Source organism: Arachis ipaensis, chromosome B4 (genome assembly GCF_059453495.1).
Source record: "Arachis ipaensis isolate K30076 ecotype BB chromosome B4, ASM5945349v1, whole genome shotgun sequence".
NCBI lineage: Eukaryota > Viridiplantae > Streptophyta > Magnoliopsida > Fabales > Fabaceae > Arachis > Arachis ipaensis.
In genome coordinates, this window is record NC_142439.1 from 144311512 (window position 1) to 144373939 (window position 62428).

A 62428-nucleotide genomic window follows, 5' to 3' on the forward strand; every position below is an offset into this window, starting at 1 on the left:
TATGAGACGTGCGGATATGCGAATCGGATCCGTGGATATCATTGGCAAATCCGCAATCCAATCCTAGCATAGTGCGGATCGGATAATATCCACAAAATTCGGATCGGATGCACATAATTACCGCGGATATGCGCAGAGACGGACCGAAGTAGTGGAGAGAGGGGCACTTGCCCGACAAATATTTTATAAAGTAATTAATAAATATATATAGATGCATATGTTTGTCTTTTTATTAGATTATGTTTTTTTAAAAAAATAAAAAATAAATAAATTAATCAACAAATAATTATAATTTACTTCACTACACTGGCAAATTAATTAATAATCATGTTGAAATTTAATTTTAAAATTAAATGTAACTTTAGTTATTAGTAATATTTTTTAAATATTAGTTAACACTAAAAACATACTTTTTATATATTAATATTTTTTATTAAAATGGTCTTTTTTATAATAATTATTTTATTAGTCAAAAATTTTATTTGTATTGTCAATATTATAAAAAATAAACATCATAATTAAGTAAAAAATAATAAATAATTAAATAATTATTTAAGAATACATATATAAAAATAACATTTAGTTTTGTTAAAAATAAAAAAAAATAATTATAAATTATCTTTTCATCATAATTTAAATTAATATATTGTTTACGAGTTAATTAATTTATGTATGTATATATGTATATATGTATTGATGTATATTTCTAATTTTTAATATATATATATATATATATATATATATATATATATATTTAGTTTTCATTTCAAACTATAAATTTTTTTTATCTAAATTTTATCTTTATATATTTTTGCCCTCGCCAATCAATTTTTCTGGGTCCGTCACTGGATATACGAATATTATTCGATCCATGTACAACCTTTGTTATTTTATCTTATGCAAGCTACTTAGCAAATTTTCGAACCTCCTGTTGGGTTCCGAATGAAGTAAACCATTGTGAGGCCTCCAATACCATTCACTCAAAACCAATGTTCTGAAAACCGGTTCGAACTGGCTGGTCGAACCGGTCGAACCGTGAACCAGTCACTGAAGCGGTTCGGATAATAAGAAAAACCGCAGAATTTGAAACCCGGACTTGAACCGACGAACCGGCCGGTTATCGGTCGGTCGAACCGAATCGGGACCCGGCCGGTTTTTTAACCTTGCAGCAAAACGCTGCCGTTTTGTGTTGAGGGAACCCTAATTCCCTTTTCCCCTTCGCAGCCTCCACTTCCTCCAGCTTCTCAGTTCTCAACTCCAGCCTCCCACAGAACAGAACAACACCCAGTCACCCACGACTCCACGAGGCCCTCAACGCACTCACCGCCGTCGCACTCACCTCCGTCGCGCCTTCAGCTCTGTGGCGCCATTGGGTCCGTCGCGCCTTCCGATACCTCGCGCAGTCAGCAGCTTCCTACCGTCAGCTCCGTCGCGCACTCAGCTCCGTCGCGCCCTCAGCCACTTCGCATGTCACCTCCATCGAGCTCTGCCTCTGAGAAAGCAATAGAGAAGCGTTGAAGCGTTGAAGCGTTGTCCTTCGAGCTCTGAGAGAAAGCAACATATTTCCTCATTTCCAGGTAATTTTTAATTTAGTTATGAACATGATTTTGTGATGAAATCTGATTCTGATGAACTAAACTCTGAGTCTCTACTCTCTGATCTTGTTATGAACTGATGTTGTGATTTCATTGATTCTGATGAACTGAACTCTGAGTCTCTACTCTCTGAAACTGTTATGAACTGATTTTGTGATTTCATTGATTCTGATGAACTGAACTCTAATGAACTGAACTCTGAGTCTCTACTCTCTGAAACTGTTATGAACTGATATAGTGATATGTGAACTCTGTGAACTCTGATGAAACTGTGATGAAATATGAACTGATTTTGTGATGAAATATGAACTGATTTTGTGACATGATTGTGTGAATTCTGATTTTGTGAACAAAGAATTTTTTGAACCTGAGATGTTGTACTTGTTTGTATACTCTGATTTTGGAATTTGGATGTTGTTTGTTCATTTATTGTGAACTTGAGAGTTGAGATTATTGGGTTGGATTGCTGGTAATATTTAGGTATGGAAGAAAGTATAAACCAAGACCTATCTAGGAATAATAATGCTGAAAATAATTCTGCTTCGAATGAACGTTCTCTTCCTCCCGCGAGTAACGAAAATCAATCACAAACTTGTAGTGTTAGGGGGAAAACTGATCCTGCTTGGAGATACGTTGCTTTACAGAATATAAATGGAAAACCGCATTACCAATGCTTATTTTGTCTGAGTACTTTTGGGGGCGGGGGAATTAATAAAATGAAAATCAATGAGGCAAATCTGCAGCAAATTATAGAGAATTTTGATGATTGATGACAAACTTGGATCATTTTGATGATGTTATGTTAGGTTTGATTGGTTGTTTGTTGACTTTTGAACTTTGAATTTGTATTTGAATGAGATTATAACATTTGGTTTATGTAGTACTTTTAATTTGAATGATATTTTAAAGTTTAGATTAGACTATAATTATATTTTCATGTGCTTATTTATATTTTAATTATTATTTTATTATAAAACGGTTTTTACGGTTCAACCACGGTCAAACCGGTTGAACCTATGAACTAGTAAACCAGTACCTAGAGCGGTTCGATGACCGGTTCGGTTTTCAGAACCTTGCTCAAAACCATCTAGAGCCACTTAGAGCAGCTCCTCAGAGACATCCGGAAGCTTGTTTACCTTCATGTCAATACCTGGTTTTAGGCCTCCAACTCACACTTGAGGAGATTCATTAATGGATCGTAAGCACCAAGTGAAGACTCATTTGTATTTTTCTGTTCTATAAGTGAAAAATCATATGTATCTTATGAACTCAATTAATTATCTTTTGGTTCATTAATAGTTGTAAACTTATTAGCTGGTATATAAGTTAGACAACCAGCAATTTAGAGACATGTTATTTTGTTACCCACAAACAATCATATTTTGGTGTTAGGTTTATCATAATAGATTATATAACTATTTTAGATTGTGCTTATAGTTCCATCTTTACTATCATATAGCACATATGAAAATTATATTGTAGAGATTTTGTTCAGATTGGTGAAACATATATTTTAGTTTTAGTTTACAATTATTGTATACCCAGATTTTTATATATTTATCCATTAAAATATGTAATTATCCATTTGTAGTATAATCTAATTTCTTTCAATACAATATCATTTCAGACTAAAATAATAGCAAATTCATTAACATAAAATATAATTTTACACAAGTTTAGTTGCATCTTAAAAGCATTACAAAACAACATAATTATCACAAAATACCACAACTAAGGTTATGACAATTACTTAGGACATGTCTTAAAGGCTAAAGCAATTATGATACTAATTATATCTAAAATTATAAACCTAAAATATTTAAAGTAATATCTACCATCTTGAGATCCAATTTCGTTTTGATTTTTCAAATTTAATTCCATCTCTAACTCTTTCATTCTATGTTCTACTTCTTTCAATCTCCTTTCCATTAAAATAGCATTCTTAAAAATAATATCCCCATCAATATTTTCTTGAACTAATACATCTAGCCACTTGAAATACTTGCAATATGGGATGGGTGCCTGAAAATTAAAATTTTGATTGTAAAAATATACAAATTATATAAAATTTTCAAATTTAAAGTACACAAAAAAATCTTCATACAAAAATTATAAATTAATACTTAAATTGTAATTAGGGCATCCCAAGAAGAATCTATCTGAGTTAAGTTTTGTGCAAGATTGAAAGAAAAGTCTATAGGTGCCACAATGACATTTTAGAGACACAATTTTTTTTTTAGCTGCCCAACACTTCCAAGAAAAAAAGGTGCAGCTCCTACTATCTTTGCTAACACTATAATCATGCAGAGTGCGACTCCTAGTTTCTGAAGAATGATCCCATGACTCATGGTGGTAGCACAGTTAGGATTCTACACAAGGAGGAAGGAGGAAGGGACACTTAAGATTGCTCATGTTCTGCACAAATAAAATACGAAGTTATATTCTTAAAAAATTGTCGGAGACCGGGATGGGTGATTCATTAATATGTCAATCGAGACACTTAACGGACACATTATCGTCTTAACGTGTCACGTATTCATATTCTGTTAACCCGAGAGATAAATTATTAATATGGGGCTAATTTGTCTTATGGGATAAAATATCAGGGGTCGAAAATAATTTTTTTTCTCTAAGAATCTTATTGTCTTTCAAAAAAATTATCAGGAGTCAGATTGAGTATTCACTCTTTATTATTTTAACAAAAAATTAAAAGTATTTTTTAAATATTAAAAATATTTTAAATTTTATTCAGATAAAAAATAATTTTTAATTAAATTATATAAAAGACATATCGAAAAATAAAAATTATATAATTTTTATTCTTCTAAACCATATTCATAACTTTATAAAGATATGATATTTTTATTGTAATTATATATAACTAAAAAGAATTATTACGATTATGATGAAAATAAAAAAATAAAAAAATCTAGAATTAAAATAAAACTCATAATTGACCGTAAGCAATTAAAAAAAATAAAGCTCTACAATTAATCTAATATATATATACTTGGAAAATATGCTACTAGTAGAATTGAGCCTTGAAAAGTACGTTTAGTCTAATTTATAATGATGCTAAGCGTTAAAAACTTTGACGGAATATATGAATATAAATTTGGATTTCTTTTTTAAGCGAAAAAATTAGTAACATAATAAAATAAAAAATTTATTATTATTAAATTTGTAATTTTTTATTATATGTGAGTTCTATTATTTTAATTTAAAAATAATTAAATATTTATTTTTTTACTTTGTCAATTAAAAAAGCTCATAATTAATCACAAAAATAAAAAAAATAAAGCTCTAAATTTAAATACGACAAGAGAAAACAATATACTTGGAAAATGCATTACTAGTGAAATTTAGTATTGAAAAGTATTTTTAATCTAAATGAGAGTAAATGTGAAAAAAATTAAAATTTAATGAGATCTTAATGAATTATCCACTCTCATTTGTAAATTTTTAATTTATAATTACAATTATACAGTAACTTGCATTCAAAGTATTGCACTATTAAATTAAACTTGAGAGCGCATCGAAAATTAAATAAATTAGGAAGTATCTGAATAAAATAAAGTTGAAAGCCATACATAAAAATATAAAATTTATACCACTATAGCAACTATATATACATGCTACAAGGCTTCATTACCAGAGACAACAAAAAATAAGTTGAAAATAGAAAATTTAACGTGGTTCAATTAACCTACCATGAAAGAAAGACCTAGGAGCACATGCTCGATGAATAGTGAAGAATTCAAGTGGCAAGCACAAATATCCCAGCTGTAATCCCAACAAACAAAATACTGAAATACTTACTACTAAATACCAAATTGAATTGACAAATTAACAATTAGTTTACATGTTAAGTCTCTCATATTGATATGTGATATTCTGTATAGACGTCAAATAACTCAACCAAGGCAATATTGAATAAAGATAAAGCAGATAATATAAGAGATTGGATTTAACTAAAGGAAACTCTATTTGCAATTTCAAATGTTCCCGTTTTTCACATTCATAGTTGGAAGGGAAATCATACTTTAAAGCTGTTAGAAACAAGAGACTGAGAGAGTAATCTGAAAGGTGTATTATTGAGTTGTGATCAAAAGTACAATATACAAGAGGTATTTATAGGTGCTAAATGAATCAGAGTAATAAAGGCATAGAATCCTATAATTAATATACAGATATACTACATAAATATAGACGATACTAATTGATCCGAATTGATGCTAATGATTCTCTAACATCTCCCCTCAAACTCAAGTGGGAGCTAAATGAAGGCATAGAATCCTATAATTAATATACAGATATACTACATAAATATAGACGATACTAATTGATCCTAATTGATGCTAATGATTCTCTAACATCCCCCCTCAAACTCAAGTGGGAGCTAAGGATACCAACTTGAGTTTGGATAACAAAGTCCGGAAACGAGTCGGGTGATGAGCTTTCGTGAAGATATCAGCAGTCTGATCTAGTGTTCCAACAGCAATGAGACGAATAGCATCAATAAGGATATGTTGCCGAACAAAGTGACAATCAAGCTCAATGTGTTTGGTGCGTTCATGAAAGACATCATTATGGGCAATCTGAATAGCACTGCGATTATCACAAAAAACATCAGTAGGGGACGACTGAGGAGCACCCAAATCTTCGAGAAGCCAACGAACCGAGACAACTTCAGCAGTGGTGTCAGCGAGGGCACGGTACTCAGCTTCTGTGCTTGAGCGAGCAGTGAACGTTTGCTTCTTAGCACGCCAAGAAATGAGAGCGTCGCCAAGAAACAAACAGTAACCAGTAGTAGAACGACGATCAGTGGGATCACCAGCCCAATCAGCATCGGAGTAAGCCTGAAGAGATAAAGAGGAATGGGCAGAAAAATAAAGACCATGAAAGAGAGTGCCTTTGATGTAGCGAAGAATGCGTAGAACTGCCGCATAGTGAGTAGTACGAGGAGCTGACAAGAACTGGCTAAGTACATGAACCGGATAGGCGATGTCTGGACGGGTGACAGTCAAGTAGACCAGACCGCCAACTAACTGTCGATAGAGAGTCGGATTATCCAAAACAGTGCCATCCATAGGGGTAAATCGAACATTAGGCTCAAGAGGAGTAGACTCAGTGCGACTATCTGTAATCCCAGCACGAGCAAGAAGATCTGAAGCATACTTAGCCTGAGAGAGATAGATGCCATCATCGGTGGAGATGACCTCGAGACCAAGAAAATAGCTGAGAGAACCAAGATCTTTCATCTCAAAGGTATGGTGAAGTGAGGCCTTGAGAGCAGAGATACCATCAACATCATCCCCAGTGATTATCATGTCATCAACATACAAAAGTAGAAGAACAACTCCACGTTCGCTTTTACGAATGAAGAGCGCATTCTCATGAGGGCTAGAAGTAAAACCAAGACTGCATATGGTAGTGCTGAACTTGTCAAACCATTCACGAGGAGCTTGCTTAAGTCCATAAAATGCCTTGCGAAGGAGACAAACCTTATCAGAAGGACAAGGATATCCCGGAGGTGGTTTCATATAGACTGTCTTTTTCAAATCCCCATTAAGAAATGCATTCTTCACATCTATCTGACTGAGAGACCATTTTTTAACCGCGGCAATGGCAAGAAGAGCTCGAACAGACGTAAGGCGAGCGACAGGGGCAAAAGTCTCTTCATAATCAATACAATACTCTTGCGTACAACCTTGAGCAACCAAGCGGGCCTTATAACGGTCAATAGAGCCATCAGGGCGAGTCTTGATCTTGTATACCCATCTACTGCCCACAACTTCCTGATCAGAAGGAGGATCAACCAGATCCCAAGTGTGTGCTTTTTCAAGTGCCTGTAATTCTTCTTGCATTGCTTGTTGTCAATTTGGGTTTGAGGAGGCTTCTCTGAATGTCTTAGGTTCATGTTGATGAAGAATAGTAGAAAAGCAATGGTAATCAAGAAGATGAGGAGGTGGATTCCTTACCCTAGAAGAACGAGCGGGAGGAGGAGGCATGATGGTAGGAGCAGGATCATTGTCCGGTCTGGAATCATCGGGAGATGGAGAAGGCGGAGGAACAGGAGGCTGTGGAGGGTCACTTGAGATAGAACCTGTAGAATCATCACTAGGAAAAAGATCAACATTGGGGTTAGTAAACAAAGGTGACTGAGTAGTAGGAATCGACTCAAAGGATGAGAACCGAGAAAACATGTGGTGCTCCCAAAAGACAACATGACGAGATATACGAATACGTTTAGAAAGAGGATCCCAACAACGATAACCCTTGTATTCAGTGTCATAACCAAGAAAACAACACATATGAGCCCGAGGTTCAAGTTTACTATGTTAGAAACAAGAGACTGAGAGAGTAATCTGAAAGGTGTATTATTGAGTTGTGATCAAAAGTACAATATACAAGAGGTATTTATAGGTGCTAAATGAATCAGAGTAATAAAGGCATAGAATCCTATAATTAATATACAGATATACTACATAAATATAGACGATACTACTTGATCCTAATTGATGCTAATGATTCTCTAACAAAAGCAAAAGCAAAATAAAACAAAATTCTCTAGAAACTTCTTCCAGCTGAACTTGACAGTCCTACGCTTTATTTACAACAGAATTATGTGTCTCTGTTGTTTAGTCATTCGCTCCTAGTTCTCTTTCTCTGTTTGACATCCTTCTGATTCTGATGACCTACCGTAAAGATAACCATCGCATTAAACATGAAAAAAGAAATAACTTAAAACCCCTCACCACAAGACTAGGCTTTAGGAAGCAAGACAGTGATCAATGATTCCATAAGCATTGATAAATTCAAATTTCACCATCAATAGCTAAACCCCACATCTGAGTGCAACTTGATGCATAATGCATCTTGCTAGGTACTTTTAATTAATCACAAAGCAATGAAAATTAATTATGAGGAATAACATGGTGCAATGCATAGGAGAATAGTTACATACCATTTTTCTTCTTCTTCTTATCCTTATCCTTATCCTTAATGTCACTAGGGAGTGGCACGAGACTCTCTGTGTATACAGTGTAGCTTGTGCCGTAATCAGAGAGCCAATGATAACGATCTTTAAAATGTTCGAGATGACAATAATCAAAATACTTGTGTTTGAGGAGCTCTCCTCTGGTATTATATTTGGTAAAATTTAAGAAGAGACGTGAACAAAAATCATATAATGCAATAATGTCACTTTCATTGGAAATGCAGAAAGGCTCAATGTAACTTTCATTGGAAATGCAGAGGGGCTCAGACTGTCCACGAGAAATCTCATAGAAAGTCCAAGATGAATGCACTTTGTATTCTTTCATTACCCAAATGTTAGTTTTATTGCCTTTGGTTCTATAAGAATACAAGGCCAGGCACCCTCCTAGTAGGACGAGATAAGTGGGATCGAGATAATCCATCACTTGTTCAGGCATAGATATGGTTGAGAAACTTCTTTCCTTCAAATCAAATATAAGAATACTATAATCTCTAACTTTAAGAGTGCGGGACGACCAATGAATAGCACCATTCAAGAAGAACCCACGAGATTCCCAGTTGCTCCTACCCAAGGGTTTGGAGAGTGCAGAATCAAGATTAATCCATGAATTGGTTTTAAAAGACAAACAATCAAAGTGCTCTTGGTCATGCATATCCCGAGAAGCTACAACAACTAAGTAGTCATCCTGTGAAGCATCATAACCAAATCCATACAAAATCGCACTACCGGGAAACATAAAGCACTTGCGATTACAACGAGAAACAATGTGAGAGTAGGATACTCTTTTGCTGGATCTAGTCACTGGATTCCATACGACAAAAAAATGCGGGGCTCGGTGTAAGAGAACAAAGCCTCTGCAGGAGCACATAACTTCAAAATTATAATGTGTTTTCGTCTTGAAAGGGAGAGATACCTCTTTTATTGCAGTAGCATGCTTGTAGCCGTCAAATACTGCGTCAATGTCAACAGAGAAAGCCTGGGAATACTCATTTATGAAGAGGCATACATGGGTGGGTGCGGCAGAGAGGTGAACATGCGATTCCGCAAAGTGTGGATCAGAAATGAGAGTGTTCCAAAGCTTCGAAACGCACTTGAGGCGACCGAGATGTTTGAGCGGCACCCTAAGTAAGATTATGTGAATCAACTCAAGAGGGAGAATATCGTGAATGCTCTTGCTCTTGTAATTCTCATCCTGTTGTTGCTTCTTCTGCTCCATAAACGTCGATGGATGGAAGTAGGTGAATGGAAGAAGCAATAGTATTAATAAAGAAAAGTACGAGGAGCTATCGTATGTTTTTTACAATGTATACAATGGAATTAAATTGAAATTAGAATTAAAATAGAGGTAATTAATTAACTTTGAGTAGTTTTCAATTTAACATTTGAATTAAATTATGATATCGTTAGTTATGACAATTAATTAATTTTGAGTAGTTTCCCAAATGTCCAGCACCTCCATCACATTCGGTTTGTGCCTTCTTCCTGTAGCCGGATTTTCACTTTTTCTGTGAACGTGGATGATTATTCTTGAGTGTTTAGTTGTAGACGATTATTGCTGGTTATAATTTATACACGTTCACATTGGATGTTCGTTTTTGTATGATTTTGAATGTTCACTTTCTCAGTTTTCGTAGATGTTTATTCTTCGAGTAATTCAACAAGACACAGGCAGCAGTGCTGGGATGATGCGATCGCAGTTCGGGGTTGCAACTCACGTCGGCGACGCTGACAGTTGCAGGTCACGGATGTTCGGCCACGTGAGGAGTGACGGAGGTTCTTCCGGCGAGGACGTTGGCGCGAGGAGGCGAAGCGCGACAGTTCCGATCGGCAGGAACGGAGGCTACACGTCGCGCAGAAATAGAGTGGTAGGACGCAAATTCTGCGCACACGGCGGGGCGGCGGAGAAATGGGGTTTTTTGGAGGGTAGGTAATTGTGGGTGATGAAGGGTTAATGTGAAAGAATTTGGAGTAAATTGGGGATAGATATCACAAAAAGCAACTAGAAATTAGGGATAATGATGTTTAATTTACATTATTAATACATATTGAGCCAAATAAACAACCCATTGTATATATTGTATAGATACTTCATCGTCTCCCTAGCAGGACTCAATTAATAATGACTAATTAGAAAAAATATAGATGTATTAATAGTAGGTAGTTTAATAATGTATTTATGTGATTTTATTTATTTTAATGGTTAGAAAAAATAAACGTGTTAACGTACTTATTTTAAATAGAGAGTCAATCTTTTTTATTATTTAAAATGGACTGTTTTTATTATTTAAAATTTTCATCTTCTCTATTATTTAAAATATTTTATTTTTAAAAGTTTGATTTAATTTGAATTATTAATATTTTTTATTATTTTTAAAAATTATATTTAATTATTTATAAAATATATATAAATAATTTTTAATTATTTTAAAAAATTTTATATATCTCATTGACCATCTAAATGAAATAAATATATGTGATGTAAATTAATAAATATACTACAAATTATTTATTTTGATAATTAAAATAATTAAATTATTTATTTAAAAAAACCTGAAAAATGTGCTACTAGTAAAATTGAGCCTTGAAAAACGTTTTTTTTTTTTGTGACTAGCCTTGAAAAGCGTTTAGTCTAACTTATAATGATGCTAAGAGTAAAAATTTTTGACGGAATATATAAATATGAATTTGGATTTCTTTTGTTAAGGGAAAAAATTAGTAAAATAATAAAATATTAAATTTATAATTTTTTTATTGTACGTGAATTTTATTATTTTAATTTAAAATAATTAAATATTTATCTTTTTATTTTGTCAATTAAAATAGCTCATAATTAACCACAAAAAATAAAAAAATAAAGCTCTAAATTTAAATATATATGACAAGAGAAAACAATATACTTGGAAGATGCATACTAGTGAAATTTAGTATTGGAAAGTATTTTTAATCTAAATGAGAGTAAATGTGAAGAAAAATTAAAATTTAATGAGATCTAAATGAATTATCCACTCACATTTGTTAATTTTTAATTTATAAATACAATTATACAATGACTTGCATTAAAAATTTAAAAGTATTGCACTATTAAATAACCAATTTCTTTAGGAAATTAATAGGGTATAACCAATAACAAGCCAACAAGGATATTTAAATTATATTCTATATTAATTAACTGTTATTAATTATTTAAATTTTATTTTTTAAAAAATACAAAATTAATGATTACTTTTTACTCTAATTCATCTTTTACTATTTACTAGTGTTAAATTTATGTGATGTACGGACTTACATTTTAATTTGACATTATAAATTGAAAATAATATTTTATAATCATAAATGTTTCAAGTTTAATATAACATTATCACCGTCATTATATAATAAACGTACTGAATATGTTGTTTCATATTTATTCAAAGTAAAATACAAATAGAACCGTTTGAAGTCTATAATATTCTTGAACCATAAAGAGAGAGACCTGGAAAAATAAGAACATATATAACTGTAATAGTAGTATGTCAATTTTATAGTAAACTTTTATATCAAAAGGCTAATGAAAATTTATCAACAACCTATTATTTTATTAACATCATTAGAAAAGCAATTAGCATATGATGTGCTCCGTGTTAACACTTCATTTCAAGTCTGAAAGTAGAGTTATTGATAAATTAGATATATCTACTGTAAATATTTGTGCAAAAGTATAAATCTTAACATGTTATTAAAATGAAAATACTATTTTTTTTACCTAAATATTATTAAAAACTTCTTTGAACATGACATTTGTTGTTAATGACTTTGGATTACCGTCTTCGTCCAGAATTAGAACCTTGAGACCACTATGACTCTTAACTCTTTGACAAAGCAACGTAAGTTGTCCATGGGTGAACACTAATTTTAGCAAGTAAAGCCCTACATGTGATAATGATTGACATTGACTCGTATTGATGGTCATTGCAAAGCACGCTGTTAATGAAGATTGTCTCCATTAGAACTTAAATGGCAATCCTGAATTCGAAGAGATCAAGTTCATTTTTGGAAAGTACATTTTTCGTTAATATTTCTACCGGTTACTACAGTCGCTCCAATTACGTTGTTGCCAATTTTGTTAACTATTAACATTGTCCCGTTGCATAAACCTGAAGTATGGTCTATGCTTTACAACGACTCCTGGCTTCAAAGTCAACTTGTGGTTGGGTAGTCCCCATGGTTTCTAAAAATCAGAGCAAATCGGTCGGTCGAACCGGTTCAACCGAGAACCAGCAATGAAAACGTTCCGGTCCGCTGCCAATACCGCTGATAAAAAAACCGTTTAGAAACTGCTGGTTAGACCGAATTGGTAACCGGCTGGTTCTATAAAAACAACGTCGTTTTGTGTTAAAACAAAAACAAAACCCAAATGTGCAAGCCTCTGAAGCCATTCGGCTATTCCATTCGTGAACCCCCTCTTCCCCAATCATTCGTGAACCCCCCTCCTTTGGAGCAAAACCCTAGCCGCTTCTTCCTCAGGTTCCTTGTCGCCGCCGCCGCCCCAGGTTCTCCTTTCTCGTCACCTCTGCTTCTTCCTCTTCCCCAGCTCCGGAACCCAAGTAGCTCGGTCTGTCGTCCACTGGCTTCTCTCTTCGTGGCTTGGAGGTTGGAGCAACTCGCCGTTTGCTGTCATCTCACCTGTTGCTGTCGTCTCATCTCTCGTTGGTTACCGTCCGTGTCTCCGTCGAAGGTGGGTGGTCGTGCTTTGCTTCTTCCTTTTAATTTTGCTCTGGTTACTGATGGCTCTGGTTACTGAATGCTTGGTTCTTCTTCTTCCTTTTAATTTCTGAAATTTTTGCTCAAATATTGTTGCTAATGTTCTTCTTCTGCCTTGCTAATGCTCTGTTTAATTTATTGTTGTTTTGAACTTTTGAATTTCTGCCTTGCTAATGCTCTGTTTAATTTCTGCCTTGCTAATGCTCTATTTAATTTCTGAAATTTCATTCAGTGTTTAATATTTAATTTAGTGTCATCACTGCCTTGCTGAATGGTGTTGCTGTTCGATAATGTACTGGTGTTGCTGTTTTAGTGTTTTATAATGTACTGCTATTTTAGTGTTTTGTAATTGCTGAATGGTGATTGTTGAGTTTAGATATGGTGTTGCTGATGATTAATTTAGTGTAACCTTTTAAATGTTTGTTCTTTGTTGCTAAATGCTGCTACTGTTTAGATATGGTTTAGTGCCTGTTGATAACTTATACCGTGTTGTTTGTGCTGAGGTTTTATGTTGCTGCATACTTGTTTTTTTCACAGCTTCATGTTTTAGGAATGGTTTTTATTGGCCTCATTTTTTAAGTGTTTGTTTTATTTATAATAATTTGTTCCTATTTCATGGTATGAATCTAAATTAATTTTTCACTTAGGTAGTTGTTATGTTTATCATCTAAATTCAATGAATTTGTTGATTTATATTTCATTTATGTTTATCAGCAAGCTTCCAATTTGTTTCTGTAGTACCTGCCTCTACTTTTTAATTGTTGTACAAATGAATGTGTGATATATGTTGATTATCTCTTCTTTTTTACCTCTTGTTGACTATGGTAGAGTTGCTTTTTTGTTTATAGAATTTGGAGCATTTTCCAATTGAGATTAATTGGTTATGCATAGCTTCACTAAAGAATTTGGCGCATTTTCCAATTGAGATTAATTGGTTATGTATAACTTATTCATTTTCTCAATAACGTTCACATACTAAATCATGTTGCTGTTTCAACCTAGTTGATGTGTCATATAAGTCGAGTTTATCAGCTATTGTTATTTTAATTGCTATCCACCTGTGTATGAGAATGCTTGTGGGATTTTAGTCTTCTTGTCTTGTATATGAATTCTGAAATTCTGAAATACCGATAAATTTGAAATTCTTGTTGTAGTATTTTAAATTTGTAAGATATTTTAAGATTTATATTATTCTATAATTATATTTTAAAATGTTTATTTATAATTTATTTATTATTTTATTCTAAAACGGTTTTTCTAGTTGAACCACGGTTGAACCGGTTGAACCAGTGAACCAGTGACTAGAACGGTTTGATGATCGGTCCGGTTCTCAGAACCTTAGTAGTCCCGAACATTTGATGTCATTTAGGAACTCTGGTGTGAACCACTCTTGTTTTACATCTTCATTCTTATCAGCTTGACATGTGTCAGAACTTAGATACTCCTTTTCCATCCCTGTGAAGATTGTCAAGATGAAATCGTTTACCTTTTCAACACTTTCAAGCGTGGGTGCAAAACTTATCCTACTCTGAAAATACCTGTAATCTGACATATTTTGCAACAAATTTGAATATGCAAAATCTACCAAATGAGAGAGAGGGTTATCAGTAGTTACAATCAGCAGATCATCTAGAACTTCAACTTCTGATTCATCATCAACAGCAGAACCAATATTTTTATTTTCAACATCATGTATCCAATTAGCAAATATCTTTATTTCACCGTCATGTTGATATGAAAAAGCCATTAGAAGCCTCATATTCATATGCAGGTTCAGAACCTTACAGAACGACCATATATGGGATGAGTTAATAGCTGATGATAATATATCGTGTCTACTCCTTTTCGGAATCACTGGAATTATCTGTCTGAAATCACCTTTTAGAACCACAATCTTACCACCAAATAGTTGATGTATCTTATGTTGATCGGTAACTGACGTAAGATCCACGAGTGTCTGATCAAGTGCTTTAAAGCACATTTTATTAAGCATTGGTGCTTCATCCCAAATTATTAAGGTACTTTGGATTAACAGCTCAGTCTTCAAACTGTCATGCTTGATGTTGCAAGTAGATTCACCAATAATTGTAATGAATATTGAAAACCTAGAATGAGCCATTCTGCCACCAGGTAGGAGTAAAGACGCAATTCCACTGTATGCGACATTTAAAATAATTTTTCCTTTAAACCGAATAACAGAAGATAGTCTATTTCAAATAAATGTCTTACCACACCCACCATACTCATAAACGAAGTAAAAACTACCAGAGTCTGTAATAACAACATTGAGTATCTCATCGAATACTAATCTTTGTTTATGAGTCATCTTTTATTCCGTTATAAGTTTGTATGAGTCAACTCATTTGTGTCATATGCTAACTTCTCCTCTATTAGCTTATTCTGAAAAAGGCGAACATCAAACAGCTCAGGATATGGCATTGATTGATACTCTTTTAAAGATCTCGTATTATTGTTGAATATCTTCTCAATCTCAATAAGGCAGAAATTTTTTAATTCTTTATCAATCATGTTTAATCCTAGCAAAAGCACATGATGGTTTTATGAAATATTTAATAAGTAATTCCAAAATAAAAATCATTAATATTATTAATAAAAATAAAAGTAATAAGATAATACAATCTTGATATAAAAAAAGATAGTGAAATATTTTAGTTTTTCAATATTTTTCTCCTCTCATATAGTATTCCATCAGCTATTAATGTCCAAGTTGCATACCAAATACGATTTGGTTTGCTAATATACTATTAGATATGAGTAGCATCACAAACAATTTTTCAATTGATGACCAGATGTAAGTTCAGCTACCTCATTAATAACTGCAATGAATTTTCTATCGTCACACAATAGTCCCATGGAATAGCAAACATCTTCGAAGTTAGAATATGTAATCCCATTAACTGTCCTAATAGACTCATATGTTGTGCAAAATTTCTGAAGAGCTAACAAAATTCTCATATAGTAGATACATGTGCTCGATGGAGCATAGTTTAACCTCCCAATAGAATGCCTTTTTTGCGTGGATGACATTCCCTTGCTTTTTTATCATAAACAAACTAATTTAGAAACTCAGTATACGTCAAAGTTTGACATGCTTCAAATTATTTATTGACCTCTATCTATGCTAAGAACATCGTACATTTTTCTTTCTCTTCTTCCACGATTTTCTCAAGATTGTCATCATCTTTAAAGATGATCTCCAAGCAAATGAAAGATTAATCTCATCACTGAAGGCCATCTCTAATGAATATCATAAGCCAAAATTCTCTACACAGTCTCACATGCAGATAGATACCTACAATTATAAAATTGTTTGATTTCATCAATAACCCGAGCATCCTCTCCAGTGAAAGCTTTCTTTAAAACTCCAATAGCTATCCTGTCTGGACCTCTATTCCGTACTTGAATAAATATTTGATAGCATTTGACTTGTTGCAGTACTCTACTTTAACATGTGCTTGGATATGCATTGTATGGAACCACATTTCTATTATCCATATGGACTCTCTTTTTCTCGATAACTACTCATGTGTCTCGTCTTCTATATGATGGGTATCCACTATTATCAATAAATTGAGGTATCTTCTTCCACCCTTGAATTTTCGGACTTCGAAGATAGTCGCTTGATTGGCGTAATAGCATTTTCCAACACCTCAGATTCACCATTGTCCGTAATTTCATTGGAGAATTCAAGCAATAAATTTTGTACAAAATACTATGTTAAATTAAAGACATCCTTCTCACATTTTATTTTAACTCAATAAAATTTTTTGAATAAAATTAGACTTTAACTTTACGAAAAAATATTTTTTGAATAACTACCTTTGCACCTTCTATTTTCTCTCCTTCAATGACTGAGGATGTCTTTGAGGTTGGAAGCAAACCACCAGTATAGTCAACATCCTAAAATTATAATTAATTATTAATTATTTTATATAAATTAGATACTATCAATGACTATAGAATCAAAATCGTTAATTGATTTTTAATAGAAATTGTATTTGTAACTGCACCCACAATTTGAATAGAGTGATCCTCTCTGAATTTATTTATGAGGTCTATATCATCAGTCATCTTTCTAACTTTATAAGAAGATAAAAAATGTGGATTATCAAATATTTGGACTTCAATGATAAAGAAAAAGAGAAAGGTCTTATCAATTAGATTGAACAAAAGTGTAGGTGTATTCGATAGATCTTCTTTCTATAGAATATAAATATTAAGTATACTTTCTAAATTAGCAATTATATAAGATATAAAACAAATATTCGTTTTAAAATAGAAAACTCGTTTAATCTAATCACAAAATAGAATAAATATCAATAATATAAATTTAATATTGTTAAAAAAAATGGTAGTAAACTCACGTCTTCATCAAGCCAAACAATTACAATTGAGTATGATAAAGGAGAATTTTCGTAACTCATTAGTGTTCATAACCTTATCACTCGTATACATACACACAAACTATCAACTGTAGGATTGATCTCAACAATTTTGTGAGTATGAACCTCCACCAAAAAAAGATAGAAAAATTTTAAAAGGAGTAATTAATTGTACTAAGCAAGGGAGATGTGGTGCTATGCATCTTTAATTTGTACTTTTATAGTTGACTTATAACTAGAATTTTCTGAAGAGTTATGCTACGTGTACACCAAAATTAGCCACCAAAGTTAGCCACAGTATAAAATACATGGTAGAATACAAATATACATTGAAAATAAATTAAACCACACATGTATTTATATACAAATACATTAATGACTGATTTTAGTGGTTGATTTTGATGTACAAATAGCATTTTTATTTTCTAAAACCTAATTGATTTTTATTTGAATTTAAAATATAAATCTTAACAACTAAAAGATATAATGCAAACTAAATTATTATTGTTACACAAAAACTAATTGACTAATTTTTAATTATTATTATTATTACATGAAAACTAATTAATTAATTATTAATTAATATTATTACTTCAAAATTAATTCGCACTTAGTTATAAATCTTAAGTGATAAAACTAATTCGTTCTTGGTTTAAAAGATGATAAAAGTATCTTTAAATTTAGTTATTTAAATAGAATTATTATTTTTATTACGTGAACTTACTCTCTTATTTTTTATTTAATTTGTTTAAATAGAACTTAATTTTTTCAAAAATCACAATAATGAGGTGAACTTATTAATTAGTTTAGGAATAAATTTAAATTAAAATAAATTTAGATTAGTTTTTTTAAAAAATTTAATTTATTAGTTTAGAAATATGAGCTACAATAATCAATAATTATGTGAACTTATTTAAAATAACATAAGCAGATAATTTAAAATTTAAAAAATAAAAATCTAAGCAAAACAACCTACTAAAGCAAATAACTTAAAATTGAAAAGTAACAACCCAACGAATTAATACGTTATAATTTATAAATAAAATTTTAAAAAATTCTAGTAAACAACCTAAGCAAATAAAATTTTAAAAAATTATAGTAAACAACCTAATTCAAGAGGTCGCACAGCGCGACGAAAGTCGCAACAGTGGTTGGTGGGCGACAGTGTAAAAAATGCGTGGAGATGGCGGATTTGTGAAGGGAGAGATTTAACTGTTTTTAAATAAATGGAAAGGGATTAAATTTTTTATGGATGGTTTTTATTGTGTAATATAAATGTGATTAGGATAAATGTAGAAAGGATTTTTTTTTAATTTTAGATTTTGATTTTTGAATTTTTATTTATTTATTGATTTGAGTGTTTCTAAATAAATAATAAAGGATTAAGTTTTTCTATTTTTATTGTGTATTATAAATGTGATTAGGATAAATGTAGAAATAATCTTTTTTAAATTTTGAATTTTGATTTTTAAATTTTATTTATTTATAAAATTTAAATTATAAATAGAATTGACTTATGTTGACTTGTAGAGGAGTTGTTTCCTATACTTTTTCTTAAACAAAACTTGAGAGAGCATGGAAATTAAATAAACTAGGGAGTACCTGAATAAAATAAAGTTGAAAGCCATACAAGAAAATGTAAAATTTACACCACTATAGTAAATATCAACATGCTACAAGGCTTCATTATCAGATACAACCAAAAATAAGTTGAAAATAGAAAATTTAACGTGGTTCAATTAACCTACCATGAAAGAAAGACCTAGGAGCACATGCTCTATGAATAGTGAAGAATTCAAGTGGCAAGCACAAATATCCCAACTGTAATCCCAACAAAATACTGAAATACTTACTATTCAATTAACCATTAGTTTACATGTTAAATCTCTCATACTGATATGTGACATTTCGTGTAGACATGATAACTCTACCAAGACAATATTGAATAAAGATAAAGCAGATAATATAAGAGATTGAATTTAACTAGAGGAAACTCTATCTGTACTTTCAAATGTTCCAATATTTCACATTCATAGTTGGAACTTGGAAGGGAAATCATACTTTGATGCAAAAGCAAAATAAAACAAAATTCTCTAGAAGCTTCTTCTAGCTGAACTTGCCAACACTTTATTTACAACATAACTAAGTGTCTCTGTTGAGTCATTCGCTCCTAGTTCTCTTTCCTTGTTTGACATCGTTCTTCTGATTCTGATGGCCTGTAGAAAAGATAAGCACCGCCTTAGACATGAAAAAAGAAATAATTTAAAACCCCCTCACCACAAGAATAGGCTTCAGGAACCAAGACAGTGATCAATTATTCCATAAGCATCGAAAAATTCAAACAGCCAAACCCCGCATCTGATTGCAACTTGATGCATAATGCATCTTGCTAGGTATTTTAAATTAATCACAAAGCAATGAAAACTATGAGGAATAACATAGTGCAATCCTTAGGAGAATAGTCACATACCATTTTTCTTCTTCTTATTCTTATCCTTATCTTTAATCTCACTAGGGACTGGCACGAGACTCTCTGTGTATAAAATGTAGCTTGTGCCGTCCTTAAACCGCCGATGAGAAGGAGCTCTAAAATGTCCCAGATGACGATAATCAAAACATTTGAGTTGGAGGAGCTCTCCTCTGACATTAGATTTGGCAAACCTTAAGTAGCTATCTATAAATTTCAGACTAGAATCTAGTGCAACAATGTCACTACCATTGGATAAGCATAGAGGCGCAGACTGTTCACCACCACCAGAAATCTGATAGAAAGTCCAAGATGAATGCACTTTGTATTCTTTCATCACCCATATGTTAGTTTTATCGCGATCATAAGAATACAAGGCCAGACACCCTCCTAGTAGGACGAGATGAGTGGAATTGAGATAACCCATCACTTGTTCAGGCATAGATATGGTTGAGAAACTTCTTTCCTTCAAATCAAATATAAGAATACTATACTCACTAACTCCAAGAGTGCGGGACGACCAATGAATAGCGCCATTCAAAAAGAACCCACGAGATTCCCAGCTGCTCCTACCCAAGGGATTGGAGAGTCCAAAATCAAGATTAGTCGATGAATTGGTTCTCAAAGACAAGCAATCAAAGTGGTCTTGGCCATTCTTATCCCGAGAAGCTACAACAACTAAGTAGTCATCCTGTGAGGCATCGTAACCAAATCCATACAAAATCGCACTATAGGGAAACATAAACCACTTGCGAGGACTACGAGAAACAATGTGAGAGTAGGATACTCTTTTGCTGGATCCAGTCACTGGATTCCATACGACAAAAAAATGCGGGGCTCGGTGTAAGAGAACAAGCCCTCTGCAGGAGCACATAACTTCAAAATCATAATGTGTTTTCATCTTGAAAGGGAGAGATACCTCTTTTACTACAGTAGCACAATTGTATTCGTGAAATGCTGCGTCAATGTCAACGGAGCAAGCCTTGGAGTTGAAACTTATGAAGAGGCATACATGGGTGGGTGCGGCAGAGAGGTGAAGATGCGATTCCGCAAAGTGTGGATCGGAAATGAGAGTGTTCCAAAGCTTCGAAACGCACTTGAGGCGACCGAGTTGTTTGAGCGGAACCCTAAGTAAGATTCTGTGAATCAGCTCAAGAGGGAGAGTGTCGTTAATGCTCTTGCTCTTGTGATTCTCATTCTGCTGTTGCTTCTTCTTCTTCTCCATGATCGATTGCTGTTTTGGTTTGTTCCCTGTTGTGTGCTTCTGCTGCTTCTACTTATCCATGCTTGGAAATTGAAATGGAAGGCTGTGCTTTTCCCAATTCATATAGCAATTCCCTCATTCCCGGGATTTGAAATTACGTTGAAAACAGAGGACCAAGGAAAGGGAAGAGTCAGTTCTGAATTGGATATTGGAAAAAAAATATTTTTTTATTTTAAAAAAAATTATTTAAAAAGTTCTTTACTATTTAGATCATATTTAGTTTTTTTTTTAAAATATTAAAAACATTTTACTTTTATCTGGATAAAAAAATTATTTTTTAATTAAGTAACATAAAAGACATTAAAAAATAAAACTTGTATGGTTTTTTTTTTTTATCTTAAAAAGCTTCTAAACTATATTCATAATTATACAAAGGCAAGACATTCTTATTGCAATTACGTATAACTAAAAAAATTTATTATAATTGTGATGGGAATAGGAAAAGAAAAAAAATTTAGAATTAAAGTAAAACTCATAATTGACTATAAACAATATAAAAAATAATGCTCTAAAATTAATGTAAATAGAAAAAAATGTACTTGAAAAAAATCTTGAAAGTACTTTTGGTTTGATGCTAAGCGAAAAAAATCTTGAGAGAATATATAATGAAAAAATTGGTAAAGTAATAAAATGAAAATTTTATTATTATTAAATTTGTAATTTTTATTGTATATGAATTGTACGAGAAGTTTCTGGTACGGTTTGAAGGGTGGATCGGGAACCCGCGGACGGAACTGGAGCCGGGTCGCTTGACTGGAACGATGGGGGTGGTACCTGCAAAGACACTCCGACACCCAAGTCAGAATGGATCTAAGAGGTAGAAAGTGTGTGGAATGAATGAATACCTGGGGGGGGACCTGGGTCCTCTTATTTATAGATGAATATCTTATCTTATCTTATTTGGTTAAGATGAGAGAGAGATATTTGGGTTAGAGGTTTTGTAGGGCCGGTGTTTGGGCCTTCGTGTTGAGGCGGGTCGTCCCCGGGTAACCGGGTATGCGGGATCCGTGGGTCGGATCCGTAACAGTTGCCCCCGCAGCGGGAGAGCGAGCGAGGTCGGTCTGTCGCTGGGAGACGTTTGTCATGGGCTCGATTTTTCTCGGGTGCCCGTCTGGTTTCTTTGAGATGAGGTCGGTGCCTCGGTCTCCGTGTTTGTGGAAGATTCGTCTGACCGTTTAGGTCTGACGTGACTCTTCCGTATCGGTCGCGTCTGTTGCGTTCTTCGAGGCGTTACCTTTTTTCGAGGGGTATTTATTGCAGGTTGTGCTTTTTCTTTTTTGCCCTTGCGTTTGTTTTGCTTTCCTAAGGGTATTTTCGTCGTTGTATTTCTTTCAAAACCGTTTTGGTTTTCCTCCTTTAGTTCCCTCGTTCTGCTTTTACTTCTCTATTGCTTCTCTTTCTAGTTACAGCATTTTCCCTTCTCCATTTTCGCTTTCTGTGGTTTCGGTTGGATTTCTTTTGCGGCGTCTTTCCTTGGGGTTGTCTTCCTTCGATTTATCAGGTTAGCATCTCTCTTGTTTCTTTTTGCTTTCTTCTGCTTTATTTTCTGCAGCATTTTGTTTTTGTTTTTGCTAAGTGTAGCTGTTTTAGAGTAGTTTTGTGGTGTTTGTATGGTGGTTTAGATAGTTCTGTTGGTTTCCTAGAAAAGGGTTGGGGCGAGTGCCACCGTATAATTGGTGGTGTGCGGTGGCGGTATTTTTTGGTTTTTTACCCGCCGTCGTTTTCTGCCGTGAGGTTTGGCTGACGGTGGTGCTCGTCGATATTTTAGGTATGGCTCGCCGACGGATGGAGGGTGTGAGGGCTCCGGTGGCCCCGGCGGGGGGTGTCCCTGACCTTTTTTCTTGGGTCACCAGTGATGTTTGGGGGACACCGTCGCGGATGACGGAGGCGGACCTCCAACGGCTCCGTGATGAAGGGGCTGTTTGTGGGGGTGGCGATGCCGAACGCCACTACGAGCTTGCCCTCTCTGGGGTTGACGAGAGGGTTTGCTATACCAATCTCGACTCCCCGACAGTGCCGGATTGGATGTGGGTGTATGAGGCGATGTTCACCCGGCTTGGTGTTCGGCTTCCCTTTTCTCCTTTTGTTCAGCAATTGTTGAATCGGTGCTCCGTGGCGCCGTCCCAGCTACATCCGAACAGCTGGGCGGCAATACGGTCTTTTGAGCTTGTTTGTGATTATTTAGAGTTACCTGCCTCAGTAAACGTTTTTCTTTTCCTTTTCTTGTGCACTCTTCCGACTAAGGAGGGGAAGCATAAAAAGGGGTATGTGTCTTTCCGAGCTCAGCCCCATCGTCGGATTTTCGGTTTGTATGAAGACTCCTTCCACGGTTTCAAGAGTGGTTATTTTAAGGTTCGTCCCGCGGGGGGACATCATCCCTTTTGGTTGACGTTGGAGGGTGATCGTCGGTTCCCCACTTACTGGAATTTTAAGGCGGGACCGTCGGTTTTTACTTGGGTTTCGAAAGAGTTCCTGTCCTCGGAGGAGCGGGATATTGCTCTCGTTCTGTGGCAGTTGTTTGGAGAGCGTCCTCTTAATCCCCGGGATGTGATGGGTGATCCGGTTGCTTGTCGGTCATATGTTGGTGTGTGTCTGTTTTTTCTTTGGTTTTTATGTTTTGTTTCCCGTTTTTGTAACTTGGGAATTTTTTTGTATTGTTTGCAGTTGAGATGGTTGGTGGCTTGACATCCTTGGCGCGTCTGAAGGCGGCGATGGCCCAGGAGGAGGGGTCGTCGTCCCCGGCTACTCCCGTTTCTAATCCTGCCGTGGAGTCGCAGCCGGTTTCCCAGGAGGTGATTTCCTCAGGTGCGCGGGCCGATACTCAAGTTTCCCCTGGCCCTGCGAACTCTCCTGAAGTCGTCGTGGTGACGGCTGCTGAGGCTTCTCGGAAGAGAAAGAGGCCTGAGGACCCGAGCAGTGAGACTTTTGAGGATGAAGGTCTTGTGCCCAGCGTGATGGATCGACGCTTCGATGCTCCGGGGTTTATTGATCAACACTTGATGCCTGGAACGGAGCCATTTTTTGATGGCTGCGATGTTTCGTTCCAGGCCAAGTCGGTGTATCGTGCTCTCCTCCGGTCTGCCGTTGTTGTTCGGAAGGCTGAGCCTGTGATGGCTCAGGTCGGTTTGCTGGACAAGAAGCTTCGTCATTCTCATGCTGAGGTAGCCAAGTTGAAGGGGGAACTTGAGGCTGCCGAAGCTGCGAGGGAGAGGGCTGTGAAGTCTTCTGAGGAGGCCGGGTCAGAGATTCTTCGACTTGCCGAGGTTGAAACTTCGCTTCTTTCTCAGCTGGCAGAGGAGCGGCAGCGGGCTTCTGATGTAGGTTCTCAGGCTGCCATGCTTCTCGCCGAGTCGGAGGCTCTAAAGGCCGAGGTTGCTGCCTTGAGGAGGGAGAAGACGGAGTTACTAGCTGATGCGAAGGACGCAATTGCGGCTACCGAGGAAACGATGAGGGCTCAAGCTTCAGTGCTGGCTCCTGGTGTGGATGTGTCCGTGATGGGGGCCTTCAAGACTGTTCGCGATGGCCAGATCGTTGACCTCGAGTAGCTTTTACTTTTATCTCTTTGGATTTTTTCTTTGAACTGTGCTTTTGGATATTTTCGGATGGCCGGGGGCCGTGTATTTTGATTTTGGAACACTTTATTTTTGTTTTAATGGTACTTATCGGCCATTCGGGCCTTTCGTATGTTCCGTTTGTTGTTTTTGGGCCGTCCGGGCCTATCATGTATTCCGTTTTAGGCTATTTTGCTCCCTCAGACCGTCGTTTGGTCGGGGTTTTTTCATGGATATCCGCGTATTTTGGACCTGGGGGGTGATCAGTTCCCCAGTTATGGCCGTGTTTTCGTTCCGTTTTTTGGGACGTTTAGGAAAATATAAATAGCTGTTTTAATGGAATTTTTATTGATGGTTGGGCCTCGTTAAAACCCTCCGTTGGTGGCGGGAAAGAGTACCCGAGTTTAAAACTTAGATGAAATAAAAACACTTAGAATTTGTATACTGGTAGGAGAAGTACAAAAACAGAGATGAGGGCAAGGGTGCGACCTTGTGGGTTGGTCTAGGCGTAGTATCGTCGCAAGTTGGCGGCGTTCCATGTTCTCGGGACTTCGTCGCCGCTGAGCCGTTCGAGTTTGTACGCTCCTTTTCCGATTACGGCCTTGATTCTGTATGGTCCTTCCCAGTTGGGGGTGAGCTTCCCTTCTCCTGGGGTCGGGGGACCGATGTCGTTTCGTCGTAAAACGAGGTCGTTGGCCGCGAATTCTCGCCGGATGACTCCGTGATTGTATCTCAGGCTGATTCTTTGCTTTAGGGCTAGCTCTCTGAGATGGGTTATGCTTCTTGTTTCGTCAATGAGGTCTCGTTCTGCTTCCTCGTCGTTACCTCCGACCGTTTTTCTGGGGCTTGGGTCTCCGATTTCTACCGGGATGACCGCCTCAACGCCGTATGTTAGTCGGAAAGGTGTTTCTCCCGTTGTTGTTTGGGGTGTGGTTCGGTATGACCATAGGACCGATCCGAGCTCGTCGGCCCATAGTCCTTTGGCTTCGTCGAGCCGCTTTTTAAGTCCTTTGACGATTATTTTGTTCGCGGATTTCACCTGTCCGTTTGTCTGAGGGTGTTCTACCGAGTTGAAACGGTGGGATACATGTAGCCCCTCTAAAAATTCTCTGAATTTTTTGTCGGTAAATTGGGTTCCGTTGTCCGAGATAACGATCTCGGGGATCCCGAATCGGGTGATGATCTGACGCCAGAGGAATTTTCGGCATTGGGTTGCCGTTATGGAGGACAGGGGTTCGGCTTCGATCCATTTAGTGTAGTAGTCTATGGCGACGATGAGGTATCTAAGCTGGCCGGGTGCCGTTGGGAAAGGTCCGACGAGGTCGATGCCCCAAGTGCCGAACGACCGTTCTGCCGATATGGTGCTGAGCTGGTGCGGTGCGGCTTGGTGGATATTGGCGTGCCTTTGGCATTTGTCGCAGTTTTTAACTATTTGTATGGAATCTCGGATAACCGTAGGCCAGAAGTAGCCTGCTCTGATGACTTTTCGGGCTAAAGTCTTGCCTCCGACGTGGTGACCGCAGCAGCCTTCGTGGATTTCACGGAGTATGTACTCCGTATTCTCGGGTTCTATGCATTTGAGCAAGGGTTGCGAGAATCCGCGTTTGTACAGCTGTCCTGCGACAATGGTATAGTTGGCGGCTTCCCTTTTTATTCGCTTTTCTTCTTTGTGATCTGGTGGCAGTGTTCCATCGAGGAGGTATTGCAGGATCGGGTAGGTCCAAGATCCCTGGTTTGAGATTGTCAGGTGAGCGCTGGTTGTTGTTGACACGGAAGGTGTCTTAACGACTTCCTGGATTAACGATTTGTTGCCGTGTCCGGGTTTGGTACTGGCTAGCTTGGAGAGTAGATCTGCTCTGGCATTTCGTGCCGTATGGTGACGTGTTCGAATCCTTCTCTTAGTTCGTTTACCTTGGCGAGGTATTGTTGGAGTAGGGGGTCTCGTGTTTGGTAGTCTCCGTTAATTTGGGAACTGACTACTTATGAATCGGTATTCACTTCTAGGACCTTTGCTCCGACTTCCTGGGCTAAGGAAAGGCCTGCCAAGAGGGCCTCGTATTCTGCTTGGTTGTTTGATACCGGGAATTCGTATCGTACCGATTGTTCGATCGTGATTCCGTCTTGATTTTCGAGTATGACTCCGGCGCCTCCATAGGTGGAGTTTGATGAGCCGTCGACATGTAGTTTCCATGAATCGGGGGTGAGCTTTCCCGGGGTCATCTCGGCGATGAAGTCGGCCATAGCTTGTGCTTTGATCGCATTCTGGGGTTCGAATTTGATCTGGAATTGAGATAGTTCGATGGACCACGCTAGCATTCTTCCGGCTAGGTCGGGTTTCTGCAACACCTGTTTGACCGCTTGGTCGGTTCGAACCGTTATGGGGTGAGCTTGGAAGTATTGTCGTAGGCGTCGGGAGGCTGTAAGGAGTGTGAAAGCTAGCTTTTCTAAGCGTGAGTAGCGGGCTTCCGCGTCCTGTAGGACTTTGCTTATGAAGTATATGGGTTTTTGTTCCTTTTTCTCGTTTTCACGGACGAGTGCTGCTGCGAGTGCCTCTTCCGTTATGGAGAGGTATAAGTAAAGTGTTTCCCCTGTCTGGGGTTTGGCGAGGATTGGTGGTTCCGCTAGGACCCTCTTGAAGTGTTGGAATGCTTCTTCACATTCCGTCTCCCACTTGAAGGGGGCTTCTTTTTTCATTAGTTTGAAGAAGGGGGTCGCTTTTTGGGCTGAAGCCCCGAGAAAGCGTGACAGTGCCGTTAGTCGACCGGTAAGCCTTTGGATGTCTTTGAGGTTTTTGGGGCTCGTCATTTCGAGGACGGCGCGACATTTCTCTGGGTTTGCTTCAACTCCGCGTTGCGTGATCATGAAGCCGAGGAACTTCCCTGCCTCCATTCCGAAGGCACATTTTGCCGGGTTGAGTCGCATTTGGTGCTTTCGTAGGGTGTTCATTATGACTTTGAGGTCGTCGGTTAGTTGTTCGCCGGATTCGGTTTTGGCGAGCATGTCGTCTATGTAAACTTCTAATTTGTTACCGGATAAGTCTCGGAATATCTTGTTAACCAGTCTTTGGTAGGTTGCTCCAGCATTTTTTAGGCCGAAGGGCATTACTGTGTAGCAGTACGTCCCGTCTGGGGTGATGAACGCTGTTTTCTCTTCGTCTGGTCGGTGCATCGGAATCTGGTTGTATCCGGAGTATGCGTCCATGAAGCTGAGGTATCGGTGACTGGATGCGGCGTCTACCAATCCGTCGATGTTTGGTAGGGGGAAGGCGTCTTTCGGGCAAGCTTTGTTGAGGTCCGTGTAGTCGACGCACATTCGCCATTTCCCATTAGGTTTTTTCACCAGTACGACGTTGGCTAGCCAAGTCGTGTAGGGGAGTTCTCGGATAAAGTTGGCCTCGAGTAGGGCTTTAACTTGTTTTTTGACCTCGGTGGCTCGGTCCGGTGACATTTTTCTTCTCCTTTGTGCTATTGGTTTAGCTTTGGGATCCACGGCCAGACGGTGAGACATTAGGTCGGGGCTTATTCCCGGCATGTCGGCCGGTGTGAATGCAAACAGGTCCCTATTTTGTTTCAGGAGTTGAGAGAGCTCCTCTTTGAGGTCGTATGGGAGGTTCCTGTTAATGAAGGTGTACTCATCCTTGGTTGGCCCTATTTGTAATTTTTCCATATCCCCTTCTGGTTCTGGCCTGGGTTGGCCGTCTTGTCGGGCATCCAGATCGGCTAGGAATACACCGGCCGCATCTCGTGATTTCTTCCTTAGGGCTAGGCTGGTGTTGTCGCATTCGGCTGCGACTTCTCGGTCTCCGTGGATGGTGCCGACGGAGCCGTCGTCGGTTCTGAATTTCATGAGGAGGTATTTGGTAAAGATAACTGCGGAGAAGTCGTTGATTGTTTTCCTTCCGAGAATCACGTTATAGGCTGTGGAGTCTTTTAGGACTACGAATTCAGATAGAATTATCTTTTTTTGGCTGCTCGTTCCTATGGTGATGGGAAGTGTGATTGAGCCGTCTGGTTTGAGGAAGTTGTCTCCGAGTCTCGTGACGCCGTGGCGGTGTGTTTGGAGGTTGTCGTTACGGAGTCCGAGTTTATCGAAGGCTCCCCGAAAAAGGATGTTTGAGTCTGCCCCGGTGTCTACCAGTATTCTTCGTACGAGTCCTGTTCCGATTCTAGCGGAGATGACGAAAGGGGCGTCCTCGGCTGAGGTGCCGTGTTGGCAGTCCTCTGGTAAGAACGTTATCGTATTGTCGGCCGCGGAGATTGGGACTTGGTTCCTTACAGCCATTATCTTGAGGTCTTTCTTCATTGTTAGTTTTGACTTGCTTGATACGTCTTTGCCTGTGATGACGTTTACTATGATGGTTGGATCTTCCTCTGGGCTTTCCCTCGAGGGTTGCTTTTGGGTTCTCGGGTTACGTCCTTCCCTCTCCGACGACCTGTCTCTCTCCGCGCGTCTCGGTTCTCTGATGATTTTGGCGAATTCTGGGAGTTTGCCGTCTCGTATGGCTTGTTCAATGGTGTCTTTAAGGTCGAAACAATCTTGTGTTCTGTGACCGTAACCTCGGTGGTATTCGCAGTAAAGGGTCTTGTTGCCTCCTGTCCTTTCTTTGAGTTGCCGTGCTTTCGGAATGATGCCTCGATCTGCTATTTGGTGGTATACGTCGGTGATTGGTGCTGTCAGGGGCGTGTAGTTTGAGAATTTGCCTATTCTCGGTGGTCGGCTGGTCGGCCTGGGGTGGTCCCGTTGATTCTCTTTGAGTGTTGGGTTTTGGTGAGAAGCCGAGTTGCCGCGCTGGGCGTTGCCGTGCTGCCGTTTGTTGGCAGCAACGACCTGGCTGACTTCTTCGTCGTTGATGTAATCTTTGGCGACGTTCTGGATCTCATGCATGGTCCATACCGGTTTGGTGGTGAGGTGTTTGCGAAAATCTTCGTTCATTAGCCCATTGGTCAGGCAAAGGCTTGCGACGGAATCCGTGAGTCCGTCGACCGTTAGGCATTCGTCGTTGAAGCGGTCGAGGTATTTTCTTGTGGATTCTTCTTGTTTTTGCGTGACCCCTAGTAAGCTGATGGGGTGTTTGGCTTTGGTGATCCTAGTAGTGAACTGGGCCATGAACTTTCGTGTAATATCGTGGAAGCTGGCTATGGATCCGTTCGGGAGGGCGTTGAACTATTTGATCGCTGGCCCGGCGAGGGTTACCGGGAAGGCTCTGCATCGGACCGCGTCGGCCGCTCCTTCTAGGTTCATTCTGGCCTCAAAAGCCGTTAGGTGTTCTTGGGGATCCTTAGTTCCATCGTATTTCATATCGGTAGGTTTGTCGAAGCCTTTGGGGAGTTTTGCCCTCAGGATTCTTTCTGTGAAGGGTGTAGCTCCCATTATTATATGGTCGTTTCTCGTGCGTTTGGTGTTTCGGTCTCTCCGATCTTCGTCTGAGTAGTGTTGATAACTCAGATCTTGAGAAGCGCTGCGGTTATGTTTCTTGTTGTATCGCCGTTCTGGCGATTTCTCGTGTCTATGATCGCGTGTTGAGCTGCGACCGTCTCTTCTGTCGTGTCGTCGGGTTGGCGACCTTCCGCGGCGAGATCTTGATCTGGAGGTTGCATGGCTTCCGTGCTCGTTGTTGTGTTTTCCTTTATCAGTTATCTTGCCTTCAAGTTCTTGGACTCGGAGGCAGAGATCCTGGATGATCTGCGCTGCTTTGTCGCTGGCTTTTTCAGGATGTCGTCGGTCCGTGATGTCGTGATCGTTCGCGTTTTGAATAGTGCTTGCTATTCTCGCTTGGTTCGTTACTTCACGGTGCTCGGGGGTTGGGTTAATTGGTTGAGAGTCATCCTGGCTTGAGGGGGTTTCCTCCAGGACGTCCCCCATTGGGTCCAGCTGGCGCAGGTTCCCCACAGACGGCGCCAATGTACGAGAAGTCTCTGGTACGGTTTGAAGGGTGGATCGGGAACCCGCGGACGGAACTGGAGCCGGGTCGCTTGACTGGAACGATGGGGGGGTGGTACCTGCAAAGACACTCCGACGCCCAAGTCAGAATGGATCTAAGAGGTAGAAAGTGTGTGGAATGAATGAATACCTGGGGGGACCTGGGTCCTCTTATTTATAGATGAATATCTTATCTTATCTTATTTGGTTAAGATAAGAGAGAGATATTTGGATTAGAGGTTTTGGAGGGCCGGTGTTTGGGCCTTCGTGTTGAGGCGGGTCGTCCCCGGATAACCGGGTATGCGGGATCCGTGGGTCGGATCCGTAACATGAATTTTATTATTTTAATTTAAGGATAGTTAAACATTTAGTTATTTACTTTGTCCATTAAAAAAATAGAAAATAAAACTCTAAAATTAAATATAATGGAAAAAAAAATATACATGAAAGACGTGTTACTAGTGGAATTTAGTCTTGGAAAGTGTTTTTACTTTTTAACCTAAACGAAAGTAAATGCGGAGAGAAATTAGGATTAAAAAAAAAGCATTTTTATAACTATCAAAATTATTTATTTGGTTCAATCTCTTTCGTTAAGTCATTAGAAAATTTTTAATAATAATAAATTTTTTTAAATAAAAATAGGGGCAAAAAACTAAAATAAGCCAAGAGAAGTTGCAAATTACCTAAATAAGCCAAAGTGAAATTCGTTTCAGCAATGAGCCAAGCCATATATTTATATAATTCGAACCAATGTGGTTCGAACTCGAATCATTAATAATTCGAACCAGCTTGGTTCGAATTACACACAAATACACGCACACACATAATTCGAACCAGCTTGGTTCGAATTACACACACCTAAATAATTTATGGTATAATTCGAATTATGCTGTTAAAAAATTAATAATTTATTAAAAAAATTATTAAAAAAATTAATAATTTAAAAATAAAAAAATATATTTTTTTGTTTCATACGTTAAAAAAAACTAACAAAATATTTAATTACGATACTTCTTTAAAATATTAATGAGCTATCAATTCGAATTCCATACAATACTTTTCTATCCATTTTTAATAGTTCATGAATATTTTTTAATAAATTTTTTTAAATTATACTACAAAAAATATTTTATCCTATGCAAAACAATTTTAAAAAAATGGCTTAAAAAATGTTAGGAGTACTATAAAAATTTGTAATGTTATAATAACTTAGGTAAATACATGCATGTACTCAAATTTTAAATAAAATACTCTACATAGTCAATAATAATTTAGAAATGAAAGAAAATATTTTATTCCATACAAAATAATTAAAAAATATATTTTATCCTATACAAAATAATTTTAAAAAATGGCTTAAAAGATGTTATGAGTACTATAAAAGTTTGTAATATTCTAGTGATTTAGGTAAATACATGATAAAAATATTTTTTCTTTAATTTCTAAATTATTAGTGACTATGTGGAATATTTCTTTAATGTCATAAGTCATTAGGACATTACAAATTTTTATAGTACTTCTAACATCTTTTAAGCCATTTTTTAAATTATTTTGCATAGAATAAAATATTTTTTTGTGGTATAATTTAAATAAATTTATTAAAAAATATTCATGAGCTATCAAGAATGGGCAGAAGAGTATTGTATAGAATTCTAATTACTTACCATATAATTTGAATCAGAGTAATTCGAACTTCGCTATGCGTAATTCGAATCATGTAATATCTCACCATATAATTTAAATAATTTTATTAAAAAATTATCATGAATATTTTTTAATAAATTTATTTAAATTATACCATAAAAAAATATTTTATTCTATGCAAAATAATTTAAAAAATGGCTTAAAAGATGTTAGAAATACTATAAAAATTTGTAATGTCCTAATAACTTAAGACATTAAAGAAATACTCCACATAGTCACTAATAATTTAGAAATTAAAGAAAAAATATTTTTATCATATATTTACCTAAATCACTAGAATATTACAAACTTTTATAGTACTCATAACATCTTTTAAGCCATTTTTTAAAATTATTTTGTATAGAATAAAATATATTTTTTAATTATTTTGTATGGAATAAAATATTTTCTTTCATTTCTAAATTATTATTGACTATGTAGAGTATTTTATTTAAAATTTGAGTACATGCATGTATTTACCTAAGTTATTATAACATTACAAATTTTTACAGTACTCCTAACATTTTTTAAGCCATTTTTTTAAAATTGTTTTGCATAGGATAAAATATTTTTTGTAGTATAATTTAAAAAAATTTATTAAAAAAATTTATTAAAAAATATTCATGAACTATTAAAAATGGACAGAAAAGTATTGTATGGAATTCGAATTGATAGCTCATTAATATTTTAAAGAAGTATCGTAATTAAATATTTTGTTAGTTTTTTTTAACGTATGAAATAAAAATATATATATTTTTTAATTTTTAAATTATTAATTTTTTAATAAATTTTTTTTAATAAATTATTAATTTTTTAACAGCATAATTCGAATTATACCATAAATTATTGTGTGTGTAATTCGAACCAAGCTGGTTCGAATTAGTGTGTGCGTGTGTTTGTGTGTAATTCGAACCAAGCTGGTTCGAATTATGTGTGTGCGTGTATTTGTGTGTAATTCGAACCAAGCTGGTTTGAATTATTAATGATTCGAGTTCGAACCACATTGCTTCGAATTATATAAATATTAGTTTGGCTCATTGCTGAAACGAATTTCACTTTGGCTTATTTAGGTAATTTGCAACTTCTCTTGGCTTATTCTAGTTTTTTGCCCTAAAAATAGATTCATTCAATTTTTTTAACTATTTTGTCAATGGTAATTTTTTATTATTTAATATTTTTTGTCTTACTTAAAAAATATATAATTATTGATTAGAGATTATATTTTACAAAATAATTAAAGAAAAAAATGGAGAGAATAGGAATGAATCCATTCCCTTCTCAAATACATACAACACAATTATCAATTTTTCATTACAAAAATGGTGGGCTCATTGTTATCTGGTTATCCCGGCTGCAGAACCAATGCTAATTTCATTGCAATCTAATCAAGTAAAATTTGACATGAATATAGTGTTTCAGCTCCTACATAGCCTTCAGATTGCAAGCATCTAATTTCGTTTCCAATAGCAACAGCTACTACAAAAATACCATTTTGTCCCACTAATTTTCTCTTATCTTGTGCATTGAGAGCCTGTTAGGTTTAAGCTGTTTATGTTTCCATATGGTATGGTCATTTTGACTTTAATTCTTTAACCATGAGGATTTGATAGCAACAGAAAAGACCTTAAAATGTAAATATAAGAAAGCATACGTTCCAGGCAAATTCCGTTTCCATTTCCATTTGTTGACTTTGTGGAACGCGTTACGCGAAGAAAAAGAGATGCAATTATAATGAAAACATATGAATCGAAGCAGCAGAGTAGGTGGGTACAGAGAACCAAACTAGTGATTATTTGATAAGTATCTGTATATTTCCCCCATTATTTCTATCACTGATTTCACAAAGCGGAATGTGAGAGTCCCAATAGATCAGAATAGAAATAATCGTTAATCTCATCTATCTGTCTAGTGTCTCAGATTGGAATAATGGTCCTCAAATGTTTATGCTTTGGTGATTCAAAGAAGGAGAAAAATTATTCGACAGTAATAGAAGAGCTATGCCATCGATTTTCCTTTGAAGATCTTAGAAAATCAACCAACAACTTTGACGATAAACTAGTAATTGGGTGGTCACCCTTTGGTGATAAGGTATACAAAGGTTGTCTCAAACATAATGATGCTGCAACTGATCATACCATTACATTGAAGGTGATGGTGCCTCAATACCCCATCCAAGGTTCACTTGAATTCAAGAAGGAAATTGAGTATGAGTACATGGCCAATGGATCACTTGGTGATTACTTGAGAGATAGGAATAGGAATAACCAACCACTTTCATGGAAGAAAAGACTAGACATCTGCATTGGAGTAGCACGTGCTCTACACTACCTTCACTCAGGAGCCAAGCTTGCTATCATTCATCCTGATATAAATCCAAGTAATATTCTTTTGGATAAGAATATGATGCCCAAACTTACAAATTTTGGGATATCATTGCAGGGAGGGCTCTCTACATTGAAGCCAAAGCAAATCAAAGTAGATATGATTGTAGGTACATCTGCATTGATGGCTCCGGAGTATGCTATACACGGTATTGTTACTGATAAATGTGATGTTTACTCCTTTGGTTTGGTTCTACTACACATGGTAGGCCATAATGTGTTAAACTACTTAATTCAATAGGAAGAGCACAGTCTTGAGGAGACAATGGATCCAATTCTGAAAGGAAAGATTGCGCCAGAATGTTGGCAAGTATTCACTAGTGTCATACAAAGTTGCTTGGAGTACGAAGCAGATAAGCGACCAACAATGGGGGAAGTAGAGGTATTGCTTGAGCATGCTCTCTCATTGCAGCAACAAGCTGATATTATAAGGAATGTTGGTCGCTATACCTTATCATCCACTACCCCTTGTTATTGTCGAGAGCGATATAATGATCATGAATCACTACCCAGATAGTGCTGGATCTTTTTCTACTCATCTAATCAATAGTTTTTATGGATGCTCTGTTTTCTTTTCGTTCTTCTGGTTCTAAAAACACAATATGTATAGTTCTCACATAGGTTTGCACTAAATGAGGCATATCATGTTACACATGATTCGTGGTGATCTATCGAGCAATATGTAACATCTCAAATAGATTAAGAAAAGAAAGAATAAGAGGAACTTATTGCTAGTACACGTTAACTTTCGCTTTAAAATGTTAACCTGCATTTTGATCCTGCAATCAATATCCCAGAAATCAAAGCAAATTAAAGTTGTGTTTAGAATAGGTTTAATCAGGACTTAATTCAATGACTAATCCACGTTCGTTTGTGAACTTATAATTGCAATTATACAGTGATTTATATTAAAAGTACCGCACTATTAAATAAAACTCGAGAGACCATCGCATAGTAAATATACTCGGAAGCACCTGAATAAAATAAAGTTGAAAGCCATACATAAAAATGTAAAATTTACACCACTATAGTGATTATATCAACATGTAAAGTTTAATTAGGTTCAATTAACCTACCATGGCCCATGAAAGAAAGACCTACGAGCACATGCTCTATGAACATCGAAGAATTCAAGGGGCAAACACAAACATCCCAACTGTAGTTCCAACAAACAAAATACTGAAATACTTGCTACAAAAGTCCCAACCGAATTGACAAACTAACAATTAGTTTACATGTTAAATCTAATATTGATGTGTGATATTCTGTGCAGACATTATAACTCAACCAAGGCAATATTGAATAAAGATAAAGCAGATAATATAAGAGATTTGATTTAACTAGAGGAAACTCTATCTGCACTTTCAAATGTTCCACTTTTTGGCATTCATAGTTGGAAGGGAAATCAAACTTTAATGCAAAAGCAAAATAAAACAAAATTCTCTCGAAGCTTCTTCCAGCTAAACTTGCCAATACTACACTTTATTTACAACATAATTAAGTGTCTCTGTTGTTGAGTCATTCGCTCCTAGTTCTCTTTCCTTGTTTGACATTGTCCTTGTGATTCGGATGGCCTATAGAAAAGATAAGCACCGCATTAGACATGAAAAAGGAAATAACTTAAAACCCCTCATCACAAGAGTAAGCTTCAGGAAGCAAGACAGTGATCAATTATTCCATAAGCATTGATAAATTCAAACAGCCAAACCCCGAATCTGATTGCAACTTGATGCATAATGCATCTTGCTAGGTATTTTTAATTAATCACAAAGCAATGAAAACTATGAGGAATAACATAGTGCAATCCTTAGGAGAATAGTTACATACCATTTTTCTTCTTCTTATCCTTATCCTTATCCTTAATCTCATTAGGGACTGGCACGAGACTCTGTGTGTATACAATGTAGCTTTTGATGTCCTTACACCACCAACTAGACCGACCTTTAAAATGTCCCAGATGACGACAATCAAAACATTTGAGTTGGAGGAGCTCTCCTCTGACATTAGATTTGGCAAACCTTAAGTAGCTATCTATAAATTTCAGACTAGAATCTAGTGCAACAATGTCACTACCATTGGATAAGCACAGAGGCGCAGACTGTTCACCACCACCAGAAATCTGATAGAAAGTCCAAGATGAATGCACTTTGTATTCTTTCATCACCCATATGTTAGTTTTATCGCGATCATAAGAATACAAGGCCAGGCAGCCTCCTAGTAGGCCGAGATGAGTGGGATTGAGATAACCCATCACTTGTTCAGGCATAGATATGGTTGAGAAACTCCTTTCCTTCAAATCAAATATAAGAATACTATAATCTCTAACTCTAAGAGTGCGGGACGACCAATGAATAGCGCCATTCAAGAAGAACCCACTAGATTCCCAGTTGTTCCTACCCAAGGGTTTGGAGAGTGCAAAATCAAGATTAATCCATGAATTGGTTCTCAAAGACAGGCAATCAAAGTGCTCATGGCCATTCTTATCCTGAGAAGCTACAACAACTAAGTAGTCATCCTGTGAGGCATCGTAACCAAATCCATACAAAATCGCTCCATAGGGAAACATAAACCACTTGGGATAACAATGAGAAACAATGTGAGAGTGGGATACTCTTTTGCTGGATCCAGTCACTGGATTCCATACGACAAAAAAATGCGGGGCTCGGTGTAACAGAACAAGCCCTCTGCAGGAGCACATAACTTCAAAATTATAATGTGTTTTCATCTTGAAAGGGAGAGATACCTCTTTTACTGCAGTAGCACTCTTGTGGCGGTGAAATACTGCGTCAATGTCAACGGAGAAAGCCTTGGAGTAGTCATCTATGAAGAGGCATACATGGGTGGATGCGGCAGAGCGGTGAACATGCGATTTCGCAAAGTCGGGATCGGAAATGAGAGTGTTCCATATCTTCGAAACGCACTTGAGGCGACCGAGTTGTTTGAGCGGAACCCTAAGTAAGATTCTGTGAATCAGCTCAAGAGGGAGAATATCGTGAATGCTCTTGCTCTTGTGATTCTCATTCTGCTCTTGCTTCTTCTTCTTCTTCTCCATGGTCGATTGCTGTGTTGGTTTGTTCTCTGTTGTGTGCTTCTGCTTCTTCTTCTTATCCATGCTTGGAAATTGAAATGAAATGCTGAGCTTTTCGCAATTCGTATACCAATTCACTCAGCCCCGAGATTTTAAGTTGGGTTAAAAACAGAGGACCAAGGAAAGGGAAGAGTCAGTTCTGAATTGGATTTTGAAAAAAAAATTGTTTTTTTATTTTTTAAAAAGTTATTTAACATTTAGATCATATTTATTTTTTTAAAAAGATTAAAAGTATTTTTAATTTTATTTGGATAAAAAAATATTTTTTTAATTAAGTAACATAAAAGACATATTAAAAAATAAAACTTGTATGGTTTTTTATTCTTAAAAAGCTTCTAAACTATATTCATAATTATACAAAGATAAGACATTCTTATTACAATTACATATAACTAAAAAAAAATTATTACAATTGTGATGGGAATAGGAAAAGAAAAAAAGTTAGAATTAAAGTAAAACTCATAATTGACTATAAACAATAAAAAAAATAATGCTCTAAAATTAATGTAAACGGAAAAAAAAATGTACTTGAAAAATATGCTACTAAATAAAAATGAGCCTTAAAAGTACTTTTGGTTTGATGCTAAGCGAAAAAATCTTGAGAGAATGTAAAATGAAAAAATTGGTAAATGTTGTAAAATAAAAGAGATATATAAAATAAAGATGTATAAATAGAAGACTCTAGTATTAAAATAATTAGTTCAATAATAATTTATATATATATAATAATATTATATGTTGTATTGTGTATATATATACAAAGATAGAAAGAAGTATTAAAAATAAAGAAAGAGAGAATCGCATTTGTTTATTGTTACAATCTCAATATAATAAAGATGATTAATATTGCTATTAATATTATATGTAAAGAGTAATAGAAAATAGAATTTAAAATACTTATAAAATAAAAGAAGAGAAAGAACTGTAGTAGAAATATAAAGAGAAGAGTATTTGATTATAACATAAAGAGAGAGAGTGTTTGATTTTATTATTGTTGTGTATATTCTCTTGCCTCAGATCATGCTTTTATAGGCAAAGAGAAGTTTACTTTTCAAACTACATTTATTTCTTTCATTCTAAGAACTTGTTCTCTTCAACGTAGAAAATGGGTTGCCCATTAAATGGACATCCATTCTTATCCTTTCCTAGTCACAACACTCCCCCTTGGATGTCCATTTAGGATTATGCCTCGTTAAAACCTTACTAAAGAAAAACCCAATGGAAAAAAAAACTTTAGTGAAGGAAAAAAAAGTACAAAATCCTTTGTGATGAGAACTGCCTCATTAAAAACCTTGTCAAGAAAAACCCAATGGAAAAAAAACTTGACCAAGGGAAAAAGAGTACAGTCTCCCCCTCTTGCTGACATCATTTAATGTCTCGAAATCGGCGCATCCCAATCTTATGTACCAATCTTTCAAATGAGGATTTTGGGAGTGACTTTGTAAATAAATCTGCCAGATTGTCACTTGAACGGATCTGTTGGACATCAATTGTCCCTTGATTTTGAAGGTCATGAGTGAAGAAGAATTTGGGAGAAATATGCTTTGTTCTATAACCTTTGATGTATCCACCCTTAAGTTGAGCAATGCATGCTGTATTATCTTCAAACAGGACAGTTGGAGCTATCTTATGATCAATCAGTCCACATGATGACAGAATATATTGAATCAGACTCCTCAGCCAAAACACTCACGACTAGCTTCATGAATCGCCAGTATTTCAGCATGATTAGAGGAGGTTGCTGCAATCGTCTGTTTCGTGGACCTCCATGATATAGCTGTACCACCATATGTGAACGGGTATCCTGTTTGAGATCTCCCTTTATGTGGATCAGACAAGTATCCAGCATCCGCATAGCCAACTAATTGTGACTTGGATCCATAGGGATAAAACAAACCCATATCAACCGTCCCATGAAGATATCGAAAGATTTGTTTGATTCCACTCCAATGTCTTCTGGTTGGAGAGGAACTATATCTTGCTAGTAAATTCACAGCAAATGATATGTCAGGTCGCGTATTATTAGCAAGATACATTAGCGCTCCAATGGCACTAAGATATGGTACTTCAGGACCAAGGATATCTTCATTTTCTTCTTTAGGACGGAATTGATCCTTTTTCACATCTAAAGATCTTACAATCATTGGGGTACTTAATGGATGTGACTTATCCATGTAAAATCTTTTCAAGATCTTTTCTGTGTATGTTGTTTGATGAATAAAGATCCCACTTTTTATATGCTCGATCTGCAGGCCGAGACAAAATTTAGTTCTTCCAAGATCTTTCATCTCAAACTCTTCCTTTAGAGTTTTTATAATTGTTGGAATCTCTTCAGGAGTCCCAATGATATTTAAATCATCAACGTACACAGCAATTATAATGAATCCAGAAGCAGTTTTCTTTATGAAAACACACGGGCATATATCATCATTCTTGAAACCGTTTTTGGCCAGATACTCAGTAAGACGATTATACCACATTCGTCCAGATTGCTTTAGACCATATAAAGATCTTTGCAATTTGACTGAGTATAACCCTTGCGAATATTCATTGGATGGTTTAGATATCTTTAGTCCTTCGGGGACTTTCATATAGATATCCCGATCTAATGAGCCGTATAAATAGGCTGTTACCACATCCATTAAATGCATATGCAGTTTATGATATGCAGATAAACTGACCAAATAACGCAATGTTATCGCATCCACTACTGGGGAATACGTTTCTTCATAATCTATACCGGGTCTTTGTGAAAAACCTTGTGCCACAAGTCGGGCTTTATAGCGCACAACTTCATTTTTCTCATTTCGTTTTCTCACAAATACCCATTTGTATCCAACAGGTTTTACATCTGCAGGTGTACGGACTACAGGTCCAAAGACTTCACGTTTTGCAAGTGAGTCTAATTCAGCCTTCATGGCTGCTTCCCATTTTGGCCAATCATTTCTTTGTCGACATTCTTCGACTGATCTTGGCTCAAGATCCTTACTTTCATGCATGATATCTAATGCCACATTATATGCAAATATTTCATTGACAATTGTCTTATTTCGGTCTCATTTCTCTCCTGTAAAGACATAATTAATCGAGATCTCGTCATTTTCATAATTTTCAGGTACCTGAACGTCTTCTGGCGTTATATCAGAATTTTGGACAACTGCAGGTGTCTTTACTATGTCTTTTTCAACAGGAATCATATTTACCTCTTTTCTCTTTTGAGGATTTTTGTCTTTGGAACCGACAGGTCTGCCACGCTTCTGGCGTGTATTTGCTTCAGTGGCTATTTGTCCTACTGGGACATCAATTCGAATTGGGACATTTTCCGCCCTGCCACGCTTCTTGCGTGAATTCGCTTCAGTAGCTACTTGTCCTACTGGGACATCAATTCGAATTGGGGCATTTTCCGCTGGTATATAAGATTTGGTTATCCTCTTTGTATCGGAAAATGCATCAGGCAATTCATTTGCTATTCTTTGCAAATGTATAATCTTTTGAACTTCTAGTTCACATTGCGCTGATCGATGATCTAAATGCATCAACGATTATGCATTCCAATTAAGTTCCTTTTCAGGAAGCTTATCCTCTCCCCCTAATGTTGGAAATTTTGATTCATCAAAATGACAATCCGCAAACCGGGCTTTAAACACATCACCAGTTTGTATCTCAAGATACCTCACTATAGAGGGAGAATCATATCCAACATATATCCCCAATTTTCTTTGGGGTCCCATTTTGGTGCGATTAGGTGGTGCAATGGGAATATATATTGCACACCCAAATATTCTTAAATGGGAAATATTTGGCTGCTGGCCAAAAGCTAATTGTATAGGAGAGAATTGATGATAACTCGTTGGCCTCAAACGAATAAGTGCTGCGGCATGTAAAATAGCATGCCCCCAAACCGAGGTTGGGAGATTTGTTCTCATAAGCAAGGGTCTAGCAATTAATTGGAGGCGCTTAATAAGTGATTCTGCTAACCCATTTTGTGTGTGAACATAAGCTACTGGATGTTCAACACTTATTCCATTAACCATACAATAAGCATCAAAAGCTTGGGAAGTAAATTCACCAGCATTATCAAGACGAATTACTTTAATTGGGTTTTCTGAAAATTGTGCTTTTAATCGAATAATTTGAGCCAGTAATCTCGCAAACGCCAGGTTGCGAGAAGATAATAAGCACACATGTGACCATCTCGAAGATGCGTCTATTAGGACCATAAAATATCTAAAAGATCCACATGGTGGATGAATAGGTCCACATATATCACCTTGAATCCTTTCTAGGAATTCAAGAGACTCAAATCCAATCTTTACTGGTGATGGCCTTAAAATTAACTTCCCTTGAGAACATGCAGCACAACAAAATTCACTAGTTTTAAGAATCTTCTGGTTCTTTAGTGAATGTCCATGAGAGTTTTCAATGATTCTCCTCATCATGGTTGTTCCCGGATGACCCAATCGGTCATGCCAAGTTATGAACTCATTTGAGCTAGTAAACTTCTGGTTTACAGTGGCATGTGATTCAATTGCACTAATCTTGGTATAATACAACCCAGATGAAAGTGAGGGTAATTTTTCTAATATAACTTTCTTATTTGAATCATGAGTTGTTATACATAAATACTCATGATTTCCCTCATTCATCGTCTCAACATGATATCCATTTCGGCGAATATCTTTGAAACTCAACAAGTTTCTCAGAGACTTGGTAGATAATAGTGCATTATTTATTATAAATTTTGTTCCTCCAGGAAACAAAATTATAGCTCTTCCGGAGCCTTCTATCACATTGCCTAAGCCAATAATAGTGTTAACATATTCCTCTTTTGGTACAAGATGGGTAAAATATATATCACTTTTGAGAATAGTGTGAGAACTTGCACTATCCGCAAGGCATACATCTTCATTACGTATCCTTGCCATTCTCTTCAAAAACAAATAATAATAAAATGAGTAGTATGCACAGTTAAATTGAATACTTGATCAGAATTATTTTCTAAGAAACACTGTACATAAAATAATGTCATATACCAAAATTTTATTTTAAAAATTTGACACATTTAATAATTTCAAAATTTATTAATATTTCATTATTTATGTACATCACATTTGAAACTTAAATACATAGAAAATAAAACTTAACAATAAGTTTTTTTTCACATTATTTATTTACATATATACTTCACAATCCCACATGTTAAACTATTCCATCATTGATCAAATGACCAATATTTCCTTCAGGGTCCTCAAAGAAATCAGATACATCATAATGAGTGGTGGAGTTCTCAGCATCATTTGAAACAAAATTTGTTTCCTTTCCTTTGTCGTTCTTTTTCAAAGATGCCTGGTAAAGATCGACTAGGTGCCTTGGGGTACGACAGGTACGTGACCAATGGCCCTTTCCACCACAACGGAAACACTTCTCCTCGGTTGATTTATTCTGCCCGATATTCCTTTCTTTGTCCCACTTCTGGTGAGATCCTCTCTTTTGAACATAATTCTTTTTCCTTCCATAATTTTTCTTATTATTAAAACCTTGCCATTTACCTCTTCTGGGGTAATTTGCCACATTTACTTCAGGAAATGGGGCAGCGCCAGCTGGACGCGCTTCATGATTTTTCAATAACAACTCATTGTTGCGTTCAGCAACAAGAAGGCAAGAAATTAACTCAGAATATTTTTTAAACCCTTTCTCTCGATACTGCTGCTGCAGGAGCACATTCGAGGCATGGAAGGTTGAGAAAGTTTTCTCCAATATATCATGATCAGTTATTTTTTCCCCACACAATTTCATTCGTGAGGTGATCCGAAACATTGCAGAATTATATTCATTTATAGATTTAAAATCTTGTAAACGCAAATGCGTCCATTCATATCGGGCCTGAGGAAGTATCACCGTTTTCTGATGATTATACCTTTCTTCAAGGTCTTTCCAAAGATCTGCAGGATCTTTTAATGTAAGATATTCATTTTTCAACCCTTCGTCAAGATGACGACGGAGAAAAATCATGGCTTTAGCTTTATCCTTCTGGGATGCATTATTTTCAGCGTTAATGGTATCTCCAAGATCCATTGAATCAAGATGGATTTCAGCATCTAATATCCATGATAAATAATTGTTTCCAGATATATCAAGAGCATTGAATTCAAGATGAGAGAGCTTCGACATAATGAAAATTTGTTACCTGGGTCTTCCTAAAAATTTGATCAGAGTCTCGTGCTGATAACGTGTTGTAAAATAAAAGAGATATATAAAATAAAGATGTATAAATAGAAGACTCTAGTATTAAAATAATTAGCTCAATAATAATTTATATATATATAATAATATTATATGTTGTATTGTGTATATATATACAAAGATAGAAAGAAATATTAAAAATAAAGAAAGAGAGAATCGCATTTGTTTATTGTTACAATCTCAATATAATAAAGATGATTAATATTGCTATTAATATTATATGTAAAGAGTAATAGAAAATAGAATTTAAAATACTTATAAAATAAAAGAAGAGAAAGAACTGTAGTAGAAATATAAAGAGAAGAGTATTTGATTGTAACATAAAGAGAGAGAGTGTTTGATTTTATTATTGTTGTGTATATTCTCTTGCCTCAGATCATGCTTTTATAGGCAAAGAGAAGTTTACTTTTCAAACTACATTTATTTCTTTCATCCTAAGAACTTGTTCTCTTCAACGTAGAAAATGGGTTGCCCATTAAATGGACATCCATTCTTATCCTTTCCTAGTCACAACAGTAAAGTAATAAAATGAAAATTTTTTATTATTAAATTTGTAATTTTTATTGTATATGAATTTTATTATTTTAATTTAAGGATAGTTAAACATTTAGTTCTTTACTTTGTCCATTAAAATAAGCTCATAATTAACCATAAAAAAAATAGAAAATAAAACTCTAAAATTAAATATAATGGGAGAAAAAAATATACATAAAAGACGTGCTACTAGTGGAATTTAATCTTGGAAAGTGTTTTTACTTTTATCCTAAACGAAAGTAAATGTGGAGAGAAATTAAGATTAAAAAAAGAAGTATTTTTATAACTATCAAAAATACTTATTTGGTTCAATCTCTTTTATTAAGTCATTAAAATTTTTTTAATAATAATAAGTTTTTTTTAAATAAAAATATATTCTCTCAATTTTTTTTAATTATTTTGTCCATGGTAATTTTTTATTATTTAATATTTTTTTGTCTTACTTAAAAAATATATAATTATTGATTAGAGATTATATATTACAAAATAATTAAAAAAAAATGGAGAGAATGGGAATGAATCCATTCCCTTCTCAAATACATACAACAAAATTATCAATTTATCATTACAAAAATGGTGGGCTCATTGTTATAGGTATCGTTATCTGGTTATCCCGGCTGCAGAACCAATGCTAATTTCATTGCAATCTAATCAAGTAAAATTTGACATGAATACAGTGTTTCAGCTCCTACATAGCCTTCAGATTGCAAGCATCTAATTTCGTTTCCAAAAGCAACAGCTACTACAAAAGTACCATTTTGTCCCACTAATTTTCTCTTATCTTGTGCATTGACAGCCTATTAGGTTAAGCTGTTTATGTTACCATATGGTATGGTCATTTTGACTTTAATTCTTTAACCATGAGGATTTGATAGCAACAGATAGGCGTGCACATGGGTCGGGTGAAGCTGGGTTTGATGTGACCCAGACCCGACCTGAAATATACATCGGGTTTATTTATTAAACCCGAACCCGACCCTAGACCCGATGAAACTAATACACTTTCGGGCCACAATTATATCGGGTGAAAACCGGGCCGTTAACATTACATTATGTTGATACCTTCTTGTAAGTTAGCATGTAGAAATATCCAAATTTCCAAGACTCCAACCATTATTTAACATGATAAAATTTACTTAGAAAAATATAACAAGAACCAACCATTCTTTAAAATTAAAGCATAACCACAATCAATATTAAAGCAAAACCACAATCAATACTAATATTGTCTAATAATACCAAATATTTAAATCAATACAAATAACACAATATTATGTATTAGTCTAAAGTCTTATGCATTCTAAACATAAAACATTAACTTATAGTCTTATAATGACTAATAACACAAAATATTAAGGTTTACAATACTTAAATTCCACATAAGAATAGTCATGATCCATCACTAATAACACAAAATATTAATTGTGTATGATGACCGGGCCGACTTCGGGTGACCCGAGCTATAGCCCGGACCCGACCCGAAATAATGACCGAGTCTATTTTTGAGACCCTTACCCGGCCCTAAACCCGATGAAATCACACCAAATTAGCCCCTAAAGTGTTCGGGACCGGGCCGGACCTTCGGGCCGGGCCGGGTCTGTGCACCCCTAGCAACAGAAAAGACCTTAAAATGTAAATATAAGAAAGCATACGTTCCAGGCAAATTCCGTTTCCATTTCCATTTGTTGACTTTGTGGAACGCGTTAAGCGAAGAAAAAGAGATGCAATTATAATGAAAACATATGAATCGAAGCAGCAGAGTAGGTGGGTACAGAGAACCAAACTAGTGATTATTTGATAAGTATCTGTATATTTCCCCCATTGTTTCTGTCACTGATTTCACAAAGCGGAAATTGCTCAATAGATCAGATTAGAATAATCATTAATCTCATCTATCTATCTACTGTCTCAGATTGGAATAATGGTCCTCAAATGTTTATGCTTTGGTGATTCAAAGGAGGAGAAAAACTATCCGACAGTAATAGAAGAGCTATGCCATCGATTTTCCTTTGAAGATCTTAGAAAATCAACCAACAACTTTGACGATAAACTAGTAATTGGGTGGTCACTCTTTGGTGATAAGGTATACAAAGGTTGTCTCAAACATAATGATGCTGCAACTGAGCATACCATTACATTGAAGGTGATGGTGCCTCATTACTCCATCCAAGGTTCACTTGAATTCAAGAAGGAAATTGAGGTGCTATGTCAGCTTCGTCACCCTAATATAATCTCTCTAATAGGCTTCTGCGACCAAGAAAAGGAAAAGATAGTTGTGTATGAGTACATGGCCAATGGATCACTTGGTGATTACTTGGGAGATGGGATTAGGAATAACCAACCACTTTCATGGAAGAAAAGACTAGAGATCTGCATCGGAGTAGCCCGGGCTCTACACTACCTTCACTCAGGAGCCAAGCGTGCTATCATTCATCGTGGTATAAATCCAAATAATATTCTTTTGGATAAGAATATGATGCCCAAACTTGCAAATTTTGGGATATCAGTGCAGGGAGCGCTCTCTACATTGAAGCCAAAGGAAATCAAAGTAGATATGATTGTAGGTACATGTAAATGGATGGCTCCGGAGTATGTCTGGAATGGTATTGTTACTGATAAATGTGATGTTTTCTCCTTTGGCATGGTTCTACTAGACGTGGTAGGCCATAATGAAGGGCAAACTCATGAGGAGACAATGGATCCAATTCTGAAAGGAAAGATTGCACCAGAATGTTGGCAGGTATTCACTAGTGTCATACAGAGATGCTTGCAGCACGAACCAGATGAGCGACCTACAATGGGCGAAGTTGAAATATTGCTTGAGAATGCTCTCTCATTGCAGGAACAAGCTGATATTACAAACACCAATGCTGCTCCCTATACTTTATTATCCACTAGTTGTTTGTCCGATATATTTTCAGGTAGAAATTCAGGTAGAGTCACATTTATGCGGAGAGCCGTTAGATAAGAATTTAGTCAAATTAGTCAAATTATTTAACGGCTCTCAACTATCAACTTCATGTAAAGTTGACTGTACCTGAGTTTTTACCATATTTTCAGGTTGTATAAGTAATGGTGATCTGACCTTTGATGCCTCAATGGAGGAAGGCTCTTTCTCGGAAGTAAGTAGTGACTAAGAGCAAGTATCAGCTGAATTTCATGTGTTTCTTTTACTAATCCTGCTTCTGTTTCCTTCTTTTAATTGATGTTGTTGTTGATGATGTCTTTAAATAAAAGTCTTAACGAGAACGGTGTATTATATATCAGATTTTGAAATATGGTTCTAGCAGAAGTGCTAAGCAGAATGCATGAATTTTCGACAACCTTCACCTAAATTTGATGGATTTTTTTTTTAATTTTATTTCTGTATTTTTCCTTTTAAAAGACTTTAAATTTAGAATAATGTTACATATTCAAATCTTTTAATGAATTGTGTCCAACTAAATTAAATAATAAGACTTAGAATATTACAAGTTATAACTTATTTTTGTTAGGTTAGACTAATTTGGTTGATCTTAATTAACAAAAAGACTTGGATGTGTAATATTATTCTTAAATCTTTTCATGTTTTTTCTTTCTTTTTCAGGCTGTAAAATAATTGTGCAATTTTAGGTGTAATAAATATGTAATTACGGATGTTATATATATATATATATATATATAAATGTTATGTTTATGCTATACAATAAAACTTTACAACTAAGCAAAATATTTAACTAAATCTAACCAAATTGTTATAATGTGTTTCACACGCGTATTTTACGTTATCGTCATCTTCTTCTTTTTACACCCCTATTGCTATGCGAATTCTTCTTCTCCTCCCTTTTTCTCATCGTTTTTTTTTTTGTCGTCGTCACCACCATCACGGCCATCAGCTTCTCCTCCTCCTCCTTTTCTCAGCTGAAATTCTTCTCTTCCTTCCTTTTCCTCCTCCCCATTATCGTCGTCGTCGTCATCATCGTCATCATCATCGTCATCATTCTCATCATTATCATCATGATTATCTCCTCCTTACATAAATAACATTATTTATTCTTTTTTGAATTTTTGTATTTATTCTAATTAATTTTGTTGCGTTATCTATTTATTCTCTTTTCTAACAAAATTTGTAAATCTACAACTCAAGTTTTAGTGAAATAAATTCTTAAATTTGATCACATTATAATGAAGACATTGTGGTATTATTCTTTAAAAATTCATGTGTTGTTTCATATATCAGTCGTCTTTCTTTTTATAAGTAAATGTCATTGTTCATTCTCTTTCGAGTTAATTTCGTTGTGTTATCTACAGGTTTTTCACTTATTTTCTTTTCTATTAAAATTTGTGAATCTACAACTTAAGTTTTCATTAAATAAGTTCTTACTAGTGTCACATCATTTAGTTAAAAATTTCGGTGTTAGACTAAAGACATTTCGATGTTATTTTTTATATTTTTATGTATTGTTTTATATATGAGATAAATATTTAATTCATTAAATATGTAATATTTTTTATAAAGATTCAATATTTTGTGTGTCATGTTACTAAATTTTTAGTATCAATTTTAAGTAATTTTAATGTTATCTTATTTTATTTTATAGAGTCAACGTGATTTTTTAGTATGTAATTTATTTTCTATATTTTGTATCATTATATTTAAATTCCAATATCAATTTAAACAAATTTCGGTGTTATTTTTGTTTCTTGCAAGAATCTAATTCAATGATTGTAAACTTACATTAATTCAATTAAATAAGATTATAATACAGTACAGACATGTTCATTTAAGTCTAATATGAGAAGCAATGTTCCTAAAAAAAGAAGTAAGAGCAACAAAAAATAAAAAAAGAAATAAGAATAATAAGAAGCAAAAAAAATACAGTAATAAAGAGGAGATTTCTATGTTTTTTAAGCAAAATTTCGGTGTCAAAATAAAAAAATTTTCTATGTAACGGTTAAAAATTCGATATTATTTTTCTTATAGATTATGCATAATTCAAAACTTTCCTTCCTCCTCCTCCTCCTTTTCTTCTTTTTCATCATCTTTCTTTTTTTTTTCTTCTTCTTGTTTCTCATTCTCATCATTCTTGTTTCACTCTCCTAACAAGAAGTTATGTTGTGATTAAAAAATTTCGATGTCAAATTAAAAAATTTCTGTGTCACGACTAAAAAATTTCGGTGCTATTTTTTGATAAATTCTGCATAACTCAAAATTACTCCTCCTTTGTTTCTTCATCATCATCATCTTCTTTTTTTTCTTATCTTCTTTTCTTATTCATCTTCTTTTTCTTGTTTTACCTTCTCATAATTCTTCTTGTTTTACCCTCTTAACAAGAATAAAAAAAAAATTAAATAAAAAATACATAATACTACAAAATCACTGGGAAGAGAAAGAGAAAAAGAAAAAACAAACGCAGCAACAACAACAATAATAAAAGAATGACAATAATGAAAAAACACATAAAAAAAAGAACAAAAAAAATACGACAAAAAAAGAGGAAGAATATACATTCACGTTAGTAACTAAAAAATTAGCGCGTGTAAATACATTCTTACTAATGAAAATGAGTTTTATTGGACTTAAACCAATTTTATTATACTTAATTATCAAAAAATTTAAATGTATAATAAAACTCTATATTATATAAAATAATTTTAAATATTGTCTCCCAAATATTACTTATTTTAGAATAAGTTTGCCCAGGTCTTAATTTTCAATCGCTTATCTACTCATTGTGAATTTATAATTGCATCTATATAATAATTTCAATTAAAAGTACTACAACATTATTAAATTTTGCAATAGAAACTTTAGAAATCATAAAGCTCCAGAGAGCACATTGCAATATAAATAAATACGAAGTCCCAAACATGTCTTGAAATTCTAGAATTCCAATAACATTGTTCCACTTATAACAATAAATCATGACCACCAAAAGGGATTAAAAACACCAATAATAATAAGATTGTGCCACTTGATTAGTCACAAACTACAATGATTGCAAGAAGCTCTTCTAAAATGGTGTTGAATTTATGGATTTGAGTCCTCCCAAGTGCTACACCAACTTCAATTATTCCATCTTCTTTGTCCCTACAATCAGAGAGGGACACCAACTGAGGATCTAGTTGAACTACTTCACTCAATTTGGGTTTTCCCCATCCAAAATCAGTCTCGTACACATCCAACTTTGGCGAACCTGCAATTCCCAACATACGATGCGACCATTTACTAAAAATTGACATAAATGTTTCGGCACATTTATAAGGTTCAGATTGCAATTCTCTAACTTTGCTCCCAATAGCAACAGCTGCTTCAAAAATACCATTTTGCCCCACTAGCTTGCTCCTCTTGATTGCAACAATGCCATTAACCAAACAATTTCCAAAGTACGTTGAGGGAATTTCCAACTCACCAACGTTACGGCAATCTAACCAAGGACATATGTATAATTCTTCATCATCATTACTTACAATATCTTGGGATTTTACCTTACAAACCCAAATCAAAGAACATGTCACAACAAATGTTGACAAATGTAACGTTCCTAGACCATGGCTTTGGCACTTAGTAGACACGTATTTCTTCAAATGATCAACATGGTCACGCCTCAGCACAAACGTGCGGCGAACATTGTCACTAGGAACATTGTGGCCAAGACTCATGAACCTTTCTCTTGTAGAATTCCACACTGTTTCTAAGAATATATGCTTAAGTCCATTTGGATCTTTAATCGTATCTCTATCATGGATTGGCAAAGTAACAATGTTCTCTTTAGACCCACAAACTGATGCCCAAAACTTCATGAAGTGATGGAATCCCTTCCCATCCACCACCACGTGACTGAAACAATAGGAATCAAAACCACAATAATTTATATTGGTGGAAACTCAGGTGCAGTCGACTTCAAGTGAAGTTGATAGCTGAGAGCAGTTAGATGGTTTGACTGATTTGACTAAATTTTCATCTAACGGCTTTCAACAATCAACTTCACGTGAAGTCGACTGCACCTGAGTTTCCACCATTTATATTACATTGTATTTCACGGTCAGAAACAAAACCGAATTAGATTGAATTTCTTTTTAAATAAAGTTGCATAAATTGAATCTGATTTCAGATCTAACAAAAATCTTAAATGATCTAATGCAATTCAAATAGATAGTATTGAATATACAAAGAGTTCTGTTTTTATCTAACATGTTATCAGTTATGTTTTTATGACATAATTTTTTCAAGTAGTTTAATCCAAACTGCACTTGAAAATTCATACCTGAAATTGATGCATATAGTGAAGCCAGAGTTGGGGAAGATAGTGACTTGAATAGCCATAGGAGGTATCAACAAGGTGCCATCCTCTAGGGCACGTGGAGAAGGCAACATAGGAACAAAGGGGTGCAAGCACGTGACATCTCTCGGTGTGTCAGATACGAGGCTGTCAAGATTTGCTGTCGTGGACTCAGCAACTATGAAAGTGAGAGTGTCACCTTCTGAGTAGAGAATGTGAGGGGTTTGTGGCTTTTGAGGGAAAACTATGTTGGAAGAGAAAGGAAAGAAGTGTTTGAGAGAGTGTGAAAGTGATTGTTTCAGATTTGGAATCACTTCTTGTAAGAAGTGTGTTGTGGAGTAAGGGAATTCATAGAAGAAAATGCGTTTGCATGTTACAGGCAAGCATAAAAAAGGAACATCAAAGAAAGTAAGGGGAACAGAGGTTGGACGAACAGAACCTGGTGGAGGACCTACTTGACACTGCTCTATCACCTTCACTCTGTCATCATGCTTCACCTTCTTCTCCATGGAATTATGAAATGAAACTTGGATAAAGAGAGTTTGTGTTAATTTAATACTTTGATTCCTCGAGAAATGGATATATTTATGTAGAAAAGCAAACCAAGATGGGAATGGTTATTATATTCTTGAGAAAGTATAGGGAGTAAATGGAGAATTTGTACGATGTATATAATGGTAGTTGAGAGATGTTCGATTCAGTAGGATATCAGATGTTTATTATCTCTGGTATCCGGATGGTTATTCTAGATAGTATGGGTGTATTGTGTTTGAGAAATTAGTAATATTTTTTATCTTGGATGTTCATTTTTTAACTCATATTAGGCCAAATAAATAGTCAATTGTACACATTATACAAATACTTCATTGGTTTCCTAACGGAATTTTATATTTTTACTTAGAGAAAGTACGAAAAGCCAATATATGTTTTATACAATGTGTACAATAGGGGTTAAATTGAAATTAAAATTAAATTATAGGCAGTTAGTTAATTTTGAATAGTTTGTATTTTGAAATTTGAATCAAATTAGTGTTACCATGAATTATGGAAACAAATAAACGACCTCCCTCTCCCAATACGGTATGACCTCCTTTCTCCCTTTCTCCTTAAATTTCACCGGTATAGCGCCACCACCATCAGCAGCCGCCGTCAGACATCACTTTGCTATGATTCTGACTCATGCCGTCGTCCGCTCATGCCCAATGTCAAGGGAGGACGCGTATATTGTGTACGCCGAATGGGCGGCACCGCTTCAACCCGACGTCCAGCGACTCCATCGCAGCTGGTGTGTGCCTTCTTCCCGATATCGACGTCGCAAGAGAAAGGGCTCTCGAGTGTGTTTCATCTTTCACGTTCATCACTCTGCGGAAGTTCCTTAATGGAGGTTAGTTTGGTTGAACCATTGTGTTGTATTCCATCTTCCGGAGGTAATTAAAATTCATCACATCCACATGAAAACATAACCAATCACTCCGTCGTCGAGGGTGAGTAATGTAATAAAGTGAGCAACGTACGTTGAAAGCATTGATAATGGATGGTTATTTTCAAGCGATTTAGATGTTCATAATCAATGCAAATAGTGTATTTAGTTTTATGTTTTATGCTTACCGAGATGTATCATAAACATTCATGATTCAACCACATTTGGGATGATCTTATATTCATGGTATGCTTATATGTATGAAGCCCTTGGTTTGTATTAATTGATCATGGCATATTGCGTTGACGCCGGATGAAATTAGATATTTATTGAACTATTTTTTATTGATATATGAATTTATATGACTAAATTTAAATTGCATGTACAAGCATAAGACTTGAATACTTTGGAGACCTTGACACCCAATAAGTAAGCACCCATGTTTTTGTACATAATGGCAATAGATCCGCTGGAATATTAATAGTAATGTATATTGAATATGAAATACAGTTAATGGTATTATTATTATTATTGAAATTATATTTTAAATTTCAAAAAAAAATTAAATAGGCAAGAAAAGTAAATAGTTCTTATATGTTTAAATTAGAATATACGTATGATCATACATCATATAGTTATGGCTCCATCCCTTGGGAAATCACCTTGAAAAGTAGCAAATAGTCTTTTTTCCCCAACTGCATTAATGCTTGCAAATGTTAAGAAGTTATTTATGGTTAAGAATATTATTTGGGTTGCTGGTGCTGTTGGTCTTTTGATATTTATTTTGTTAGGCGTTTGTATTTTTGTGCTGTGGTGCTTTAAGCGAAGGCCAGAGAAGAAAAATGCCAAGAAACAAAATGTTGGTGTCTTTGAAAGTCCTTTACATAAACCTACTTGCAGTGACACTTTTTTTGAAGCAACTAATCGGAAGAAATTCTTTGTTGGGAGACAGTATGTAGCCAAAGTTTTATATATGCATGTAAATGTTTATTTTTCATGTAAATGAGATATTTATTTTTAATGTAAATGGGATATTTTAATATATTTAATGGTCAATTTAGGATGGTCATTTTAGTAGGTATGTGGATGATTATTTTAATTTTTATGTAAATGATTATTTTGACTGAATTGAATTTAGTTATATATAATTAAAATATGTTGGATGTTCAATTCATTAGGTATGCAGATGATTATTTTTATTCTTAAGTTGATGGTTATTTTTATTAAGGGTGAGTGGCGTGTTGTGGCAAGCCAAGCAGCGAAGGTGGAGTGAGATGATTATTGATAAAGGTGGGATGGGCGCAGGTTGAAAAAGAAGAAGATATTGAAATGAAATGTTTTGGTAAATTAGAATTTTGGATGGTTATTTTTTTGAATTTAAAAAAAATTAAAATTAAAGGATTTTAAATTTGAAATTCGATATAAAATAACTGAATAAGAATTTTTGAATTTAGAGTAATCTATGGACATATTTTTATTATTTATTTTTATTAGGCTAGATAATTAGCCTACTGTAGTACATATTGTACAGATATTTCATTAACTCTCTAGTGAGATTCACTTATTATAGAGAGAGTTGTTGTCTCTATTACACAGAGAGAAGTTTTAGAGCATTTTCAATACTAATGGTAGATTTAATTTTAATTTTATTTTGACTTCTATAAAATGACACATAAATATTTATAAAATTACATAATAATAATTTAAAATTAAAAATAAAATTTGTCAATGTCTTAGTTTAATTATATTTTTATATTATTTTTAATTATTTTATCAATATAATTATATGAGTGATAAAATTTTATTGGTTTTCTAGCAAGTAATATCTTAGCTTTAAAGTGATATTGATTTTTTAATGCAGATTTTAATTCTAAATTAATTTATTTCTTAAAAATATCAAAATTAATATTCTAAAAATACTCTATTGAAAATGATTTTATATATACAATTAAACAAATTGATGGATTAAATAGGGACATCAAATAGATGAAATATATATCTGGTTTAAATGTAGTTTTGTTAAACATTTGAGAAAAAAATTAGCTTTTTTTCCTTAATTAAATTTTATTTTGATATAAGCCCAAATTATTCTAGGTCTTTTATGTATCATTTTTGCTTTATTTATCCCACTACTTGAAAAGTTATTGTAATTTAGTTTCGAGAATTGGAACTATCATTTTAAAACACTGAAAATCAAATTATTATATTTTTAAAACCTAGAATAAATATTTTGCTTTGGTACAATGATTAAACATTAAATGAGACAAAAACTAGGACTTATTAGGCGAATTTCTTATAAGAAATATGTGAAGATACTTTTTTTTTATAAATGACTTTTAACTAATTTTCTTTAAATTAATATATAGTTTATCTTTTATGATATGTTATGATTAGTTGATTCTTTGATTGGATTATTAACTTCACTTTTAATTTGAATTGTTAAAAGTTACCAAAATTAGTATTTCAATGATGAGAGAGTCAGCAACTAACTTATTTTTAAAATTTTGTTATGTTATTTTTTAAAAAATACTAGTCCAATTCAAGTTTTCAAAGATTTTTTTTTATATTATTGTTGAAAAAAAAAAACACAGTGATGAAACGGAGCCATAGTATTAATATATAAATACAATTTTTATTATTACAGAAAATTGATGCAAAAAACATTTATCATTTGTGCATTACTAGGAATGATTGTGGTGCAATTTGGTTCGATTTTAAGAAAAAAAGTCATTCGATTTAAACATTTATTTTATGTGCAGTGTGGTTTGAATTAAATAAACTCTTTTTAAAAATTTGACCTAATCTGATCCGATTACAAACGATTTTAGATCAGTTTGGATTTGTAATTTTTTAAATAAAAAATAATAATTAATTTACAAAGTTAATGCTGCATGACATAGTATAAATACACACTACTAAAGTACTAATAATTTGGTAAACATTATAAAATAACATGTCCAAGATTGTAACATAATAATAAAACATAAATCCCATAAACATTATAAAACAACCTGTCCAGCAATCCATCCAATAACTTCAACAAATCTTGATAAAATAATAATTCTTCAGCATAAAAACAAGTCTCAACAACATAAAATTAAATAACATAATAAGTCTTAATAAAAATATAACATAAAAACTCCAAACTGAGAGGTGAAGCACTGATCACTAATTAGATTCATCACTAGAACCTTCTTCATCTATTAGTTGAGGATAGGAACGGACATACAGGGGGCAAGTGGAAGTCTCGGCTCACCCAGCTTTTTTTAAGAAAAAGATTAATAGTAATAAGTTATTAAGTACGATTTAATTTTTTAAAAAAATTATTTAGTATTTAGTCTAATATAAATAAAAGTCCAATCTAACCTAAATATTAATGATTTTTAATATCCAAAAAGTAAGTAACAATATTAAAAAAATCTAAAAAGATATTATTACTATTATTTTTTAATTATATAAAAAAAATTTAAATCCCATAAAGTGAATTTTTTTCTTCTTGTGAGCATCCTTCTTGATTCATTTAGTATTAATTTTTCCTATTTCAACTACTACAACTGAGGGATCTTTTTTAGCTATGAATATTATGAAGAATGACTCAGAAACAAAATGAAAGATGAATTTCTTACTAATTGTATTTTAATTATATTGAAAAGAAAATTGTTGAAAAATTTGACATAGATTCTATTATTGATGAATTTCATGATACGAATAATCGACCACTTCGTTAATAAAAAGTACATACATATTTTTTGTACTTTAAAATATATTCTCTATCGGTATATTTTTGTAATACATTTTACATTATATAATTTTTTGCATAATTTTTTAATATTATATATGTTATTAGCCTCCATGATAATATTTTTGGATTTGTCCCTAGTTGAGAAATCGGCTCAAATTCTACAATAAAATATAATAAAATAAATATCAGCAATTTAAATATATTAAAATAGTAAAGTTAATTAATGTATGTAGATAAAAAAACAAAATTCAATCAACAAGAACAAAATACTTAATTTAACACAGTTTAACAAATTTTAATCAACAAGACCAAATTGTCAAAAATAACAAGAACGACATAAAGTTTAACAAAAATAAGAACAAATTCCTCTAGAACAATACAAAATTAAACAAAAATAAGTACAAACATACTGATAAGAGGAGATAGCAGCGGCGTCACCGAGAAGAGGAGACGACAACAGTGTCACTGAGAAGAGGAGGCGACAAACGACATCATTGAGAAGAGGAGACAGCAGAAGACGTGTGATGGTGAGAGAGAATGAGTAAGAGCGAGTGAAATACGAATACGAGAGAGGAGTTTCTTTTTTAGGTTAGGGTTTGTGTTTGTAGAGACTGGTGTGTGTGTGTGACACTTCTAAGTACTAGGGGGTATTATTATTATTATTATTATTATTATTATTATTATTATTATATACAATACGCGATTTGGTTTAGTTTGGTTTGATTGTGCACAGTAAAACTGCAAACCGAATCAAAATCGCAATAAAACCAATCCTAAAATTGAGTGATTTGTTTCCATTTTCGATTTACATCAATGAGATTTTGCAATTTTTTTGGATCGGTCTGGATTTAAATACTCCTGTTTATTACTATTTAAAAATATAAATAATATAGCTAATAGCTCCTTCTCTATTATTCTATTATTCTTTTTTTTTTTCCAAAAAATGACATTAAAAAAATTGAAAATTTTAAATTGGGATAATATTTTTTAAAAATTACACAAGAATTCAAATGTAAAGTAACAAACCATAGTTAAATATTAATTTTGATCAAATTTAAGCAATCTAAAGTAACAGTGTAATTAATAACTAAATAAAAAATTAATCAATAAAAAATTAACATGTCACATAAAATAAATTATATATTAATTTACAAAAAATTGGTTAGAAATTATAATTTGCAAAATGAATTTTATCATGGTTTAAAAATTTATTTTAATTAACTTAATTAAGTTAGAGTAGTGATGATTAGTATCAATCATAATAATAGAAATTAATTCTTTCAATAATAATTGAACAAGTTAAAGAGGTCAATCCTTTATTTACGAGGATATTGGGTTGAAATTACAATATTAACCAGATATTTTAAAACACTACGGCGTCACACCACTGTCAGTTTTGTCTCTTCGATTTAAATAGAGTAACAAAATAAACCATTAGAAAGTAAAGTATACGCAAATGGATGGACACATGACAACATGCATAGTTAAAAATGGAAAAGTATAGGGACAGCAACCTTTTAAATTCTGGTCAGTATGTAATCAACAAGAAAAATAAGTCATGGATGAAATCTCACACTATTAAAATCATTGTTAATAGCTATTTTATGGTTACAAATTACAAAAATTACTGATCCCTAACATTCCTCGTTAAAAATATAGGGTTAATTTTCAGAAATCTTTATGCAGCTGACATATGGACAACAAAAAATATTATTTTGTCCCACTAATTTTCTCCTCTTTACATTTGCATTGATACTTGTGTTAGGTTAAGGCGTTAAGCTGTTAGTGTTATTTTTATTTATTTTTGAAGTAAATTACTATATACTCATTAACATTTGAGTTAGTCCAGTGGTTAATTAATACAAGGACCCATTCAATGAAACTCTTGACTCTAAAATGTAAATATAAGAAAGCATGCATTTCCAGGTAAATTCGGAAGTCCTATTGATTCCATTTCCATTCCCATCTTCTACGCTTGTTTGACTTTGATTTTCGACAGGGAACGCGTTAAGCAAAAAACGGAGATGCAATTATATAACGAAAACATAACAAGTGAAGAAGCAGAATCAAACTAGTCAAGCAAGCTTTTGTCTCTAACTTCGTCTTCACCCAGGCTTCAGGTACTTCACTTCTCCATAAGGTACTTGGCAAACTTTTCTCTCTATATGTATATATGTAAATGATTATTTGGTAAGTTTCTACAGATCAGAAAAGAAATAATCTTAAGTCTCATGTATCTGTTCATGACTGACATTGTTTCAGATTGGAATAATGTTTCTCAAATGTTTACGCTTTGGTGATTCAAAGAAGGGGGGAAAATATCCAATAGTAATAGAAGAGCAATGCCATCATTTTTCGTTTCAAGCTCTTAGAAAGGCAACCAACGGCTTTGACAAGAATCTTCAAATTGGAGAAGGAGGCTTTGGTAAGTTTTACAAAGGTTGTCTCAAACATAATAATGGTGATGCAAGTGATCATACGATCGCATTGAAGGTGATGCCTATTTGGTATTATGAGTTCAAGAAGGAAATTGAGATGCTATGTGAGCTTCGTCACACAAATATAATCTCCGTTATAGGCTTCTGCTACCAAAAAAAGAAACGTATTGTTGTATATGAGTACCTGGCGAATGGATCACTCCATGATTACTTGAATAATAAGAACAAAGAACCACTGTCATGGAAGAAGAGACTAGAGATCTGCATCGGAGTAGCACGTGCTCTACACTACCTTCACGTTGGAGCCAAGCGTTGTTGTATCATTCATCGTGACATAAAGCCTCATAACATTCTATTGGATGGGAATATGGTTCCCAAAATCTCGGGTTTTGAGTTATCATTGTACGGAGCGCTCTCTGCATCAAAGGAAAAGAAAATTGAAGTAGATTGCGTTGCAGGCACAGTTGGATACATTGCTCCTGAACACATCCGGCATGGTTATGTCACTGATAAAAGTGATGTTTTCTCCTTTGGTATGGTTCTGCAATTCGTGATGGGCCACGGTGTTTCGCGCTTCAAACATGATGCCGACACTCTTGAGGAGACAATAGATCCAAATCTGAATGGGAAGATTGCACCAGAATGTTGGCAGGTATTCACTAGTGTCATACAGAGTTGCTTGCAGCACGAAGCAGATGAGCGACCTACAATGGGCCAAGTTGAGATACTGCTTGAGAATGCTCTCTCATTGCAGGAACAAGCTGATATTACAAACACCAATGCTGCTCCCTATACTTTATTATCCACTACTTGTTTGTCCGATATATTTTCAGGTTGTATAAGTAATGGTGATCTGACCTTTGATGCTTCAATGGAGGAAGGCTCTTTCTCGGAAGTAAGTAGTGACTAAGAGTCTAAGAGCAAGTATCAGCTGAATTTCTTGTGCTTCTTATACTAATCATGTTTCTGTTTCCTTCTTTGCTGCCTGTTAAATGACACAAATATGTGTGCAGAGATTATTATTAATTTATTGCTATTGTTGTTGTCAATGTATTCAAATAAAGGGCACCACTTAAATAAAGATCCCAAAAATGACTTTATGGTAAAGACGCTTACGTGGCAAAATCTAAACCATATATTCTAAAGCCACACTTTTCACTTAAAACCGTAACTCTTCACAAAGAAAAGCGTCACCTAATAAAAAAAAGTAAATTAGAAGATTTAAGAGAAGAAATAATTAAATTATCAAAATTAATAGATCAAAAATTAATGATTTTAACTAATGTTAATTGTAATGATACCGAATTCTTAAAATCAATATAAAATAATTTTTCTCAAAATCTTTATTTTACTATAAGTTTTATTGAAGGACTTCAAAAACCTGAAAAAACTTATTTTTCACACGGAATTTCAAAAAAATGTTACCATGGAAATGATTCTCCACATCTTTATCATACTTTTAACCCACAATTAAATTCTATAGTAGATATGCTTGAAGAAATATTAGTATTCATAAAATTTCAAAGAAATAAGGAAAAAGAGAATCCCAAAGAAGAAAAGTTTCAAAATATAATCAACGTAATAGATTTAAAAGTAAAACCACCATTGAAATTATGAATATTGAAGAAAAATTAGAAGAAGTTACAATGTTTTTTAAACAATTAAAAATGACTCAAGAAAATAATATTATGGAACAGGGATTTCAAATAGAAGAAGAATTAGTAAATTCTGAAAATATAGAAAATGAAGAACACATCCTAGATTATTCAAGTGACGAAGAACCAGCAATTCCAATACAAGTAAAAAATGAAGTTGGAACATCTAAGGATAATCAATCTCAATTTAAATGGAAACAGGTTTTGATAACTATGCTTTTAAAAAAAGATTTATAAATAAAGATTCAAAATATACAAAAATACCATCAAAATACGTTCCTAAAATCCAAGAAATGGAAAGAGAAAGAATGCTTGACTTAGACTGTAAAAAGAATGAAAAATAAATTTTCAAAAATTGGTTGAATTCCTTCTTATTAGAAGCCTTTACTAATCCAAAACTTAGTGAATTGTCTGGAAGAGATATTTGGAATTACATAGGGTTTCATACTAAAGGAATTATAAGAGATTATATGACATCAATAGAAAACTAAATAATAGAAGAATTAGCAACAAAAACAACAGCTTATGATAAAATATTATATATAATGATGATTCTATATAAAGAATTTTTTGGAAAAAATATTATAGATCATAAACAAGAAGTCTATAATAAAGAATATCAAGAAGCAAAAAACCATTTAGCTAATATTCAGATATATGATCTATGTAATGTGAAGTCTTATATATGTGAATATAGAATACATTATTACAAACTAAAAGAAGAAGATAAAAATCATTATCTTAGTATGTATATAACAAAACTTCCATATCCTGCTAATGAATTTATAATGGGAAGATTTATAAGAGAAATAAATAGAGGGACAATTGAAAATAATTTTGGTGGAGCAACCTCTGCAATAAGAGAGGAAATAAAAGAACGTTGTATGCAAGAAGCGACTCAAAAAAATTTGCAAATATAATTAGAATTTGCTGTCAGGATAATGAAGAGATACCCCAAAAATATGGTCTTAATAAAAATTTTCAAAGAAAAAGAAAATATCAATTTAGAAAAAGAAAATACTATCCAAACTGGAGAAAAAAGA

General features: G+C 34.5%; 8 protein-coding genes and 1 pseudogene across 11 annotated transcripts; 3 read left to right on the forward strand and 6 right to left on the reverse strand.

The window, feature by feature from the left end:
• Positions 1-8240: 8240 nt before the first annotated feature.
• LOC107635454 (F-box/kelch-repeat protein At3g23880-like) lies at positions 8241-9811 on the reverse strand. 2 transcript variants are annotated; one of them, XM_021122080.2, is made up of 2 exons: positions 8563-9811; positions 8241-8293 (listed from the first exon to the last, which is right to left on the reverse strand). In XM_021122080.2, the coding sequence occupies exons 1-2, from the start codon at positions 9809-9811 to the stop codon at positions 8241-8243; spliced, it is 1302 nt and encodes a 433-aa protein (XP_020977739.1). The 2 variants fall into 2 exon arrangements, with proteins under 2 accessions (XP_020977739.1, XP_088340356.1); XM_088484230.1 differs by having other exon boundaries at positions 8251-8293; positions 8559-9811.
• Positions 9812-14665: 4854 nt separating this feature from the next.
• Positions 14666-15454, reverse strand: LOC148569514 (uncharacterized). The gene has a single exon (XM_088485100.1). It carries the CDS (start codon positions 15452-15454, stop codon positions 14666-14668), a length of 789 nt encoding a protein of 262 aa, XP_088341226.1.
• Positions 15455-19560: 4106 nt separating this feature from the next.
• Positions 19561-21547, reverse strand: LOC148569515 (F-box/kelch-repeat protein At3g23880-like). The gene is made up of 2 exons (XM_088484231.1): positions 20209-21547; positions 19561-19954 (listed from the first exon to the last, which is right to left on the reverse strand). The coding sequence occupies exons 1-2, from the start codon at positions 21428-21430 to the stop codon at positions 19899-19901; spliced, it is 1278 nt and encodes a 425-aa protein (XP_088340357.1). The 5' UTR covers positions 21431-21547; the 3' UTR covers positions 19561-19898.
• A 5453-nt stretch (positions 21548-27000) lies between these two features.
• Positions 27001-29322, reverse strand: LOC148569516 (uncharacterized). Its single transcript, XM_088485101.1, has 3 exons — positions 28331-29322; positions 27571-28225; positions 27001-27492 (listed from the first exon to the last, which is right to left on the reverse strand). The coding sequence occupies exons 1-3, from the start codon at positions 29320-29322 to the stop codon at positions 27001-27003; spliced, it is 2139 nt and encodes a 712-aa protein (XP_088341227.1).
• Positions 29323-34354: 5032 nt separating this feature from the next.
• LOC107637356 (receptor-like protein kinase ANXUR2) lies at positions 34355-35568 on the forward strand (annotated as a pseudogene).
• Positions 35569-36308: 740 nt separating this feature from the next.
• Positions 36309-38241, reverse strand: LOC107635455 (F-box protein CPR1-like). Its single transcript, XM_016338929.3, has 2 exons — positions 36831-38241; positions 36309-36577 (listed from the first exon to the last, which is right to left on the reverse strand). Exons 1-2 carry the CDS (start codon positions 38113-38115, stop codon positions 36522-36524), a joined length of 1341 nt encoding a protein of 446 aa, XP_016194415.1. The 5' UTR covers positions 38116-38241; the 3' UTR covers positions 36309-36521.
• An 8329-nt stretch (positions 38242-46570) lies between these two features.
• On the forward strand, positions 46571-48144 carry LOC107638153 (receptor-like protein kinase ANXUR2). 2 transcript variants are annotated; one of them, XM_088485804.1, is made up of 3 exons: positions 46571-46632; positions 46781-47789; positions 47929-48144. In XM_088485804.1, the coding sequence occupies exons 2-3, from the start codon at positions 46790-46792 to the stop codon at positions 48003-48005; spliced, it is 1077 nt and encodes a 358-aa protein (XP_088341930.1). In that variant the 5' UTR covers positions 46571-46632; positions 46781-46789; the 3' UTR covers positions 48006-48144. The 2 variants fall into 2 exon arrangements, with proteins under 2 accessions (XP_088341930.1, XP_016196808.1); XM_016341322.3 differs by lacking the exon at positions 46571-46632 and having other exon boundaries at positions 46655-47789.
• A 2521-nt stretch (positions 48145-50665) lies between these two features.
• On the reverse strand, positions 50666-52686 carry LOC107635461 (coumaroyl-CoA:anthocyanidin 3-O-glucoside-6''-O-coumaroyltransferase 1-like). Its single transcript, XM_016338935.3, has 2 exons — positions 52116-52686; positions 50666-51688 (listed from the first exon to the last, which is right to left on the reverse strand). Exons 1-2 carry the CDS (start codon positions 52637-52639, stop codon positions 50827-50829), a joined length of 1386 nt encoding a protein of 461 aa, XP_016194421.1. The 5' UTR covers positions 52640-52686; the 3' UTR covers positions 50666-50826.
• A 6668-nt stretch (positions 52687-59354) lies between these two features.
• LOC107635462 (receptor-like protein kinase ANXUR2) lies at positions 59355-60746 on the forward strand. Of its 2 annotated transcripts, none has more exons than XM_088485803.1 (2): positions 59355-59412; positions 59555-60746. In XM_088485803.1, the coding sequence occupies exon 2, from the start codon at positions 59564-59566 to the stop codon at positions 60638-60640; it is 1077 nt and encodes a 358-aa protein (XP_088341929.1). In that variant the 5' UTR covers positions 59355-59412; positions 59555-59563; the 3' UTR covers positions 60641-60746. The 2 variants fall into 2 exon arrangements, with proteins under 2 accessions (XP_088341929.1, XP_020977744.1); XM_021122085.2 differs by having other exon boundaries at positions 59361-59432.
• The last annotated feature ends 1682 nt before the right edge of the window (positions 60747-62428 follow it).

Excerpts from the sequence above, each read along its gene's own strand:
- LOC107635461 (XM_016338935.3), bottom strand. The coding sequence starts at position 52,639 with ATGGAGAAGAAGGTGAAGCATGATGACAGAGTGAAGGTGATAGAGCAG. Across the intron at positions 51,689-52,115 it reads ACTATATGCATCAATTTCAG|TCACGTGGTGGTGGATGGGA; the intron begins GTATGAATTTTC and ends CTATTGTTTCAG.
- LOC148569514 (XM_088485100.1), bottom strand. The coding sequence starts at position 15,454 with ATGGCTCATTCTAGGTTTTCAATATTCATTACAATTATTGGTGAATCT.
- LOC107635455 (XM_016338929.3), bottom strand. The coding sequence starts at position 38,115 with ATGGATAAGAAGAAGAAGCAGAAGCACACAACAGAGAACAAACCAACA. Across the intron at positions 36,578-36,830 it reads GGATAAGAAGAAGAAAAATG|GCCATCCGAATCACAAGGAC; the intron begins GTATGTAACTAT and ends TCTTTTCTATAG.
- LOC148569515 (XM_088484231.1), bottom strand. The coding sequence starts at position 21,430 with ATGGAGAAGAAGAAGAAGCAACAGCAGAATGAGAATCACAAGAGCAAG. Across the intron at positions 19,955-20,208 it reads GAATAAGAAGAAGAAAAATG|GCCATCAGAATCAGAAGAAC; the intron begins GTATGTGACTAT and ends TCTTTTCTACAG.
- LOC107635462 (XM_088485803.1), top strand. The coding sequence starts at position 59,564 with ATGTTTCTCAAATGTTTACGCTTTGGTGATTCAAAGAAGGGGGGAAAA.
- LOC148569516 (XM_088485101.1), bottom strand. The coding sequence starts at position 29,322 with ATGAAGAAAGACCTCAAGATAATGGCTGTAAGGAACCAAGTCCCAATC. Across the intron at positions 28,226-28,330 it reads CCTAATGGGAAATGGCGAAT|CTTCATGGACGCATACTCCG; the intron begins GTGCGTCGACTA and ends CCGATACCTCAG. Across the intron at positions 27,493-27,570 it reads ACCTCTCCATAACGGAAGAG|GACGCGGAAGCCCGCTACTC; the intron begins GCACTCGCAGCA and ends AAAGTCCTACAG.
- LOC107635454 (XM_021122080.2), bottom strand. The coding sequence starts at position 9,811 with ATGGAGCAGAAGAAGCAACAACAGGATGAGAATTACAAGAGCAAGAGC. Across the intron at positions 8,294-8,562 it reads TAAGAAGAAGAAGAAAAATG|GTCATCAGAATCAGAAGGAT; the intron begins GTATGTAACTAT and ends TCTTTACGGTAG.
- LOC107638153 (XM_088485804.1), top strand. The coding sequence starts at position 46,790 with ATGGTCCTCAAATGTTTATGCTTTGGTGATTCAAAGGAGGAGAAAAAC. Across the intron at positions 47,790-47,928 it reads TTTGTCCGATATATTTTCAG|GTTGTATAAGTAATGGTGAT; the intron begins GTAGAAATTCAG and ends CCATATTTTCAG.